The 70,627-nt window shown below is 40.2% G+C and overlaps 5 protein-coding genes, 1 long non-coding RNA gene and 5 other non-coding genes across 16 annotated transcripts in view; 4 read left to right on the forward strand and 7 right to left on the reverse strand.

The window, feature by feature from the left end:
* The first annotated feature begins 2,000 nt into the window (after positions 1-2,000).
* On the forward strand, positions 2,001-8,541 carry LOC121393154. 4 transcript variants are annotated; one of them, XR_005960774.1, is made up of 4 exons: positions 2,001-4,942; positions 5,127-6,211; positions 6,396-6,756; positions 6,941-8,541. It is a non-coding gene; the product is annotated as an uncharacterized LOC121393154 (long non-coding RNA). The 4 variants fall into 4 exon arrangements; XR_005960771.1 differs by having other exon boundaries at positions 6,396-8,541; XR_005960773.1 differs by having other exon boundaries at positions 5,127-6,031; positions 6,396-8,541.
* Positions 8,542-16,539: 7,998 nt separating this feature from the next.
* On the reverse strand, positions 16,540-28,992 carry zfpl1.S (zinc finger protein like 1 S homeolog). 2 transcript variants are annotated; one of them, XM_018260075.2, is made up of 8 exons: positions 28,776-28,992; positions 25,978-26,093; positions 24,193-24,304; positions 21,955-22,148; positions 18,459-18,534; positions 17,741-17,908; positions 16,833-16,956; positions 16,540-16,741 (listed from the first exon to the last, which is right to left on the reverse strand). In XM_018260075.2, exons 2-8 carry the CDS (start codon positions 26,077-26,079, stop codon positions 16,555-16,557), a joined length of 963 nt encoding a protein of 320 aa, XP_018115564.1. In that variant the 5' UTR covers positions 26,080-26,093; positions 28,776-28,992; the 3' UTR covers positions 16,540-16,554. The 2 variants fall into 2 exon arrangements, with proteins under 2 accessions (XP_018115564.1, XP_018115565.1); XM_018260076.2 differs by having other exon boundaries at positions 25,978-26,096.
* A 20-nt stretch (positions 28,993-29,012) lies between these two features.
* On the forward strand, positions 29,013-35,518 carry cdca5.S (cell division cycle associated 5 S homeolog). Of its 2 annotated transcripts, none has more exons than XM_018259738.2 (7): positions 29,013-29,403; positions 31,122-31,177; positions 31,689-31,751; positions 32,727-32,765; positions 33,112-33,153; positions 33,467-33,961; positions 34,801-35,518. In XM_018259738.2, exons 1-7 carry the CDS (start codon positions 29,367-29,369, stop codon positions 34,879-34,881), a joined length of 813 nt encoding a protein of 270 aa, XP_018115227.1. In that variant the 5' UTR covers positions 29,013-29,366; the 3' UTR covers positions 34,882-35,518.
* Positions 35,519-39,177: 3,659 nt separating this feature from the next.
* On the reverse strand, positions 39,178-39,250 carry trnat-ugu. Its single transcript has one exon. It is a non-coding gene; the product is annotated as a tRNA-Thr (tRNA).
* Positions 39,251-40,251: 1,001 nt separating this feature from the next.
* Positions 40,252-40,324, reverse strand: trnat-ugu. Its single transcript has one exon. It is a non-coding gene; the product is annotated as a tRNA-Thr (tRNA).
* A 1,672-nt stretch (positions 40,325-41,996) lies between these two features.
* Positions 41,997-42,069, reverse strand: trnat-ugu. The gene has a single exon. It is a non-coding gene; the product is annotated as a tRNA-Thr (tRNA).
* A 4,876-nt stretch (positions 42,070-46,945) lies between these two features.
* trnat-ugu lies at positions 46,946-47,018 on the reverse strand. Its single transcript has one exon. It is a non-coding gene; the product is annotated as a tRNA-Thr (tRNA).
* A 199-nt stretch (positions 47,019-47,217) lies between these two features.
* Positions 47,218-48,615, forward strand: LOC108715167 (E3 ubiquitin-protein ligase TRIM7). Its single transcript, XM_018260073.2, has one exon. It carries the CDS (start codon positions 47,218-47,220, stop codon positions 48,613-48,615), a length of 1,398 nt encoding a protein of 465 aa, XP_018115562.1.
* Positions 48,616-51,708: 3,093 nt separating this feature from the next.
* On the reverse strand, positions 51,709-51,781 carry trnat-ugu. Its single transcript has one exon. It is a non-coding gene; the product is annotated as a tRNA-Thr (tRNA).
* Positions 51,782-52,227: 446 nt separating this feature from the next.
* On the forward strand, positions 52,228-60,159 carry spdyc.S (speedy/RINGO cell cycle regulator family member C S homeolog; the record flags this gene model as incomplete). Its single annotated transcript, NM_001088245.1, is given in 7 exon segments — positions 52,228-52,407; positions 53,722-53,968; positions 54,109-54,167; positions 54,413-54,498; positions 55,843-56,014; positions 56,684-56,987; positions 59,654-60,159. Coding segments are annotated over 6 exon segments (900 nt in total). The 5' UTR covers positions 52,228-52,407; positions 53,722-53,754.
* Positions 60,160-62,256: 2,097 nt separating this feature from the next.
* The window catches only part of vps51.S (VPS51 GARP complex subunit S homeolog), a 13,407-nt gene continuing 5,036 nt past the window's right edge, over positions 62,257-70,627 (reverse strand). The window contains 7 exon segments of the mRNA NM_001095965.1: positions 62,257-63,130; positions 64,710-64,797; positions 66,707-66,828; positions 66,912-67,130; positions 67,267-67,482; positions 67,577-68,285; positions 68,625-68,844. Of these exon segments, the coding sequence (NP_001089434.1) occupies positions 62,870-63,130; positions 64,710-64,797; positions 66,707-66,828; positions 66,912-67,130; positions 67,267-67,482; positions 67,577-68,285; positions 68,625-68,844 (1,835 nt within the window). The 3' untranslated portion in view covers positions 62,257-62,869.

Genomic DNA, 70,627 nt, shown 5'->3' on the forward strand with positions numbered 1-70,627 from the left:
AGGAATTTTTAATGAGATGCTATAGGTGAAACAGAAGCTTTAAATCAGCCGAAGTCACCGTATTGTAAGACCGAATTTTCCTGATTTTTTTTTTAATGAATTGAAGACTTGTGTAGTATTTTGGATGTGTTGCATTTTGTGTCGGCTTCTTGTACTTCTTTTATCAGCCCGTGATACAGAAGAAGGAATGTCAAAGAGATCCTATAGGTGAAACAGAAGTTTCAAATCAGCCGAAGTCACCGTATTGTAAGATGGAATTTTCCTGATTTTGTCAATGAATTGAAGACGTATAGTATGATGGATATGTGTTGCATTTTGTGTCGGCTTCCTGTACATATTTTATCAGCCCGTGATACAGATGAAGGAATGTCAAAGAGATCCTATAGGTGAAACAGAAGCTTCAAATCAGCGGAAGTCATTGTCTTGTAAGACCGAATTTTCCTGATTTTTTTTTTAATGAATTGAAGACTTGTGTAGTATTTTGGATGTGTTGCATTTTGTGTCGGCTTCTTGTACTTCTTTTATCAGCCCGTGATACAGAAGAAGGAATGTCAAAGAGATCCTATAGGTGAAACAGAAGTTTCAAATCAGCCGAAGTCACCGTATTGTAAGATGGAATTTTCCTGATTTTGTCAATGAATTGAAGACGTATAGTATGATGGATATGTGTTGCATTTTGTGTCGGCTTCCTGTACATATTTTATCAGCCCGTGATACAGATGAAGGAATGTCAAAGAGATCCTATAGGTGAAACAGAAGCTTCAAATCAGCGGAAGTCATTGTCTTGTAAGACCGAATTTTCCAGATTTTTTTAATGATTTGAAGACTTGTGTAGTATTTTGAATGTGTTGCATTTTGTGTTGGCTTCTTGTACTTCTTTTATTAGCCCATGATACAGAAGAAGGAATTTTTAATGAGATGCTATAGGTGAAACCGAAGCTTTAAATCAGCCGAAGTCACCGTATTGTAAGACCGAATTTTCCTGATTTTTTTTTTAATGAATTGAAGACTTGTGTAGTATTTTGGATGTGTTGCATTTTGTGTCGGCTTCTTGTACTTCTTTTATCAGCCCGTGATACAGAAGAAGGAATGTCAAAGAGATCCTATAGGTGAAACAGAAGCTTCAAATCAGCCGAAGTCACCGTATTGTAAGATGGAATTTTCCTGATTTTGTCAATGAATTGAAGACGTAAAGTATGATGGATATGTGTTGCATTTTGTGTCGGCTTCCTGTACATATTTTATCAGCCCGTGATACAGATGAAGGAATGTCAAAGAGATCCTATAGGTGAAACAGAAGCTTCAAATCAGCGGAAGTCATTGTCTTGTAAGACCGAATTTTCCAGATTTTTTTAATGATTTGAAGACTTGTGTAGTATTTTGAATGTGTTGCATTTTGTGTTGGCTTCTTGTACTTCTTTTATCAGCCCGTGATACAGAAGAAGGAATGTCAAAGAGATCCTATAGGTGAAACAGAAGCTTCAAATCAGCGGAAGTCATTGTCTTGTAAGACCGAATTTTCCAGATTTTTTTAATGATTTGAAGACTTGTGTAGTATTTTGAATGTGTTGCATTTTGTGTCGGCTTCTTGTACTTCTTTTATTAGCCCGTGATACAGAAGAAGGAATGTCAAAGAGATCCTATAGGTGAAACAGAAGCTTCAAATCAGCGGAAGTCATCGTCTTGTAAGATGGAATTTTCCTGATTTTTTTAATGATTTGAAGACTTGTGTAGTATTTTGAATGTGTTGCATTTTGTGTCGGCTTGTTGTACTTCTTTTATTAGCCCGTGATACAGAAGAAGGAATTTTTAATGAGATTCTATAGGTGAAACAGAAGCTTTAAATCAGCCGAAGTCACCGTATTGTAAGACGGAATTTTCCTGATTTTGTCAATGAATTGAAGACTTGTATAGTATGATGGATATGTGTTGCATTTTGTGTTGGCTTCTTGTACTTCTTTTATCAGCCCGTGATACAGAAGAAGGAATTTTTAATGAGGTCCTATAGGTGAAACAGAAGCTTCAAATCAGCCGAAGTCACCGTATTGTAAGATGGAATTTTCCTGATTTTGTCAATGAATTGAAGACTTGTATAGTATGATGGATATGTGTTGCATTTTGTGTCGGCTTCCTGTACATATTTTATCAGCTCGCGATACAGCAGAAGGAATGTCAAAGAGATCCTATAGGTGAAACAGAAGCTTCAAATCAGCGGAAGTCATCGTCTTGTAAGATGGAATTTTCCTGATTTTGTCAATGAATTGAAGACTTGTGTAGTATTTTGGATGTGTTGCATTTTGTGTCGGCTGCCTGTACTTCTTTTATCAGCTCGTGATAAAGCAGAAGGAATGTCAAAGAGATCCTATAGGTGAAACAGAAGCTTGAAATCAGCGGAAGTCATCGTCTTGTAAGATGGAATTTTCCAGATTTTTTTGATGATTTGAAGACTTGTGTAGTATTTTGGATAAGTGTTGCATTTTGTGTCGGCTGCCTGTACTTCTTTTATCAGCTCGTGATAAAGCAGAAGGAATGTCAAAGAGATCCTATAGGTGAAACAGAAGCTTCAAATCAGCGGAAGTCATCGTCTTGTAAGATGGAATTTTCCTGATTTTTTTAATGATTTTAAGACTTGTGTAGTATTTTGAATGTGTTGCATTTTGTGTTGGCTTCTTGTACTTCTTTTATCAGCCCGTGATACAGAAGAAGGAATTTTTAATGAGATTCTATAGGTGAAACAGAAGCTTCAAATCAGCCAAAGTTACCGTATTGTAAGACGGAATTTTCCTGATTTTGTCAATGAATTGAAGACTTGTATAGTATGATGGATATGTGTTGCATTTTGTGTCGGCTTCCTGTACTTCTTTTAACAGCTCGTGATACAGCAGAAGGAATGTCAAAGAGATCCTATAGGTGAAACAGAAGCTTCAAATCAACGGAAGTCATCTTCTTGTAAGACCGAATTTTCCTGATTTTTTTAATGATTTGAAGACTTGTGTAGTATTTTGGATAAGTGTTGCATTTTGTGTCGGCTGCCTGTACTTCTTTTATCAGCCCGTGATACAGAAGAAGGAAATTTTAATGAGATTCTATCAGCTCGTGATAAAGCAGAAGGAATGTCACAGAGATCCTATAGGTGAAACAGAAGCTTCAAATCAGCGGAAGTGACCATATTGTAAGACGGAATTTTCCAGATTTTTTTTCTAAATTGAAGACTTGTGCAGTCAGTTGGATATGTGTTGCATTTTGTGTTGGCTGCCTGTACTTCTTTCATCAGCTCGTGATAAAGCAGAAGGAATGTCAAAGAGATTCTATAGGTGAAAAAGAAGCTTCAAATCAGCCGAAGTCACCGTATTGTAAGACCGAATTTTCCTGATTTTTTTTTTAATGAATTGAAGACTTGTGTAGTATTTTGGATGTGTTGCATTTTGTGTCGGCTTCTTGTACTTCTTTTATCAGCCCGTGATACAGAAGAAGGAATGTCAAAGAGATCCTATAGGTGAAACTGAAGCTTCAAATCAGCCGAAGTCACCGTATTGTAAGATGGAATTTTCCTGATTTTGTCAATGAATTGAAGACGTATAGTATGATGGATATGTGTTGCATTTTGTGTCGGCTTCTTGTACTTCTTTTATCAGCCCGTGATACAGAAGAAGGAATGTCAAAGAGATCCTATAGGTGAAACAGAAGCTTCAAATCAGCGGAAGTCATTGTCTTGTAAGACCGAATTTTCCAGATTTTTTTAATGATTTGAAGACTTGTGTAGTATTTTGAATGTGTTGCATTTTGTGTCGGCTTCTTGTACTTCTTTTATTAGCCCATGATACAGAAGAAGGAATTTTTAATGAGATTCTATAGGTGAAACTGAAGCTTCAAATCAGCCGAAGTCACCGTATTGTAAGACGGAATTTTCCTGATTTTGTTAATGAATTGAAGACTTGTATAGTATGATGGATATGTGTTGCATTTTGTGTCGGCTTCCTGTACATATTTTATCAGCTCGTGATACAGCAGAAGGAATGTCAAAGAGATCCTATGGGTGAAACAGAAGCTTCAAATCAGCGGAAGTCATCGTCTTGTAAGATGGAATTTTCCTGATTTTTTTTTAATGATTTGAAGACTTGTGTAGTATTTTGAATGTGTTGCATTTTGTGTCGGCTTCTTGTACTTCTTTTATTAGCCCATGATACAGAAGAAGGAATTTTTAATGAGATTCTATAGGTGAAACAGAAGCTTTAAATCAGCCGAAGTCACCATATTGTAAGACCGAATTTTCCTGATTTTTTTTTTTAATGAATTGAAGACTTGTGTAGTATTTTGAATGTGTTGCATTTTGTGTTGGCTTCTTGTACTTCTTTTATCAGCCCGTGATACAGAAGAAGGAATTTTTTATGAGATTCTATAGGTGAAACGGAAGCTTCAAACCAGCCGAAGTCACCGTATTGTAAGACGGAATTTTCCTGATTTTTTCAATGAATTGAAGACTTGTATAGTATGATGGATATGTGTTGCATTTTGTGTCGGCTGCCTGTACTTCTTTCATCAGCTTGTGATACAGAAGAAGGAATGTCAAAGAGATCCTATAGGTGAAACTGAAGCTTCAAATCAGCCGAAGTCACCGTATTGTAAGATGGAATTTTCCTGATTTTGTCAATGAATTGAAGACGTATAGTATGATGGATATGTGTTGCATTTTGTGTCGGCTTCTTGTACTTCTTTTATCAGCCCGTGATACAGATGAAGGAATGTCAAAGAGATCCTATAGGTGAAACAGAAGCTTCAAATCAGCGGAAGTCATTGTCTTGTAAGACCGAATTTTCCAGATTTTTTTAATGATTTGAAGACTTGTGTAGTATTTTGAATGTGTTGCATTTTGTGTCGGCTTCTTGTACTTCTTTTATTAGCCCATGATACAGAAGAAGGAATTTTTAATGAGATTCTATAGGTGAAACAGAAGCTTTAAATCAGCCGAAGTCACCATATTGTAAGACCGAATTTTCCTGATTTTTTTTTTTAATGAATTGAAAACTTGTGTAGTATTTTGAATGTGTTGCATTTTGTGTCGGCTTCTTGTACTTCTTTTATTAGCCCATGATACAGAAGAAGGAATTTTTAATGAGATTCTATAGGTGAAACTGAAGCTTCAAATCAGCCGAAGTCACTGTATTGTAAGACGGAATTTTCCTGATTTTGTCAATGAATTGAAGACTTGTATAGTATGATGGATATGTGTTGCATTTTGTGTCGGCTTCCTGTACATATTTTATCAGCCCGTGATACAGATGAAGGAATGTCAAAGAGATCCTATAGGTGAAACAGAAGCTTCAAATCAGCGGAAGTCATTGTCTTGTAAGACCGAATTTTCCAGATTTTTTTAATGATTTGAAGACTTGTGTAGTATTTTGAATGTGTTGCATTTTGTGTCGGCTTCTTGTACTTCTTTTATTAGCCCATGATACAGAAGAAGGAATTTTTAATGAGATTCTATAGGTGAAACAGAAGCTTTAAATCAGCCGAAGTCACCATATTGTAAGACCGAATTTTCCTGATTTTTTTTTTTAATGAATTGAAGACTTGTGTAGTATTTTGAATGTGTTGCATTTTGTGTTGGCTTCTTGTACTTCTTTTATCAGCCCGTGATACAGAAGAAGGAATTTTTTATGAGATTCTATAGGTGAAACGGAAGCTTCAAACCAGCCGAAGTCACCGTATTGTAAGACGGAATTTTCCTGATTTTTTCAATGAATTGAAGACTTGTATAGTATGATGGATATGTGTTGCATTTTGTGTCGGCTGCCTGTACTTCTTTCATCAGCTTGTGATACAGAAGAAGGAATGTCAAAGAGATCCTATAGGTGAAACTGAAGCTTCAAATCAGCCGAAGTCACCGTATTGTAAGATGGAATTTTCCTGATTTTGTCAATGAATTGAAGACGTATAGTATGATGGATATGTGTTGCATTTTGTGTCGGCTTCTTGTACTTCTTTTATCAGCCCGTGATACAGATGAAGGAATGTCAAAGAGATCCTATAGGTGAAACAGAAGCTTCAAATCAGCGGAAGTCATTGTCTTGTAAGACCGAATTTTCCAGATTTTTTTAATGATTTGAAGACTTGTGTAGTATTTTGAATGTGTTGCATTTTGTGTCGGCTTCTTGTACTTCTTTTATTAGCCCATGATACAGAAGAAGGAATTTTTAATGAGATTCTATAGGTGAAACAGAAGCTTTAAATCAGCCGAAGTCACCATATTGTAAGACCGAATTTTCCTGATTTTTTTTTTTAATGAATTGAAAACTTGTGTAGTATTTTGAATGTGTTGCATTTTGTGTCGGCTTCTTGTACTTCTTTTATTAGCCCATGATACAGAAGAAGGAATTTTTAATGAGATTCTATAGGTGAAACTGAAGCTTCAAATCAGCCGAAGTCACTGTATTGTAAGACGGAATTTTCCTGATTTTGTCAATGAATTGAAGACTTGTATAGTATGATGGATATGTGTTGCATTTTGTGTCGGCTTCCTGTACATATTTTATCAGCCCGTGATACAGATGAAGGAATGTCAAAGAGATCCTATAGGTGAAACAGAAGCTTCAAATCAGCGGAAGTCATTGTCTTGTAAGACCGAATTTTCCAGATTTTTTTAATGATTTGAAGACTTGTGTAGTATTTTGAATGTGTTGCATTTTGTGTCGGCTTCTTGTACTTCTTTTATTAGCCCATGATACAGAAGAAGGAATTTTTAATGAGATTCTATAGGTGAAACAGAAGCTTTAAATCAGCCGAAGTCACCATATTGTAAGACCGAATTTTCCTGATTTTTTTTTTTAATGAATTGAAAACTTGTGTAGTATTTTGAATGTGTTGCATTTTGTGTCGGCTTCTTGTACTTCTTTTATTAGCCCATGATACAGAAGAAGGAATTTTTAATGAGATTCTATAGGTGAAACTGAAGCTTCAAATCAGCCGAAGTCACTGTATTGTAAGACGGAATTTTCCTGATTTTGTCAATGAATTGAAGACTTGTATAGTATGATGGATATGTGTTGCATTTTGTGTCGGCTTCCTGTACATATTTTATCAGCCCGTGATACAGATGAAGGAATGTCAAAGAGATCCTATAGGTGAAACAGAAGCTTCAAATCAGCGGAAGTCATTGTCTTGTAAGACCGAATTTTCCAGATTTTTTTAATGATTTGAAGACTTGTGTAGTATTTTGAATGTGTTGCATTTTGTGTTGGCTTCTTGTACTTCTTTTATCAGCCCGTGATACAGAAGAAGGAATTTTTAATGAGATTCTATAGGTGAAACAGAAGCTTCAAATCAGCCAAAGTCACCGTATTGTAAGACGGAATTTTCCTGATTTTGTTAATGAATTGAAGACTTGTATAGTATGATGGATATGTGTTGCATTTTGTGTCGGCTTCCTGTACATATTTTATCAGCTCGTGATACAGCAGAAGGAATGTCAAAGAGATCCTATAGGTGAAAGTGAAGCTTCAAATCAGCGGAAGTCATCGTCTTGTAAGATGGAATTTTCCAGATTTTTTTTTAATGATTTGAAGACTTGTGTAGTATTTTGAATGTGTTGCATTTTGTGTCGGCTTCTTGTACTTCTTTTATTAGCCCGTGATACAGAAGAAGGAATTTTTAATGAGATTCTATAGGTGAAATAGAAGCTTTAAATCAGCCGAAGTCACCGTATTGTAAGACCGAATTTTCCTGTTTTTTTTTTTTTAATGAATTGAAGACTTGTGTAGTATTTTGAATGTGTTGCATTTTGTGTTGGCTTCTTGTACTTCTTTTATCAGCCCGTGATACAGAAGAAGGAATTTTTAATGAGATTCTATAGGTGAAACGGAAGCTTCAAACCAGCCGAAGTCACCGTATTGTAAGACGGAATTTTCCTGATTTTTTCAATGAATTGAAGACTTGTATAGTATGATGGATATGTGTTGCATTTTGTGTCGGCTTCCTGTACTTCTTTCATCAGCTTGTGATACAGCAGAAGGAATGTCAAAGAGATCCTATAGGTGAAACAGAAGCTTCAAATCAGCAGAAGTCATCGTCTTGTAAGATGGAATTTTCCTGATTTTTTTCCTGAATTGAAGACTTGTGTAGTCCGTTGGATATGTGTTGCATTTTGTGTCGGCTTCTTGTACTTCTTTCATCAGCCCGTGATATAGAAGAAGGAATGTCAAAGAGATCCTATAGGTGAAACAGAAGCTTCAAATCAGCGGAAGTCATCGTCTTGTAAAATGGAATTTTCCTGATTTTTTTAATGATTTGAAGACTTGTGTAGTCCGTTGGATATGTGTTGCATTTTGTGTCGGCTGCCTGTACTTCTTTTATCAGCTCGTGATAAAGCAAAAGGAATGTCAAAGAGATCCTATAGGTGAAACAGAAGCTTCAAATCAGCGGAAGTCACCGTATTGTAAGACCGAATTTTCCTGATTTTTTTTTTAATGAATTGAAGACTTGTGTAGTATTTTGGATGTGTTGCGTTTTGTGTCGGCTTCTTGTACTTCTTTTATCAGCCCGTGATACAGAAGAAGGAATTTTTAATGAGATCCTATAGGTGAAACTGAAGCTTCAAATCAGTGGAAGTCACCGTATTGTAAGACGGAATTTTCCTGATTTTGTCAATGAATTGAAGACTTGTATAGTATGATGGATATGTGTTGCATTTTGTGTCGGCTTCCTGTACATATTTTATCAGCCCGTGATACAGATGAAGGAATGTCAAAGAGATCCTATAGGTGAAACAGAAGCTTCAAATCAGCGGAAGTCATCGTCTTGTAAGATGGAATTTTCCTGATTTTTTTTAATGAATTGAAGACTTGTGTAGTATTTTGGATGTGTTGCATTTTGTGTCGGCTTCTTGTACTTCTTTTATCAGCCCGTGATACAGATGAAGGAATGTCAAAGAGATCCTATAGGTGAAACAGAAGCTTCAAATCAGCGGAAGTCACCGTATTGTAAGACGGAATTTTCCTGATTTTGTCAATGAATTGAAGACTTGTATAGTATGATGGATATGTGTTGCATTTTGTGTCGGCTTCCTGTACATATTTTATCAGCTCGTGATACAGAAGAAGGAATGTCAAAGAGATTCTATAGGTGAAACAGAAGCTTCAAATCAGCCGAAGTCACCGTATTGTAAGACGGAATTTTCCTGATTTTTTTAATGAATTGAAGACTTGTGTAATATTTTGAATAAGTGTTGCATTTTGTGTCGCTGCCTGTACTTCTTTCCTCAGCTCGTGATACAGCAGAAGGAATGACAAAGAGATCTCTATTAGCCAGAGTAATCCTATAATCGGGTATGCCACGTTTTAAATATGAATGGAAATAAAGAATTGTGGTTTTTTTGTGTCTCTTTCCTCTTGATTTTCCCAACAGTTATGAGAATCAAAGGAATTTACCCTAAATCAGAATGGAATCTCAAATAGTAAGGAAGTGAACCCTATGAGATGTTGTATTATCTAGAAGTTGAATTATACTGTAAAGGAGATGGTTTGCTTTGGTGTCTATCTTCTTGGACTTTCTCAACAGCTAATTGACATGAAATGAGATAAGTGGTTCAAAGCAGGGGAGAACATCATCTTGTAAGAAATAATTTTCCTGATTTATTTGTGAATTTAATATTTGTGTAGTATTTTGGATAAGTGTTGCATTTTGTGTCGTCTGCCTGTACTTCTTTTATCAGCTCGTGATAAAGCAAAAGGAATGTCAAAGAGATCCTATAGGTGAAACAGAAGCTTCAAATCAGCGGAAGTCACCGTATTGTAAGACCGAATTTTCCTGATTTTTTTTTTTAATGAATTGAAGACTTGTGTAGTATTTTGGATGTGTTGCGTTTTGTGTCGGCTTCTTGTACTTCTTTTATCAGCCCGTGATACAGAAGAAGGAATTTTTAATGAGATCCTGTAGGTGAAACAGAAGCTTCAAATCAGCGGAAGTCACCGTATTGTAAGACGGAATTTTCCTGATTTTTTTAATGAATTGAAGACTTGTGTAGTATTTTGGATAAGTGTTGTGATAAGTGTTGCATTTTGTGTCGGCTGCCTGTACTTCTTTCCTCAGCTCGTGATACAGCAGAAGGAATGTCAAAGAGATCCCTATTAGCCAGAGTAATCCTATAATCAGGTATGCCCCTTTTTAAATGGAAATAGAGAATTGTGTTTTTGTGTGTCTCTTTCCTCTTGATTTTCCCAACAGTTATGAGAATCAAAGAAATTTACCCAAAATCAGAATGGAATCTCAAATAGTAAGGAAGTGAACCCTATGAGATGTTGTATTATCTAGAAGTTGAATTATACTGTAAAGGAGATGGTTTGCTTTGGTGTCTGTCTTCTTGGACTTTCTCAACAGCTAATTGACAACATCATCTTGTAAGAAATAATTTTCCTGATTTATTTGTGAATTGAAGACTTGTGTAGTATTTTGGATGTTTTGCATTTTGTGTCGGCTGCCTGTACTTCTTTTATCAGCCCGTGATACAGAAGAAGGAGTGAGAAAGAGATCCTATAGGTGAAGCAGAAGCTTCAAATCAGCAGAAGTCATCGTCTTGTAAGACCGAATTTTCCTGATTTTTTTTTTAATGAATTGAAGACTTGTGTAGTATTTTGGATGTGTTGCATTTTGTGTCGGCTTCTTGTACTTCTTTTATCAGCTCGTGATACAGATGAAGGAATGTCAAAGAGATTCTATAGGTGAAACAGAAGCTTCAAATCAGCAGAAGTCATCGTATTGTAAGAGGGAATGTTCCTGATTTTTTTTCTGAGTTGAAGACTTGTGTAGTATTTTGGATGTGTGACGCCTTTTGTTTCCACTTCCTGTACTTCTTTTATCAACTGGTGATAAAGTACAAAGAAATGCTGAAGAGATCCCTACATTGGAAAGAACCTTTTATCTGATTTTCCAGTAAATAAATTCGTCAGTATGGAATTGTACCACTGTGTGTTTTTTTTCCGTGACATTCTGAACAGTGCAGAGAAGAAGTGAGGAATTCTACCCAAAGACAGAATGGCGTCTGTAATATAAGTGAACACTAGCGAGTGTTAAATTGTGTAGAAGTGGAATTATACTTGTCAGGAAATCGTTTCAAAGAGGACTGCCATCAATTATTTTTATTTTTTAGATGTGGATAAATATCTGAGAACTACAGATTCGATGAGCTCAAACAGAGATAGAGCCCAATTCTTTTTCCTCTGCCAAGTATTTTATTTGATGATCGTCGTGTGCGTGAGGGTTGGGGTTCAGTTGTGTGTCTGGGTTCAGTTGTTTTTAACCTCCGATTCAATCATTTCTAGGAAATCCAATTGTTGGACTTTATTCGGAATGAACTGAACACCGATAACACGTTATTCTGTTTAAATATGGATTGTGTGGCCACTTCCTGTTGTGTGTCATTATTATAAGTGAAAGCTATTGGACTGTTGTTCTGTTCTAGTTTGTGTTTGAGAAGATTTTGTCACTGTTGTCACAGAGCTCCCTATAAATGTTACTGCCACTGATGTCGAGTTAAAGGAAAACAAGATATTTTGTTCTAAAGAGTATTGCCTTCTATTTTTTTTTGTCCTCTTGTTCAGATTATGACATTTTATCTGGATTAGGGAAATCCATTATAAATTGGGTTGATGTGTTTCTATAATTGGCAGTCAAATGTGTCCAATAATTCAAACCCTTGTCTTAAAGGAGAAGGAAAGGTTAAAACTACGTAAGCCTCATCAAAACGATCCACCTAAATATACCAGTTAACCCTCAAAGTAATGTTGCTCTGAGTCCTCTGTCAAAAGAAACAGCACATTTCTTTCCTGCTATTGTGTACTCATGGGCTTCTGTATCAGACTTCCTGTTTTCAGCTTAAACCTCCAGGGCTAGGGCTTGAGCATGCTCAGTTTGTTCCTCTCTCCCTCCTGAGCCCAGAGCTATGAGTGAGCAGGGAGAGACTCAGGCAGGAAATTATGTCACAACAAGCTAATATGGCAGCTGCTATCCTAAACAAACAGACAGCTTGTTGAGCTTTTTACTCCGATATGGTAAAACATTCTACAGAATAAATATAGTGTTATAGCTTGTACTATTGTGGCTAATATACTGCCTCCGTAGCTTTCCTTCTCCTTTAAGGATAAGATAACTGCTATTCAAAGTCTATAAAGGTTTTCTTTTACTGGAAGAACAGTTTTTTTTGTTCTTCCAGGTTTTGCTTTATTCCTACTTGTAACCTCCCCCCAAAAAAAGCAAAAGATACTGGTGGTTGGCACTCCTGGCTTCCAGGACGGGGTTCAATTCCCTGCGGTGTCTGTAGCTTCTAATCACTCCCTTTCCTTTGTTGTACGTTGCAGCCATTTAGAGCGCAAACATTTTAGTCTTAAATAAATACAGGGGAACTGTTTGTTGCCTGTGAAGGTTTTCTCTGCTGTTATTCAGTACATGCAGACGGTGAATATCTGCTAAACTGAAAAGAGAGTAAAACCCCTCTCCATCTAGTTACCCACCAATTATTAATCCCACATTAATTACCGATATCTATATTGTTCAGCTGTTCAGTTTCTGATGATTGTGATTGATTTCAATAAATATTTTAAAGGAACTTTGTTGTGATTCGTTATTGCGAGATGGTGTTCAACACCAAGGGGCAAATTCATCAAGGGTCAAATTTCGAGGGGTTAAATCCCTCAAATTCGACTGGGGAATAGAATCGAATAGGCAATTCGGGCGAATTTACGCTCTGGCGAATAGTCGAATTGGCGAATATTCGCCAGGCGAATAGGCGCTCGATCGAATATTCGCTCGAAGGATTTTCATTCGATCGAATGCCTTTTTATTCGATCAACAACTTGGAAAACAAGCCTATGGGACTTTCCCATAGGCTTTTAAAGCAATTCGGTAGGTTTTAGGTGGCGAAGTAGGCAGTCGAAGTATTTTTAAAAGAGACAGTACTTCGACTATCGAATGGGCGAATAGTCGCAGCGTTTTTGCGCTCGATCCAGTACTTTGACTATCGAATGGCAAATAGGCGCAGCGTTTTGGCGCTCGATCCAGTACTTCGACTATCGAATGGCGAATAGTCGCAGAGTTTTTGCGCTCAATCTATTCGAATCATTCTACTCAGGCGAATTTACGCCAATTCGATAGTCGAGGTACTTCGAATCCTTCACTCGAAGTTAGTGAATCGGCCCCCAAGAGTGATTACCCCGTTAGGTACTTTGTGCCGTTAAGTAATGATTATAAATTTTCTTATAATATACTCAATTGAGTGAATATAAATTACTTATAAAAAACTAAATGAAGTGATTGATTAATTAAAGTGCTAGTATAAATTTTATTCTGAATTCATGATTACAATAACAAAATTAGGTTGAACTGAAAGTGCCTGCACAGATCAGGGTAATAAATTAACTAAAAACAGAATAACCACAATTTAACTAAGAAAAGTGACTGAATTCATTAAAAACCATTTACTGGACTTGAATAAATATTGATAAAAAAGGGGGAGAACCCCCACTAAAATGGTAGATTGTAATTGGTTGGGGGGGGAGAGCAGGAGAAGAGCACAACCCACACCCGCGAGGAGCACTGTGACTTGTGCTCTGATAAACTTCAGTCTCTCTTTACTGCTGTACTGCAAGTAGGAGTGATATCACCCCCTCCCTTTTCCCCCCCAGCAGCCTAACAACAGAACAATGGGAAGGTAACCAGATAGCAGCTCCCTAACACAAGATAACAGCTGCCTGGTAGATCTAAGAACAACACTCAATAGTAAAATCCAGGTCCCACTGAGACACATTCAGTTACATTTAGAAGGAAAAACAGCAGCCTGCCAGAAAGCATTTCTCTCCTAAAGTGCAGGCACAAGTCACATGACCAGGGGCAGCTGGGAAATTGACAATATGTCTAGCCCCATGTCAGATTTCAAAATTGAATATAAAAAAATCTGTTTGCTCTTTTGAGAAATGGATTTCAGTGCAGAATTCTGCTGGAGCAGCACTATTAACTGATGTATTTTGAAAAAAACATGTTTGTTTTTTTTTGGAGCCTGAAGCTTCATTTTGCTTTTTTTTTTGCCATTTTGCCAATGGCAAAAAAAAAACACATCAGTTAATAGTGCTGCTCCAGCAGAATTCTGCACTGAAATCCATTTCTCAAAAGAGCAAACAGATTTTTTTATATTCAATTTTGAAATCTGACATGGGGCTAGACATATTGTCAATTTCCCAGATGCCCCCAGTCATGTGACTTGTGCCTGCACTTTAGCAGAGAAATGCTTTCTGGCAGGCTGCTGTTTTTCCTTCTCAATGTAACTGAATGTGTCTCAGTGAGACCTGGATTTTACTATTGAGTGTTGTTCTTAGATCTACCAGGCAGCTGTTATCTTGTGTTAGGGAGCTGCTATCTGGTTACCTTCCCATTGTTCTGTTGTTTGGCTGCTGGGGGAAAAGGAGGGGGTGATATCACTCCAACTTGCAGTACAGCAGTAAAGAGAGATTGAAGTTTATCAGAGCACAAGTCACATGACTGGGGGCAGCTGGGAAATTGACAATATGTCTAGCCCCATGTCAGATTTCAAAATTAAATATAAAAAAATCAGTTTGCTCTTTTGAGAAGTGGATTTCAGTGCAGAATTCTGCTGGAGCAGCTCTATTAACTGATGTGTTTTGAAAAAAACATGTTTTCCGATGACAGGATCCCTTAAAAACCACTGACCTAGAAAGTGGTGATAGAAACACTGTAATTTATAGTAAAATCCTTAGCAGTAAATGTACAAAAGGCAATTATTTGGTCAGGAACAACTGTAATTTGAAACGGAGATGAACTACGAACACACAAATTGTTCAAGCAGACACTTCCTTACTGGGACGATACGACTGAAGAAGGTATTTGTTAATTCAGTTGAATCACATCTACAGTATCAAACAGGGGTGTTTGAGGCCCAATCTGCTGATCAGGGTCTTTTTTTGGCCACCCAGACAGTAGGCCCAATCACAATAAACACAATACCATTGGTGGACTAAGCAAACCCACTGCTAGAGAACCTCATCCAAAGCCCAATGCAGTTCTCACATGACAACCTGAGCGTTACCTGTCTGACCACCCCTCTGGGTCCCCAAGTACTACAGTTGTTTTATAAAACCCTGTTATGTTTGTAGCGTTGGAACAAGATACACCGGCACAGCATGGGTGAGTTCAGCAGGTTAAACCTTGCTCGTTTATTGCGGATGCAACGTTTCGGGGCGTGACCCCTTTCTCAAGCATGCTTGAGAAAGGGGTCACGCCCCGAAACGTTGCATCCGCAATAAACGAGCAAGGTTTAACCTGCTGAACTCACCCATGCTGTGCCGGTGTATCTTGTTCCTACGCTGTTTCTGAGGTTGCCCATTCCCTCTAGCATCGAGCACCTGGGAGTCGCTGAAGTCTGGACGGCCAGGGTGTGCGAGTGTAAGTCTTTCTTTTTGCAATGTTTGTAGCGTTAACATACAACCTGTAGCATTATCTACACCCCATAGTGTTAACAGTAATACATGTGGATGGAAAACAAGGGTCAAATAACTCCTGGGAGAAACACAAGTATTTGGAAACATAAAAAAATAAAAGAATATATTACAACATGTATTTTATAACAACTCACACATGTAATTAGGAAAAAAGTTAGTTCTGTTGCTTTTTCATTTTGGTTTGATTTGAAAAATTCCTTTGCAGCTCTAATAGTTCAGATATACAGAGAAATCTTTTATTGTGTTGAGTAATGGATTAAGATTGTGCTCAAGTCTTATTTATAAGACTCTTCAGCTCTGAACCTCTAATGTTAAAGGAGAAGGAAAGCTTAGAACTAAGTGAGCCTAATCAGAAAGGTCTATATAAATTCACCAGTAAACCCTCAAAGTCAAAAGAAACAGCACATTTCTTTCCTTCTATTGTGTACTCATGGGCTTCTGTATCAGACTTCCTGTTTTCAGTTTACACCTCCAGGGCTAGGGCTTGAGCATGCTCAGTTTGCTCCTCTCTCGCTCATCCCCTCCCTGCTGTAATCTGAGCCCAGAGCTATGAATGAGCAGGGAGAGACTCAGGCAGGAAGTGATGTCACACCAAGCTAATATGGCAGCTCCTATCCTAAACAAACAGAGAGCTTCTAGAGCTGTTTACTCAGGTACGGTAAAGTATTCAGCAAAATAAATATAATGTTATAGATTGCACTATTGTGGCTAATCTATTGGCAATAAACTGCTTCGGAACTTTCCTTCTCCTTTATGAGACACATAAGTGCTGTGGCCTCTGTAAGCAGAATAAAGACATCCGCCATCTTTCTTATTTCTGTTTTCTTCTAAAAGCCAATATTCTCTTTGCTGTTTATAGGGCTTTTCTTTCCATTGTAGAAGCAAAAGCTACAGCCATTATGTTCCAGCCTTCAGGCTGAAGACTCTCTGACACAACATCTTCAGGAATCTTCTTCCTCCACCTGACAATTTCATACTGTCGATGCCTTTTATTTCTCTTTATGGAATCGGGCTGATTTTTTAATTTTCTGTCCTCGCTTTGTTTTGGGGTATCCGACTACTCCTTCCCAACGTGAATATGAGGGTTTAAGAGAGGATCAAGATTTGGGTCATTATCAGCTGAAGCTCTGCCCAGTTTAGACATGAGTAGAATTAAGGTTAGGAACCCAAGGACACCAATAATCAGAATAACTAGAAAGCGCTGCATGCTGGAGGCTGGCCGGGACTTTGAACCTGATCGGTTTCTATGGTTAAAGAAAGGTATAGTCAGACAAGACATAATAACGTCCATAATGGAAATATAAAACAAACCAAAGCACATTACAAAACACTTACCGGAGTATCCTTGCCAGCCAACTCAGAGTAGGTCTTCTCCTGTATTTATCATCATCAAAATCAATCACAGCATCTTGGCCTCTGGCAGTCTCTCGAGTGTCGTAAACTTTCCGGAGACTGGATGCTTTAAAAAAAATGAAACCAATAAATAAAATAAAAATTGAAATTGTTATTATGTTATAACCATAAGACGTCCTTTCAGTACATTGTGTCCTCCTCTCTTATTTAACAAATAACCTTGCTTTTGACAATCCATGAGCATCCATACTGATACTTAAAGGGGATGTAAAGGCAAAAAAATAAAATCTCATTTTTACTTTCTTTAGTGAAAAAGAAACCTATTTCCCATATAATTCAATTAAAAAATGTCTGCCGTTTTTATAAGAAACCTGACTGTATGCAGTGAAATTCCCCCTTTGTTTTACTTGCTCTGACTGCTGTGGATAGGAAACTTCAGACGGTCCCTAACTGCTCTTCAGGGAAACTATCATACTTTCAAATGGCCCCCACCTTACTTCCCAGAACTCAAGCAGCTTTGTTTGTTTCCCTGTAGAGCAGCCGGTGACTGTGTAGAGATTTGTATCCACAGACCCAGTGCAGTCTGTATATTCTGATTATTAATCAGTCTTGCTGTATCGGCTTCTGGCAGATATTATTTGAATTGTGCTGTTTTGATCATTTATGACGATCCCTAAGCAGCCCAGATCACACTGAGCATGTGCACGGTCTTGGTCTTGCAAAGATGTTTAACAAACTTAAAAGACGATGATGCCCTGTGGGTAACTTTGAAAACATTTGTTGATTAGGCTTGTGGTGCAGTAAGTTCATGTTTATATTTAGTATACAAAATACAGCATTTCTAGCCTTATTCTATTTTAGACTTTAGTTCCCCTTTAAATCTCATTTACCTGCATTAATGTTAACACTTTCAGATCCAGTGTCTCTGGTAATAACAGCATGTTCCTGTGACATGTTTCCATTCAAATTATTTTGTACAGCACTAGGGGGCACAGAGGCGTACGCATAGGCAGTTTGTGATGTTGTTTCTGGGGTTTCTGACAAGTTATCACTGGATGCTGAAAAATAGTAAGAAATGTCAACTGTTAAAAGACCCGTAACCACGCCAACGAGATTACCCTCAAAGATATGTTTAAGCACATGCATACAGCATCAGAATGGATATCTATATGGATGTATTGAATCCAGGATTCGGTTCGGGATTCGGCCTTTTTCAGCAGGATTCGGATTCGGCCGAATCCTTCTGCACGGCTGCACCGAATCCGAATTTGCATATGCAAATGGGGGGAAAGCACGTGATTTTTTGCAACAAAACAAGGAAGCAAAAAATGTTTTCCCCTTCCCACCCCTAATTTGCATATGCAGATCCGGTTCGGTATTCGCCCAAATCTTTCCGAAGGATTTGGCGGTTCGGCTGAATCTTTCCGAAGGATTCGGGGGTTCGGCCAAATCCAAAATAGTGGATTCGTTGCATCCCTAGATATCTATGCAATCCCATAACTTACATAAACAAAGCAATGTGCTAAATGCTACAGATATTATGTAAACTAATATGTATATATATATATGAAGAAATATTCCTCAAACACACTGTAATTATATACTCACAATTAACAACTGACCAGTCCCTGTAATCTGTTTCATCATGTGATATTGTGTCATCTACAGGCTCTGCTACTTCAATCTATTGACCAATAAAAGAGAGAAAGAATAATCGAAGAACTGCGAGTTTAATGGTGACAAAATGTGAACAATGTATGAATTTATAATTAAAATGATAAACAAATCCTGCTGTTTGTCAATCAACCTCAAACCGAACTAGCCACGATATTGGAAACGATTCAAACCTTTAGTACCTTTGCAGGTTTTCGAATTAATTTAAACAAATCTGAAGCACTTGAATTGGGAGATCGGGCGAATTCATTAAATAAAAATGCTGAGTTCCCCTTTCGATTAGCGAAATCTCATATTACATATTTGGGTATTAAACTAGCTAGAAAACATACTGAAATATACTCACTTAATATTCGACATACCATTGATAACATACAGCAGGATCTCAAAAAATGGGACACATTAAATTTGACCTTTCTGGGAAGAATACATTTAATTAAAATGATTTTATTCCCCAAACTGCTATATCAATTTCAAATGCTACCTTACAGCATAAAACAATCTGACCATAAAAGACTACTTAAAATGCTAAGACTATTCATATGGAAACAAAAACATTCGAGAATAAGTATGTTTAAATTACAACAAACTAAAGACATGGGAGGGGTTAATTTTCCGAACATCAGGGAATATAATGAGGCATCTTTACTTCGGTTTGCAGGGGACTGGATATACGGTAGAAATATATACACCTCATTGGAACTTGATCAATTGTTGACAGGAGGTATGTCTTTGAACTACCTTCTCCATGCTTCACAAAGGGATATTCCCCGAGACATGTACGAACATCCTCTATTTATAGACACTTATAAAACGTGGTACTCAGTGAGACGCAGGTTTAAACTAACGCCCAGTAGTTCCATCTATCTATCCTGGTCCAACAATCCAAACTTCCCCATGGGGAACAATAATAGAACTTTGACAGATTGGCACAATCAAAATCTAAAAATAGTGAAAGACATTATCAGTGCTACCTACACTGTACTACCAAAAGAAAAATTGATTCAAAAATTCCCGTTTTTGGCGAACGACCATATGTTGCTAAACCAAATTATTCATTACACAACTAAAGTACTAAGACTTCTTTCACCACAGGATAAAAACAGCTTATTTAACACTCTATGGCCTAGATATAATACAGACAAAACCATATCACAAATATATCGGATAATTAGAACTACATTATCAACGGAACAGACAGATTCCCTTTTAGCTACTTGGACTGCTGCAGTTCCACAGGTGGATGCTGCTCAAATTCTTCAACATCACACCAAAGCGATGAAAACTATTTCCGCTAGCAAATACCAGGAAATGTCCTTACAGATACTCCATAATTCTTATCTCACCCCACTCAGAAGACACCGTATGGGTATTTTAAATTCGGATAATTGTTTGAGATGCCACCAGGTTAGAGCGGACCTCGTACACTGTCTTTGGCTATGCCCACAGATTCAACATTTATGGGGTGAAGTTCAAGAATATTGGAAATCCCTAACACAACGAACCGATACATTTACACTAATCTGGGCAATTTTTGGCATACCTCCCCCACAACTAAAACTTACCCGCTCTGAGAAACACTTAGCGGAACGATTAATGGCAGCAACAAAAAAATCCATCCTACACCACTGGCTAGCTGTAGCTCCGCCTCCATTTTCTCTGATCAAACAAAAATTGCACTTTATTTTCCATATGGATTGGTTAGATTCTACTACAAATATGGAAAAATCTACCGAAAAATTCTTTTCAACATGGATGTGCTACATTAGCTCACTTCCATCACATATCAGACACCTCACAATTTATGTATTTCGGCACACCACGTGGTACGATACGGAATTACTACTAAATAATACTATGGTTCAAGAAACAGAACAATACATTCACAATTTACAGCAAGGTTCAGACATGGGTCCCCTCTCACCCCCCAGGAGTCATCACATAAATCAAAGGCTGAGTTCAAGATGCTATTAATGTTAACCATTAATCTGATATATGGAAACAGGAATATATAGACTATGATCTGATGATTGACATAAATGATGCCGAGATGTTCTCTATTGTTGTGGTGTATTTTAACTATACCGATACTGTATATCAAGTCCTTTTTGTCAGACTTTCCAAATTCCTTTATTTGTTGATTTTGTATTTTATTTTATTTGTTATGAAAACTTAATAAAAACTTATTTTAAAAAAAAAAAATGATAAACAAAGCAGTAATTAGTAGCAGAATACAGGAGACATGAATGTCTGTGTAATTCTCTGTGTCCCTATCACTGTTCCTATTGTTTTCTGTTTTTATCAGGAAGATAAAAAAAAAAATCTTTACAACTTGAAACTTGGAGTTTCATTTCTTAAAATGTTCCTTAAAGGATAAGTAAACCTTCAAAATAAGTGAATGTAAAATTGATGAGGGGAAAGATGTGAGAAAGGTTTTTAATTTTATTCCTAAGCAGAAGAACATCAGCCTCTTTCTTTCTCCTGACAACTTCCTTGACTACTTGCTGGTCAGACTGGTGGGAAACTGACCAGCAGGTGGCGCTGTTGTAACACAATTCATTTATATTAACAGTACATGTATCCTTTAATATCTTGGAATAAAAATAAATAAATAATGAATGTACATTGCAAAAGTGCTTAGAATAGTCCCCCCATCAATTTTACATTCACTTATTTTAAAGGTTTACTTATCCTTTAAAGGGGTTGTCACCTTCGAGTTAACTTTTAGTATGATGTAGAGGGGGATATTCGGATTTGCCTTTGGTTTTCATTTGTGTTTTTTTTTTAGTTATTTAGCTTTTTATTCTACAGCTATCCAGATTGCTATTTTAAGCAATCTGGTTGCTAGGGTCCAATTTACCCTAGCAACCATGCATTAATCCTAATAAGAGACTGGAATATGAATAGGAAAGGGCCCGAATAGTAAGAGGAGAAATAAAAAGTAGCAGTAACAAAATAACAAAACATCTGTAGCCTAAAAGCCCCCATACACGGGCCGATAAAAGCTGCCGACAGATTACTGGCCATGTGTGGGGCCATCCGGGCATCTGTGCGGTCCCGTGATCCGACCGCCTGCATCAGATGCATTATGATCCAATTGTTGGGCCCTAGGGCCCACGATCGGATCGCGGGAGATATCGCTCAGGGAGAGATCCACTTGTTTGGCGACATTGCGACGAGCGGATCTCTATGTCCATGGCCACCTTTACAGAGCATTTGTTTTTAAATGGGGTCAGTGACCCCCCATTTGAAAGCTGGAAAGAGTCACAAGAAAACGGCAAATACTAAAATAAATGTAAAAAAATAAAGAAAGAAGACCAATTGAAAAGTTGCTTAGAATTAGTCATTCTATAACATACGAAAAGTTAATTTAAAAGTGAACCACCCCTTTAAAATAGCTAGCAATGAAAGAGAAAGGTGTGTGACTCACTAAAGGGAGACCAAGGCCAGCCCTGGCCCAGTTGACAGTAGAGAGCTTCTCTCGAAGGGTCGCAGCCACGGGGCTTATTAAGTTGCCAGGCGGAAACACAGGTCCCTGGCAGTTTGGACAACGATAACCGGCAGGTGCTGTATTTGGAGGCAGTTGCGTTGCCAAGTCATTGAGGCAGGACCAGTGGAATAAATCTGTAACAACAAAAACGTATGTATTATGCATCCAGCCACTATAACACAAAGGGGGTGATGTAGTAAAAGGCACTAAGTTTGCCCAGGAGCAGTAACCAATCAGAAGGTAGAATTTACTGGTCACCTGTTTAAAAGCAAAGATCCTATTGGTTGCTATAGGTTACTGCTCCTGGCCAAACTTAGTGCCTTTTATTGCATATGGGGGATAGCCTTTTGTTTATCCCCCGTGGAAATGACGCCCATAGACTCCAATGGGAGAAAAACGTTGGCCCGTCAGTCAAAAAAATTTTTTTGGGCGAAACGGGTCAAATTCAACCATCCCTATTTATCAATATGAAACATTACGAAGCTCATTTATGTTCACACAAAAGTTGATCTGGTTCTAAACAAGGGCTGCTCCCCTCCTCTGGAATTCTCTCCCACGGTCTGTCCGACTTTCTCCCAACCTTTCTGCTTTCAAAAGATCTCTTATACACACTTCTTTAGAGAAGCCTCCCTCACTCTGCTTAACTACCAAATGCAACACCACATACAGTACCACATCTCTCACTCACTCAATTCTGATCTTGCCCACTCCCACGCCTTGTGTCTCATTCCCTTCCACTTAGATTGTAAGCTCCTTTGCACAGGGCCTTCCTCACCTTTTGTACTGCTATTGGTTGTGATGTATGTAACTCCATATGTTCTATGTATATAATTGATGTGATTTAGTTGTATAAACACATTTACTTTACAGCGCTGCGAAATATGCTGGCGCTTTATTAATAAATGTTAATAATAATAAATAATAATAAAAGGAAGATCTCTTTTATATGTACTTTTTGCAAGAGGCTAAATATACTGTTATAATTCTATTTTACTGTGTACCTTTCTATTCACACATGCTTAATTATCCTATATTATGACATTCAAACAAATGCCTGCCTTTAGGTTTTGTGAATAACGAGCCATCATATACTGTTTAAATCCAAAATAAGAAAACCTCAGATTAAAAAACTAGGGATGCACGGAATCCACTATTTTGGATTTGGCCGAACCCCCGAATCCTTTGCAAAAGATTCGGCCAAATACCAAACTGAATCCTAATTTGCATATGCAAATTAGGGGTGGGAAGGGGGAAACAATTTTTACTTCCTTGTTTTGTGACAAAAAGTCACGCAATTTCCCTCCCCACCCCTAATTTGCATATGCAAATTAGGATTTGGTTAGGCCAGGCAGAAGGATTCGGCCAAATCCTGAACTGAATCCAGGATTCGTTGCATCCCTATAAAAAACGCTAAATATGAATTTAAAAATAATGAAACCTGACGAGAACAGTTTTCATCAAATACAAAAGAAGTGTAACCTGTACTACCCCTTTAATACACCAGTACATCCTCTGCAGGGGCTTCAGGATCTGCAGCCCACCTCTAATATTGTCATTATCTGAAACACCAACAATCAGAAACTAATTGAGCTTTATCAGAAAGATCTATATAAATACACCAGTAACCCCTCAAAGTAATGCTGCTCTGAGTCCTCTGTCAAAAGAAACAGCAGCTTTCTTTCCTTCTATTGTGTACTCATGGGCTTCTGTATCAGACTAACTGTTTTCAGTTTAAACCTCCAGGGCTTGGGCTTGAGCATGCTCAGTTTGCTCCTCTCTCCCTCCTCCCCTCGCTGCTGTAAACTGAGCCCAGAGCTATGAGTGAGCAGGGAGAGACTCAGGCAGGAAGTGATGTCACACCAAGCTAATATGGCAGCTGCTATTCTAAACAAACAGAGAGAGCTTTTAGAGCTGTTAACTCAGGTATGGTAAAGCATTCTGCAGAATAAATATAGTGTTATAGCTTGCACTATTGTGGCTAATCTATTGGCAATAAACTGCTTTGGTAGCTTTACTTCTCCTTTAAAGCCTTTCAGAGGTTTTCCCTGCTCTAAAGCCATACAATATGTTCAGGTACTTATCCAGTCTAGAGTGTATCAGGTTTGAAGTCTTTATCGCTGCAGTATCCCATCTCCATCTCTTTATAAAAGTCAGAACACATAATATAAACCTACATACCGTAACAAACTAGTCGTGCGGTTTCCTTGGAGGAGAGAAGTGTGTTACACAGGCGACAGTTTGGGTTGTAATCACTGTCCTGAAGCCACTGGAGGTAGGACTGGACAATGCACTAGTTAAAGGGAGAGAAACAACAGAGTTGTGTAAAAAACAACACACACGGACTCATTTACCGAGTATACATGATAGCCATTGTGTCAGAAAAATAAGTGACAGTTTGGTTTGGCCTGAAAATGCTCAAATATGTATTTGTGAGTGGAAAACCAACTGTCATAAACTGTGATATTCAACTTCCATCCACCTCAATAACAGGAGCACCAGGGTCTCTTGTTTGTCAGTGTGTCATTACTCTAAGGGGCAGATTTATCAAGGATCGAATTCAAAATTTGAATTTTCTAGTTTTTTTACAGTCAAAACTGTCAAATTCGATTTTTTTAAAAAAAATTTGAATTAAATTTTCGAGATTTAACATACTCAGGCCCTTTATGAACTCAAATTCAACTATTCGCCACCTAAAACCTCCAGGGGTCCAGGGATCAATTTGGAGTTGTTTGCAGCCTTCCCGACATTCGAGTTTTCTCAAATTCAATTTGAATTCGATTTTTCGGTTCGATTCTATTCATTCAAGTGTTAAAAATCTGATTTTATTAATACATATCATTTGAATTTTATAGTCTTTTTATGGTCAAAACTGTCAAATTCTACCAGGGAGTTATTCAACACTGATTCGAGTTTTTTAAAAAAATGAATTGAATTAAATTTTCAAGATTTATCATACTCTGGCCCTTTAAGAACTCAAATTCGACTATTCTCCACCTAAAACCTCCAGAGGTCCAGGGATAAATTTGGAGTTGTATGCAGCCTTCCTGACAAGTCAAGAAAAAACTTGAATCAAGTTTTTTAAATTCAAATCAAATTCGAGTTTTCGGGTCGATTCTATTCACCAGAATTCGATTTTATTAATACATTTCAATTGGTCGAATTTTCGAGTTTGTGGGAGTTTTAAAAAAATTCACATGAATTCGAAGTTCGGCCTCCCCACATAAACTCACTGATGTGAGTTGTTTTTGAAGAAGTTTGTGAATATCCCCAGTGCCTCCTTCAGCCAATCACATATTTCTAACTGTTCATTTTTATCATTTGACCTTTTTGTATCTCTTCTGTTAACAGAAGCATCAGAACTTTTCTATGATCACAATAAATAGGCTTTGGTTATAAAAATTCTTTGTTTCATGTATAGAAACTCAAATAACTGAGAACAAAGAAAATTAACAATTTTTGCACAAATCCTGCATGTAGAGAGACATGATGTCTGGTGAGTTTAATAGAGTGACCTCTAATACATCTTCTAGGCAAAAGGAGCCCCCCTATAAGATATATTGGATCTAACTGTCAGTGAATATCTGACACCCAACTGCTGCATGGTACCCGACCCGCTGCAGTACTCTAACTCAAATAACGGATTCCAGTACAAACCAAATCTAACAAAACAACTGCCTTTTGCACAAATCCTGCATGTAGAGAGACATGATGTCTGGTGAGTTTAATAGAGTGAGCTCTAATACATCTAATACATCTTCTAGGCAAAAGGAGCCCCCCTATAAGATATATTGGATGTAACTGTCAGTGAATATCTGACACCCAACTGCTGCATGAAGAGAGAATGAAGAGAAACAGATGCTGAGAGAGGAATAGTGAACATAAACTTGATAAAAAGTCGACACTAAAGCCCCACTACTGTGTCATAAGTGTAATATGTTTTCACTTCTTAAAATTTTAGATCACCTTAGCGTGGTTGGCCACCAGGCAGTGTTCACAAACATTTACACGGTGCTCAAAGCAGAATAAATTGGTCACTTTCCTCTTAGGACATTTGCACAGCCCCATGGTGACAGGAACAGCTGCTGAGAAAAACAGATATAATGACAGAAAGGAATCAGACATAGTTCTCTTAAAGGACAAGGAAAGGCAAAAAAATAAAATCCCATTTTTACTTTCTTTAATGAAAAAGAAACCTATCTCCAATTTACTTTAATTAAAAAATATGTACTGTTTTTATAAGAAACCTGACTGTATGCAGTGAAATTCTCCCTTCATTTACTGCTGTGGATAGGAATTGTCAGACGGTCCCTAACTGCTCTGCAGGGAAACAATCATACTTATGAACAGCAGGGGGAGCCCCCGCCTTACTTCCCAGCCATGCAGAACTCAAACAGCATTGTTTATGATGATCCCTAAGCAGCCCAGATCACACTGAGCATGTGCACAGTCTTGGTCTTGCAAAGATGTATAACAAAGTTACAAGATGGTGACCCCCTGTGGCCAACTTTGAAAGCATAAATCATTTGTTTGATTAGGCTTGTGGTGCAGTTAGTTCATGTTTATATTTAGAATACAAAATACAGCATTTCTAGCCTTATTCTATTTTAGACTTTCCTTGTCCTTTAAAGGACATGTAAACCCTCCCCACAAAAATGTAATTAGTGAACAGCCTCTTTGAAATCTTTAGCTATCCGTCACTCTGGTTGTTAAAAGGTTAACAGTAAGGTTGCAGCATCGACTGCCGAATTGAAATCCTTCAAAGTTGAAGGATTTAGCGTTATTCCTACGATCGAACGATTTCGAAGGATTTTAATCCATCGATCAAAGGATATTCCTTTGATCAGAAAATTGTTAGGAAGCCTATGGGGACCTTCCCCATAGACTAACATTGGCCTCGGTAGGTTTTAGGTGGCGAACTAGGGGGGTCGAAGTATTTTTTTAAAGAGACAGTACTTCGACTATGGAATGGTCAACTAGGTGAACGATTTTTAGTTTGAATCGTTCGAATCGAAGTCGAAGGTCGAAGTAGCCCATTCGATGGTCGAAGTAGCCAAAAAAAAACATTCAAAATTCGACGTTTTTTTCCTCTATTCCTTCACTCGACCTAAGTAAATGGGCCCCATTATGTTAAAAAAAAAATTTTGAATTTACAAGTGCATTAAACTCTTTCAGAAATAGAAGGAATATGCTTTACAAAGTTTTGTTTGTGGTTACGTTATTGTAAATTTCTGCAAATTCCTGCTGCCTCCTTTCCCAGGCTGTGCAGGGGACTCAACTCACTGCACTGTAGGACAGGAACCAATCAGCAGCTTGGCTGACCTGATAGGGAACTGAACCCTGTCTTTGCTTGTGTGACTGCAGGGCTGTGATTGGCTGTCCCCCTCCTGCTGTGCTTCTGGTAGGGAATGTTAAGACACGCCCACCCCTCATTTGAAACTTGGACAGGGGACCAACACACATCTATGGAGAGTTCCAATAAAGGGGCTTTTGTTAAAGATATTCATTTTTAGCCCAAAGTGAAACCAGCACCATATCAAATACATTATTGCCTACAAAATTAGGGGTTTTTCCCCATTCATCCTATATGTCTCCTTTAAAGTAACTTTAGCGAAGTTATATAAAGACCTATACTTGGCAAAAAAACATCAGTGTTATTGTTATAAGCGACTGGTTTTCTATCAGCGCCTCCCCTGTTCAGCTTCCAGTTCAATTTCAAACTGCTGCCTGGTTGCTTGGGTAAAGCCTTAGCAACCAGAAAACTGCCAAAGTTCTAAGCCGGCAGCTGCAGAGCAAAGAAGGGCAAATGATGGAATCCCCTTCAAATACATTCTGAAGACCAGTTCTTGGAAAACTATATATGGTGACCAGCTTCCAGAACGTTTTTCGCGGTGGGTTCAATTCCCCCTTCACTCTCTCTCGTGTATAAACCTTCTATATGTATTTTCATATGATCCAGCATAAGCGTAATCTGCTGCTGTTGATACCTGAAAGCCTTGAATACTTTGGCAGCCGACGAGGAGAGAATCCTGGAGTCCAAAAGAACTAGATCCGCACTTAAAGTGATACTGACACTAAAAAAATGTTCTTTTCAAAATATTAATCTACATGAAAAGTTACCTATAGGTCAGGTTGATCGTTTTCAGTTTTTCTAAGTAATTGTCACTTGAAGATGCCCCAGTAGCTCCCCATCTTCTTTTCTGCTGATTCACTGATTCACATGCTCTGTGCTGCTGTCACTTACTGAGCTTAGGGAGCCACTCACAATATACAGTACACATAGAATAGAAATGTCACAATATAAGGCTGATTAGTAATTAATACACATAATTACTACATGGCAGCACAGAAACCAGTGCAATTAGCATCAGAATTGAATAATCAGCAAACCTGTAGCATCAGCTTATATTACAGTCAGGGAAGCTCATTTTCTGCTGCTGGATAATTAGTGACGAGCCCTAAGCTTAGCTTCTCAACAGCCAATCAGAGCCCACTGAGCATGTGAGTGTCACAGACACTTTCCAAGATGGTGACCCCCTGTGACAAGTTTGAAGTCCTGGATCATTGCTGCTATTGACAATAAGTTCACTATATAAAATAGGACATTTTTAGCCATATTCATTTTTAGGGTTTAGTTCTCCTTTAAACAGCAATAAGCACCACTTGGCAGGTTGTGAATTAAATATAAGATTGAAGCGACAATACACGAATTTTTAGCCACAATCATTTTTTTAGGGTTTAGTTCTCCTTTAAAGCGTTCCTACCTGACTAGTTCTATATCGACACAGCGGCCTCAGGGATTAGTTCAGCCCCAATCCACTTCCCCTTCATTTACTACTTGCCACTCCTGCTTCCACCCGGCACAGATTTCTCTTTCTATTATTACACAGTTTGTTGCCCTCACATCACCCTATTCCATTCTTCTCTGCCACGTCTCTTCCGGGTGACAGTGACAGCAAGCGAACGCGTCGCCCAGTTGTGACGTCATTTCCGCGACGCGGAAGGCGGCGGCTGTAGCCGAACACACGCCGCGTCACTTCCAGTTCCGGTTTACAGAGCGAACGCGGGATATTTGAAAGGCTCGCTTTTCTTGATATCAGAATCGACTTCTGACAGGTTTATACATTTGGTCAATAGTAAGAGGAGGAGCTGTAGATATTTACGAGAGGAATCCGAGCGATGTGTAAGGCTCGTAGCCTCGTGTGTAACCGGGAGTGTGTGGGGGATGGGAAACCCGAGCGAAGCGCAGGTTGTTGAGATCATGTGACGAGGTAGAATCTCCAGTGGAAGTTTTACCTGGAACAACTGAGGAGAGTTTCACTGACTGAGGAATATTATCCACAAGTGCCGGCGCCATGTCTGAGGGGAAGAAGAGAAGCAGAGGGGGACTTGGTGAGATCACTTGGGATTTGCTTATGGGGGGAACAATGAGGCAGCAGGGTTGGTGGTTTTCCAGTCAAATGGGGCAAATAATTTAAGGGAACAGACACGCGCGAAGATTCGGGGGAGATTTAGTTACCCGGCAACAAATTGCCTTTTCTTCAGACAACGAATCTCCCCGAACTGCCTCCCGTCAGCTAGAATCGAAATCACAAGTGAGATGGCACTCGGAACGCTTCGTTTTCTGGAGTCGCCCGAAGTTTCATCGTGAGGCAGCAATACGAGTGCCATCCTGCCGGTGATTCCGATTCTAGCCGGCGGGAAGGCAGTTTACATCTTCTTCGGGCGACTAATCTCCCCAAAAAGCCTTCCTGCCGGCTAGAATCTAAATCATTGGCGGGATGGCACTCGGAGCTCTTTGTCTTCCAAAGTTTCATCATGGTACAGCGCTCCCAGCGCCATCCCGCCGGTGATTTAGATTCTAGCCCGCAGGAAGGCTTTTTGGGGAGATTAGTCGCCCGAAGAAGATGCAAACTGCCTTCCCGCCGGCTAGAATCTAAATCAAAGGCAGGATGGCACTGGAAGCGCTGCCCCATGATGAAACTTTGGGCAACTTCGGAAAATAAAGTGCTCAGAGTGCCATCCCGCTGGTGATTTACATTCTAGCCGACGGGAAAGCTTTTCGGGGAGATTAGTCGCCTGAAGAAGAGTCAAACTGCCTTCCCACCGGCTAGAATGTAAATCACCAGTGGGATGGCAATTGGAGCTCTTTGTTTTCCAAAGTTTCATCGTGAGGCAGCGATACGAGTGCCATCCTGCCTGTGATTTAGATTCTAGCCGGCGGGAAGGCAGTTTGCCTCTTCGTTTGAATAAACTTCCTGAAAAGCCTTCCCGCTGGCTAGAATCTAAATCGCGGCAGGATGGCACTGGGAGCGCTGCCCCACAACGAAACTTCGGAAAATAAAGTGCTCAGAGTGCCATCCCACTGGTGATTTACATTCTAGCAGACGGGAAGGCTTTTCGGGGAGATTAGTCGCCCAAAGAAGAAACGAACTGCCTTCCCCCCGGCTAGAATCGAAATCATTGGCGGGACGGCACTCGGAGCGCTGCCTCACAAGGAAACTTCAGGCGACTTTGGAAATGAAAGAGCTGTTAGATTCTAGCCGACGGGAAAGCTTTTTGGGGAGATTAGTCGCCTGTAGAAGAGATTTGTTGATGGGCGACTACATCTTCCCAAATCTTCGCCTGTGTCTCTGCCCTAAAGCCCAGGCTTTGAAAGTACAAACTAGCCAAGGTACGGATTTGGGCTACTTTTTGGAAACCAGCCATTGTTTTTTTTCTTGCCCTAATGTGCCAAGCCTGTGTGTCCCAATGCATGTTGGGTAATGTGGTTTTTGTGTAACAATTTGCCAAGTTGAATGTAAGACTACAATACCCAGCATGCAATGGGGACTGACTTGTGTAGAAGTCGGGAGTTCCCACATTTTGGCCTCTGTACCCCAGTCTCCCGTCACTCTTACAGATGCTTTTCTGAGTAATATCAGTGAATGTGAATGGGATACTGATCTAGACAGCGGTGCTACTTCCTTACAGTAGTGATCAAAACGTATCGCCATTACCCAGATATTACATTACCCTTCCATTATTCTGTCCTGGTATGTCTGGGGTTATTGGATCTATTATATTAATACTCGCATCTCACATCTCCTTTTTTTCTTTTTCATTTGCAGCTATCATCTCTCCACCTAAAAGAAGATCCCAGAGAAAATCTACTTCAGACAGTCCAGTATGTTCTTCGCTTTATTTCCCTCTTATTATCCAGCTCTGTAACATCAGCAGGAAACAAATAGACGAGAAATCAATAAAAAGCCAATTCTTGGTCCAATGTGTTATTAACTCTGCATTCTGTCACAGGGTGGTCTACATGTAAACTTACACCAGCCCATGTTTTATTCTTCTTCTACCCTTATCCAACATTACAAAACTCGTTCAAAGACCCTGGCAGCCAAAAAAACGGTTGCTCTGTGAGGCTACAGGTTTATTGCCATTTTATTTTCCATTACTTCTCTATCTTTTCAACCCCTTCCAGTCTCTCATCCAAACCACTGCCTTGTAGCTAGATAAATTGTACCCTAGCAACCAGATAGCAACAAAAACATAAATAATCCACAAAAAATAAGTAAATAATATCATCCAATTGGAAATCGTCTCATAACATCACCGTCTACATCATACTTAAATTGAAGTTGATCTACGCCTTTTACGTTAATTTTCATTTAGTCTTCTTTTATTTTCAGATCCCAGAACCTATCATGAAACGGTCCATTACGGTCAAGAAAATAATGCCCAGAAAAACACTGGTAAATATACTGTCACCTTGATGGGAAACAAAAAGTCTTACCCTCCTTCTGATTTTATAATAACGATATGAGAACTGGTGCAGATTTAAAAGGATGTATCCTGTTCCTTTCACATTAGCCAGGGGACATTATATTGCGACTCCAGAGGGGGGAAATATTGGAACCTAAACTTGTTTTAAATGCGTTTTTCTTAATCTTACACTTCAAGCATGTGTTTACTGTAGTGTGAGCCAATATAATTTCTGTGGAAAGAGCATTATCACAACTGTAAATCCCCACATTTGAGCAATAGTGTTCTTGGTCCTATTCTTCAGTGCTTCAGATATCTTTGGGATCTACAGTTCATAGTTCACATGATTTTCTAGTAGATTATGAAGATCCAAATTACGGAAAGATCTGTTATCTGGAAAACCCCCGAGCATTCTGGATAAAAGGTCCTATACCTGTAATAGAATTATATAGCTACTTTCCAGCTTAGAGTGCAGCAAATGTTTTAAAACAAATCTTCTGCAAAGCGTTTCAGGCTCTTTTTCAGATTTCTTTTTTGCTAGTGTAACTGCCTTCAATTTTTGACAGTTTTGATTATCTTGCCCCCTAGCAGCTCTCAAGGGCCAAACCTGCCATTAGCAGAGTACAAACAGTCTGCAGCGTTGGATCCTCCGCTTACAAATGTTGTGTTTCTAATAAGAAGCAGGATTGAACTCTGTTAGGGAAAATTTAAAGAAGGTATAATCATTGGAGAATGCCAAAATGTTATTTTAATTGCTTCCCTGATACCTTGCGCAGCTGCTCCTGTTTGATAAAACCTGATCCAGCCCAGGATGTATTTGTAGAAGCTCCTAATCACCGTTGGTGACCCTCCAGTGATTTTGCATTAACTTCTCCTTTAAAAATGAATTCCGATTTTTTATCTCCTTTTCTTTTTAACTCATCATTTTTCTAATGTTTCCATGCCGTATCAATTTGTCTTTTCAGGCAGCTATTGTCAATACGGGATCTCAGTCCACACCGAAGGTAGGTCTAGACAATGAGATTAAAAAAAACTCATGATTTTCATCTTAAAGCCATGAAATAAAATAACCGTTATATAAACACTGGTTAGACTGCCTTCACTGCCTTAGAACCACACATCACCATGTCAGTTGTTGACCTGTATTTCAAGTTTCTGATGATCCACCATGCTTCCCACTGATGGGATGAGACGTGCCAAGATGAGGGCATTTCCCCCAATCATAGCAATTTAAGCTTCTTTTTAGTGCAGATAAATAGTATGTCAGTCAGACTGTAATATATTGTGTTGCTTCCATTGCCTTAGGATCTTGTTAATCGATTGCCCACTAATTTTATTTATTTTTTCAAGCAGGTTTCCAATGTTACTCCAGCTCCAAGGAGAAGTTCACGGGTGAGTTATCAGAATACAGAATCCAATGCACATTTTTATAAATATATTCATTGCATAGATAGACATATAAAGTTTATATTGGATAACTACTCCTATAATTCACATCAGGTGCTTCATTTTGTTGCAACTCCATGTCACAATTCAGTGTTATTTTTTTTTTTATTGCCTTTTTCATCTGCCTCTCTGTTGGTATTAAATATGTTTCTGGGTTGAATGACTGCTTTAGCTGTAAACTTTTACATATTTCAAAGGATATTACTGAGTACTATGGTGCACTCTGTAATGACATCTATATGTTCTTTTTTTTCCCCAGATTTCCCCAAAAATCCAGAAAGAAAATGCATTTTCTGAACAATCACAGATAGTCCACAAAGATGTGACTGACCAATCTTCTGCTCCTAAAATCGATGTTCTATCTCCAATTCCTGTCAATATCCAATTATCTCCTAAGCAGGATAACAGAGACATTATTATGTCCCAAAAGGTCCGTCGTTCCTACAGTCGTTTGGAAATGTCCCTCAATAGCAGCTCATCTTTATACAGCCCTACAAGGAAAACTGACTCATCTGATACATCCACTCCAAACGTAGTCCTAAAATCAGGCCGTAGCTCTTTGTTCGGTTTTGATAAACTGCTGAACTCTGAAATGCCGGACGGGGAGTTGAAAAAGAGTAATGGTGTGACCAGGAAGAAAAATACTAAAGAGAGGATCTTGGGAACAGTGTTACCTGAAGAACCAGACCACAACATTCCTGGGGTTGTGTTGGCAAAGCAGAAAAGGAGAAAACGAAAAGTCGCCATTATAGAGGTGAGGTGGTGTTTTTGTACTTGTGTTTCACCATAGGGGAAGGTCTGACTGTGAGTATATTAGTTGTTCTGCCAAAGGGTAGTCCATACCATACAAGAAGCCATACACATGTAGGGCCAGCTTTTGTATTCTATTAGTTCAGGTCCGCTATCCAAACAATTATAACAGCAGGACGTGAACCCGAGCTGCAGCTCTTTGTTTTACTTCCTTTTGGCTGACACGTTTTCCCTCAAAACTGATAAATCCTCAATCCACCAGGATCGCGACATTATTGTTGTGTAGGATCTAGATACGATTGTTTAGCTTTATCATGGCAGGTTCTATGAAGTTAGAAATACATGCATTGTTCCTTCACCTTCCAGTACAATTCTTTTTTTGTGCTTCAAGATTTTTTTATTGTGTTTTCCATAAACGAGCAAGATTTTCACAGAAGTCCAAAGCTGGATATTGAAACAAGTATAGTTTAAAGAGATACGCAGTAGTAGATGAGGACTCTCAATTAATTTATTTATTGAATCAGCTAGCCAGCGATTCTGGAGGGTCCAGTCTAATTCTTCACTAGACATTGAGTTCCATCAGCTCATGCCTGTCTCTCTAATTTTCCTGTCTTCCTTTATCTGCTTCCGATCCTGTAACTCACTCTAACCTATTTCCCTGGTCCATATTAAGGTTTTTTTCTCTTATTTCCCTAGATTTATTTTCATACTCCATTTACATTCCAATTTTACATCCTTCTTTTCCATGATAAATTTCTGCTCTTCCAGAAATTTTTTTTAAAATTCATTTTATATTCCCAAAGTTTTATGTTTAATGCTACAATATTTGTTCCTCTCATCTAGAAATCGGATCTGGATGAATGGGCGGCCTTTATGAATGCAGAATTCGAGGAAGCTGAAAAGTTTGATCTTACTGTCGAGTGACTGTTCATTCCTTTGGATTTTGTGTACATCTTTTCTCTTTCTAAATATGTATGTTTAGAAGGGTGTGAGTATAGCAGACCAATGGTCTCCAAATTCTCTATCCATAAGTGTTCATAGAGAAGACCTAGAAAGTCAAGTCTTCGGTATTGGTTGAACTAACGGCAATGCAGATTGGCTGAGATTTCCTTCATTAATAGTTTGCCATCTACATGTTAAAGCCATAAATATTAAGTTAGATGTATTATACATACATGTCTTTTCTATTTTGTACACCACTGAGCTTAATCATGTGCATGGTAATGAGAGAGAGCTTCATTCTTAAGTTTATTGGGTTATTCTAAAAGTGATTTGTTTGTCAATATTAACAGCCAGCGCCTATAGGCAGCTGCAATATTGGGCACAGGTTTATTATGTGTAAGATTTTTATAAGAAATGTAAGCACTGCACAAAATGTTTTTATGTTTGTGTCTAGAGGTTTGTTGAGGGTCTCTGTACTTCTTGCTTACATTAGGCCAGTAAACGGGACTCTTGTACCCTCTCTATGTGCCTCACACAGCTCCTAGAATCCATTGGTGCTTTATTAGTCCCAACACTTAACCTCAGACCGCCTCCTGCGACATAGGTGCCTCCGTCATCAGCATCAAAAACAAAATTCAGAGAAAACCATTTGCACATGTAATACAGCTGCACTGCTCTGAGAAGGTACTTCACACACAACCACCCTGTTCTCATACGAATAACCTGGAGGAGGGTGGACATAAAATAACCTGTTTGTATCTAAAGACATGGAACTTTCCCTTGATTTTTATCATTAGTGTAGTATTGGCCTCAACTAATATATAAATTGTCCACCCAAATCATTGCTAGAGGTGAACATAGAGATGTAATGTCTCAATGATAAACACAATGGTGCCCAACCATGGGCAGATGATGATGATGTTTCCTACAAACATCCTTTAGTCCCACTTTGCTGATGGTTCAACTGGGTATTGGATATCAGCAGACCCAACTGTGATAAACCATAAGCCTCATTGGGGAAGAGGGTGACAATTTGGAGATGCTTCAATTGGTTGAAGTACAGCACCACAATTCTTTTCTTGAATAAAAATACCTTTATTAGGAACACTGGCAGGACCTGGATAAGCCTTATCTAGGTCCTGCTAGTGTTCCTAATAAAAGCATTTTTATTATGTGGTGCTGTACTTCAACCAATTGAAGCAAGAGCAGTGGAAGTTGGCCATTCAGGGTACGTCCACCAGGCCCATTGTTTTGAAGTTTTGTGAGCTGATTCTACCAACCAAGCAATTCGGGGATTTCTATCAACAGATCCCTTTCCACGAGAAAGCTTTGATAGTACTATATACAGTACTTCTGCATGGAAGTTGTATTTTTTTTGGAAGTGGTGATGGCTAAGCCTCAGTATTCACTATTCCCTGCCTACGTCCTTCAGCACTCCGTCAAATAATGTAAAAATTCAAAAGAAAAAAAAAATGCATAGGTGTTAAATTCCCATACTATAATATTTTTTTATTATATATTTTTTTTAACCATTTTAGAGTAAATATTTTCCAGCTTTGTATTTGTGATGAATACCTTTCCCCCCATTCTTTAAAGCAAATTTGCTCCAAGATGTTGCACCTCTCCGTTTTTATATAGTGTTCCAGACATCAAGTCTTGTCTGGGCCATTATATGAAGCTATCGTTTGCCTGCTGAAGGATGAACTTTCACCAATATGATAAAATATATTCCCTTGTATTTCTCTGTGCTGCCATATTTTTTTCCTTCTGTTTTAATAAGAAGGCCCACAGCATGATACAACCACCACAACACTACCCTGTAGGCATGATGTGTTATAGAGGCAATAGTAAAGAAGATGAGGAGCTACTGGGGCATCATCAGAGGCACAAACTGTTTCTGCTAAAGGATTATGGTGGCCTTGGGTTGGCCCAGAAGTCAAATCCTAATGTGAAACATTTCTACCTACTTTGTTGAATTTAGTTCTTTAACACTGTTATTTTTGCAAAAGGTAGCTCTACAAAATAAAAAAAGAGTAAAAAAATTCCACTTATTTGTCTTTTAGGCAGCAGGGAAAAAAAGAACCTACATCACTGATAAATACCAGTAATCCAGGTATATTGCATGGTTGCTCTTATTTATGCACCTAAATCAAGCGGCACCAAAAAAAGGGTCAAAACTGCTAAATCCCGTCTTAGTTACATCACATCCACTGATGTTGGAGAGGGGTAAATAAATGTATTCAGAATAATAGCGTGTTTAATAAAAAAATTAAAAAAAAAGTCAATCCTTAGCCAGGTATGGGACCTGTTATCCAGAATGCTCTTTCCAGATAACAGATCTTTCCTGTAATTTGGATCTTCGTACCTTAAGTCTACTAGAAAATCATATAAACATAAAATAAACCCAATAGGCTGATTTTGCTTCCAATAAGGATTAATTATATCTTAGTTGGGATCAAGTACAAGCGACTGTTTTATTATTACACAGAAAAAGGAAATAATTAAAACAATTTTAGATATAATGGAGTTTCTGTAATCCAGAGCTTTCTGGATAATGGTTTTCCAGATAACAGATCCTATACCTGTAATAGCTTTTATTTCCATACACGCAAATGCATTGGGAACACTGCACTTTCTATTCCAAATCAAATTAGGAAGGAAAATGTATCAAATTTGAGTTATTAATTTGCAGATATAAGAAAGGTAAATTTTAGGCTTTAAATAGTAACGTCTCCATTCTTCTTTACAAACTCACTTCACTGTATAAACTGAAAAATATTTTGCTTTCCTTTGTGAATGACTGAACTAATATTTAGTTGTATAATAATCAGTGTTTCTGAGAACTGCTGCACCTCTGTGTTACACGGAGTCCCCCAACTTCCAACAACCTCCTCAATTCTTCTGCATTTCTTGCTTTTGCCTCACAAACACCATTTTTGATGTCACTTCACAAGTTTTCTATTGGATTAAGGTCCAGGGATTGGGCTGGTCACTCCATGACGTCAATCTTGTTGGTCTGGAACCAAGATGTTGCTCCTTTACTGGTGTGTTTGGGGTCGTTGTCTTGTTGAATCATTTCAAGGACATTTCCTCTTCAGCATAAGGCAACATGAGCTCTTCTTCATGTATTTGATGTATTGAAACTGATCCATGATCCCTGGTATGTGATAAATAGGCCCAACACCACAGTATAAGAAACATCCCCAAATCATGATACTTGTGCCCCTGACTTCACTCTGTACTGTGACTTCAATTCAGTGTTTGTCTGACAAACTGTGGCCCCTACACCCAAAAAGAACAATCTTTCATCAGTCCACAAAATGTTGCGCCATTTCTCTTTTGGCCTGTCAGTGTGTTCTTTGGCAAATTGTAAGATCTTCAGCATATCTTTTTTTTTTTTCAACATTGGGACTTTGCGGGGGCTTCTTGCCGATAGCTTGGCTTCACATAGACGTCTTCTAATTGTAACCGTATCACAGGTAACTTTAGACCTTGCCATTTTGGCTATTCTATCCAAATGGTAATTTTCCATTTTCTTCCACGTCTTCCAGGGTTTGGTGCCATTTTAAAACACCTTGAGATCATTTTAGCTGAGCAGCTTATCATTTTCTTCACTTCTTTATATAATTTCTCCCCTCCAATCAACTTTTTAATCAAAGTACGCTGTTCTTCTGAACAATGTCTGGACTGAGCCATTTTACTCAGATTTTCAGATAGAAATACACTATAACCACATGCACAACATTTGCTCCTTCCTTCCTTAAATAAGGGCCGTAATTGACACCTGTTTTTTCCCAGAATTTGTCCTACTGCCCAAATTTGTGGTTCTGATTACTAGTCACAGAAAATTCATTAACTTGTTTGCTCTAGATGTAATAACACAAAGCATCCAGCAGATGGCATTTATTTCCTATAGGAAAACAAATATTTCACTGGCCCAGTCCGACTCTGACCTGAAAACTATCCTCAGGCCACAGCAAGGAAACCTGCTCCTGAGCCTAAAATGCCCCACTTACTACCTGCACTCGACCTTAACCTCCTAAGCCTCGCTGGTTATATACCTGCACCACCGCCTTCTCTGATGTCACAAAAAGGGCGGGGCATGCAGGTGTGAATCTATAAATAGTGACTTCTGGAGCCAAAAGTGATACGTAGAAAGGTCATGGGCGCATTGTAAATTTCAGCCTGTTTTTTAATCCTGGACCAAACCCACAGGTCCCATGGGGTTTGGGCTAAGCCAGACATCAGTACTCTCCAGCACAAGCAAAAAGTAAACATAGGCCCCAGCGAGAATTGAACTCGCGACCCCTGGTTTACAAGACCAGTGCTCTAACCACTGAGCTATGGAGCCAGCTGAATTACTTAATTTTTATTCAATATTTACAGCATTGCATGTATCTACACAGCGATGAAAAAGTAAATTCTTTCTCCAGTCACCAGGATACTCAAAGCTTCTCCTTTAGGGTTTGTAAGGATTTGTCTTTGAAGGCATCGGTCATACGATTAGTGAGAAAGAAAATTAAAAATCATATTTTTCCCAAGATTTTTTGTATAATGGACTGTGCGCTGACCTGAATCTGATGCTTCACGGATACTATATTTGCTGTCTTCTGTGACCTCTGACCTGGCCTTTGACTACTACCAGCCATATTTGTTAATTTGTTGACATTAGTTTGATGTCCCAAGATGAATCTCCGTGGGTGCTTCAGTTCAAGGTCCCAAAAGGGCGTTGCTGAACACCAGGATGCATAGAGTAGTAGGGGCTAGTAGACAACTTGTGGTCTCTTCTCTGTATCCAGATCTGTCTAGTAAGTTACAGCTAGCATTTGCTGAACATAGATCTTTTCAAGGGAGCTTAGCTTCTCTGCTGAATTTTGGAGGCACTTGTGAAGCTATTGGAGGACCAGACTCGAGCTCAACAAGTTTACTTATCCCAGACTCTCCAGTAGTGATGTTTTGTCCAAAGAAAGGTTGATATAATCCTAAACCACCAGCTTACTATCCACATCCGACCATAACCTGCCAAGCCTTGGCAATTATAGGCCCATGTCCGCCCATCTCTGATCTCACAAAAGGAGCAAGGTACACAGGTGAAAATCTATAAATAGGGACATTTGGTATAGTAAGGTTGTACGGATCCCGGTAGTGATGAGCTGACTGCCGATGATGTCACAAAAGGGATGGTGCAGGTGCCTGTCTATAAAACCAGAAGTTTAATGTTGGGGCAGAAAGCTCAGGTTGAAAATGTGCCAAAGTGGGCCTGAACCTGACGACCCACAGGTATTGGGCTGCTGGAGGATACATCACTAGACACGGCCAAACTTGCCGGTTTTCAGCCTGAAAAGAAACCCAAGGCCCCAGCAAGAATTGAACTCGCGACCCCTGGTTTACAAGACCAGTGCTCTAACCACTGAGCTATGGAGCCAGATATGGAGTTCCAGCTCTTGGTCAATATTTACACTTCATACTTTCCTCTACATAGCAGTTGAAAAATTAATTCTATGTGTCCTGCTCTTGTAACATCTCACCTGTATTGGCACTGGATTTGTAGATGGAATTTCAAGCCACCTCCCTTTCAGTTGCTGTTGAAAGCAGTGTCTGTCGGAACGTTTGTAGCGTAGGCAAGATGCTTAATGCTCGGCGGTGTCGTGGTTGTTATAAAGACATCTTTTTTTTTCAGATCGTTGGTAAATATGTTTCATTGAGCCAATGCAATAAATGATACTTAGATGTAAGTTTAACTAAAATAAGTACCCAATGAGCAGGTGGCATCTGATCTTATTACACAATGCGCTGCCACAAAATTTTGTAGGATGCTGAAAAATCTGATCCCCAACAGGCAAGATGCTAAATGCTCAGCGGTGTCGTGGTTGTTATAAGGACATCTTTTTTTCAGTTCATTGGTAAATATGGTTCATTGAGCCAATGCAATAAATGATACTTAGGTGTAATTTTACTCTAACTATAATAACCCAAAGTACCCAATGAGCAGGTGACATCTACAGATGGCCATAGATGTAAAGATTTTTAAAAGATCCAATTGTTATCGTGAGACCACGATTATCTCGAAATGATCGTTTAAATGTACGATGTGTCCATCAACTAAAAAGACCATTTCAGGCGATATTGTCAGGAAAACAAAGGGGAGCTGGCCCTGCAGACATAGATACATTGCACTGGGACCAATAAAGATTTTTAAACCTGGCCAATCAATTTTCTGACAGGTAATCGTAAGATGTACGATCGTTCGAATCCCACTAACCGCACGATAATTTGATGGATTGGTCGGACTGCATTGAAATTGGTCGTTCACCAAAGAAGAATCGCCGTGTCTATGGGGACCTTAAGGCTAAAGTCCATGGGAGATTCTGATTTGTAGAGAGATTTTATCTGATCTTATTATGCAATGCGCCGCCACTAAATTTTGTAGGATGCTGAAAAATCTGATCCCCCACAGCTGCAATGTAAAGTCAGATCAAATAAAGTAGGATGGATTTTTGTTCATATGTTTACATCCGAGACTCAATTTGTTTCAAGAAGAACAAAAAGTCCACCATCAGTTTTTATCTTGTCGGATGAAGATGCAGCATGCTGGGATCCTATACGACAGGTGTGTAGTGTCAGATGGCAAATATTTCATGTAGTTTATCCATCACTCCCGTTATATTTTAACCCATGCCGCTATTTCCAAATTGTAGGATGCGTTCTGTCATTCCAAAACCATCCTACATGTGGAATTTAGCCCTTACTCATAGCATTTAGTAAAGTGCACATCTAATTGACGTGTTACTAGATATGAAGCAGTATGTGTGCCTTAAGGTGGCCATACAAAGGCTGATAAAAGTTACTATGTCCATCTGGGTCAAATCAGCAGCTTACTGGCCAATGTATGGGCCCACTGATGAGCCGGGCAGGTGTGATTGTCTCATCCATGCAAAATCCTCATGGGCAAGTTAATGCAGTCCACTCCATGACCACCTACATTGGCAGCAACTACAATGGACTTGCTTGACCTCATTAGACATTGATCTCTCCAAGGTGGGCATATTGAGAAAATAGCTTCTGGTTTGGTGACCTCTCCAAAGGAACTAAATGACAGGCCCCAGCGAGAATTGAACTCGCGACCCCTGGTTTACAAGACCAGTGCTCTAACCACTGAGCTATGGAGCCACTTGAGAAGGTGTGACTGTTGGTCGATATTTACAGTTCATGCTTTCTCCACATTGTAATCAAAATGTAAACTCTATGTACAAACTCTCTTACGACGACTCAATATTAAACGGCATTGGCACTGTATGTAGATAGGAAGCTGCAGCCACTTCCTTCCAGTCTGTCTTTATAGAAATAGAAAACCCACCCTAACCCTATTATTTCAGTTATAGGGTTTCCAACAAATAATCTGTCTCAATATATAGACATGATGTGGCAGAAATATGGAATATTACATCTTACTTATTTAAGACTCTATACAATGAATTAAAGTATTGCAAAACTTTAAGTGAGATACAGGGATGATACTGGCAACACTGAGGGGGTTATTTACTAAACTGGTCTGGATTTTTGGGGCAAAAATCTAATTTTTAGTTTTTTTCCGAAATCTATTAAAGCCCTATGCAGCAAAAAACCCGGATTTTGAAAGCCGCCATTTCAGACCCAAGGGCTGAGCCCGAAACAAATAGAGCAAATCAGGGAGAAAACTCTTCAGATTTTTTAGGGTCATCTTCGGATTTCTTTGGGTCCTTTGTGCATGCACAGTCGGTACGAACAAGAAGACTAAACCAACTGCGTATACACCAGTTTAGCTCTTTATTACAGATGAAGACGGGAAGATGGCGCCCACAAGCTCCGCTGCGTTTACTCTGCACTGTTAAGTGAGGAACATTATCAAAGCTTCTGAGGAAGTTGCAGGCGAAACGCGTCAGGCTTGTGATATTATCCTGGTGCGCCTTAGGAACAACACGCTGCAGAGTGAGCTCCGTTGACAAAGATTGAGCAGTGGAGATAAATTTAGATGCCAAGGAAAGACTGTTTTTAATGCAACTCTATTGCAACAAACAAGGATGACATTTTACAATAGAAATATGATTTATTATTAAGATTTTACGCCATTTTAACTCTTCTGTTACATAGCGTTAAACGCTGCTGCAGCCCGGAGCTGCAAGAAAAGATTCTTAAGGCAGACCTGTGGAATTAAACGTTTGAGAGTTTAATTCATTTACTCATGGGCGGTTACAAAGCCAAATCTTACCAATGGATGTTACTAGATTTGGAGCAATAGGTGTATGTTTCTACATGACTTCTATTGTGTTGTGTTAGTTCCACAATTGTGGTTGTCCAAACAATGACACGTATGCACATGTAGCGTATAAGCTTCTTTAGTTGAGAAACCTGTTTACTTTTGGCAGAGTTATTTGCGTATTGTGAATGAGTAATAACGAAGTTACCTGCAAAGGAGCTTGAGGCCCCAGCGAGAACGGAACTCACGTTGTTTACGGTTCTCCAACTCTTATATTTGCAACGCACAGAAGTGGAAAAGTACATTTTGTGTGGGGCACGTGCTTTTTCCTCAGTGACCAGAATTCCCACCACATACGCAACATAATTGGAATTGCCACGTGAAGTCCATCATAGCTCTCGGCCTGTATATTACACTGTCTGGATATAGAGCCCTGATGTCTCAAGGAGACCTTTGCATTTCAGAACCCCACTATCCTTCAGATTCACGTTGAAGCACTTGACATTATCATTATTTTTTAATATTCGGAAGCACTTTACATCATTCACATCCCTCCTTGCCCAGAGGAGCTTACAATCTAAGGATCCTAACGCATGTCACAAACGCTATGGTCAATTTCATCAGCGAGAACTCACAAACACCTTGCAGGTGTCCTGGCTGGGATCAAACCTTGGACCTCAGTGCTGCAATAACTGCTCCAAATGGGGTCATCACTTTAGACCCAAATGTCCATCTTTGTATTAGTATAGGGGATATCTGGAAGCACATGAGAGTAAGTTGTTCTATTAAAGAACAAAAAGTAAAACTAGTACTAGTGAAGCATGCGTCATTAGTTTTATTACTATCATTGGGACTATGAAGAAGGAAATCTTCATTAGGTGGATTCTTTTTACTCTTTGTTGGAATAATCTGTTGGATTTTTTTGCATGATTTATTGGCTTCCTTGTACCTGATCAATGTTTCATTTCAGTCCCAGCTAACTTGAATGCCTTAAAAGCACATCTTTTCTTACCACTTTCGACCCAAACTCATCAAATGAGTTAGGGTCACTTATTAAACTTCCATCAAGCTGCTGGTTCTACTTTTATTAGCATATAATATATATGAATTCCACATTTATTTAGAGTACATCGATATCATGCAGACATAGCACTATTGCATGAGTCATTGTGGGCTGTGGTTTGGGCACCAAGAAATTTGGTTGCCCAGTTCTGAAATCACTGAACTATGGAGCCACGGGTTGGGCCATACCAATTTACTATATGCTTGTTGCAGTGGCGTAACTAGATGCTACTGGGCCTCACAGCAAATTAATTTTAGGGCCCCCAACATTTCCAGAGGTTGTCCTGTTTTACCAATATATATTGACATTTCTCATTAATTAGGGCCTCATAGGCCCCCTATACCTCCTGGGCCCCCCTGCAGCCGCAGGGTCTGCTTCCTCTGTAGTTACGCCCCTGGCTTGTTGACATCATATATATATATATATGGATATATGGAAGCTAAAAAGAAAAAGCCAAAACATTTCTTATTTATTATGCTTAACTATACATATCAAGATGCATTTAGAGATGGTGGGTAGGGTGTGTTAAAAATTAGGTTACAATTGAATGGGGGATTTCTTGCTTATTGTTGGGTGGCAGCAGCTCGAGGGTTCAGCGACAGTAGCTCCAGGGTTCCCGTTCATCAACTGGTGCACTTGTATGTACCTATAATGAACAGTGTGAATATGCACAACAATTGTATCCATGACCACACTTGTGGCTGTGTTCATAAATGAACCCTAAAGAGTGTCAAAATTAATAGGGATCTATGCTCATATCTCTTCCTTTTTTCTGTTTACTCTCATTCTAAAACATTATCAACGGAGGGGTTCAGTTCTACGTATAGAATTGATTTGTAAAAATTCCTTCTAATTCTCTATACTGCTTAGAGAGTATGTTCCAAAAATCAACACAACACTCTACTTCAGGGGTCCCCAAACTTTTTATTTTACCTGTGAGCCACATTCAAATGTAAAAAGACTTGGAGAGCAACACAAACATGAAAAGTCCATTGGGGTGTCAAATAAGGGCTGTGATTGGCCATTTGGTAGCCCCCTATGTGGACTGGCAGCCTACAAGAGGTCTACTTAGCACTAGACTTCGTTTTTATGCAATTAGAACTTGCTTTCAAGCCTTGAATTCAAAAATAAGCAGCTACTTTGAAGTCGCTGAGAGCAACATCCAAGGGGTTGGAGAGCAACTCACGAGCTACTGGTTGGGGATCACTGATCTACTTGAATGCACAGACACAGAATATACGTTACCAGCAAATACAAACACCTAAATATCCAGTGATCTTTCACTTTAGTATATGCTATTGTGTTCAGTATGCCGGATGCATAATTGTTTGCCTTGTATAAATATTGTTGGGCGAGTCTGAGGAAACTCAAACAATCCTACAATACAGATTTTATATCATGGAAAAATAAGTAGAAAAATGTGCAACTGATGATGAGGGGTGTCTGAGCTCATGAATTTCTCCTGCTTTTGTGTTTTTAAACCTGTTAAAGTCCAGCTAAGATACAATCTATTTTGCAGGTCTTACTGAAATCCCATTCAGTCCACCACCTCTTCATATTTCTGGATAACAAGAAAGCAAATCACCAGTGGGATCATGGCATTTGTGCCGCTTTATTTTCTGAAATCGGCCAAAGTTTCCTTGGGAGACAACTTCGGAAAACCAAAGCAACATAAATACCATCTCACCAGCGATTCACATTCTTGCCGGTCGGAAGGCATTTCTTCCGGGAGATTAGTCGCCCTGCAGTAATGAAGAATTATCACTCGTGTGCCACAACTCATTACGATTCCTTATCTAATCAACCAACTAATTCATTCATTTTTGGCAGAATTGTGGATTCCTAGTTGTGCTCCTCTCGGCACATAGAAAACACCATAATTGTCTTTCTGTTCTAGTTCAAGTTGAAATGAGCAAACCTGAGCTCATGCCAACAGGAATTTCTTATCATCTCATGGTCGTAGGTTTTCAAAGCTGTTAAAATATTCAGCGGCAATCCAGCCTAAAGAACCAACATTTTGACATACAGGGTACCTCATAAACATGAAGAACAAATAAACCCCATCTCCAGACAGTACATGTCCTAGACCTTCAGTTCATGTAGAGCAAAGGTTGGCACAAACCAGTCCTCAGTCGAAAAAAATGAAGCTTAAAATATTTTATTAACAAAAATGTATTACATCTTATTGTGGTACAAAAAAAAGCCTAACACATTTTGTGCCATTCCATGCCAGTGGTTTCCATTTTGTCCTACCAGCGAGACAACCAAAATCGTTCACCTGGTCTCCCACCACACTCACACGGAATATTATATGACACCTTGTTCCATACAATAATTCCAGTGCGCTTATGGCCACCTTTAGTTTTATTTTTAGTAGGTAGCTTTTCGTTAATGATGTTTTTTGTAATGATCGGGTTTTACCTGACCCTAACGCGCCCTCCCTCCAACCCAGCATGGCCGCGACTTCCAGGTTCCTTTTATAGACCCGTGCAGACTCAAACCGCCAATGACGTCACAAAAAGGGGTGAGCCGATAAGGTGCGCGTCTATTAAAAAAAGGAAGCCAGAAATCGGCAGAGCAGCAGTGCAAGGTGGCGGGCGCGGAAAGCAAGAAGAAGAGTCTACATAGACCAGCCTGCCACTGAAGGTGCGAGGTCAGCCCAAATCCACCCCACCAGCGGGTATATTGGGCTCTCACATCACTACTTTTTGTGTATTGTAAATGTTAATTACTGGAAAAGAAACTACAGGCCCCAGCGAGAATTGAACTCGCGACCCCTGGTTTACAAGACCAGTGCTCTAACCACTGAGCTATGGAGCCATGTAACAGTAAGCAAATCTTGTTCAATATTTACGGCATGAATTACATTCTGTACACAGCAGTGGAAAAGTAAATTTAGGAGTGGCACATGCTCTTTTTCCAGTCACCAGAATGAGGATAAAAGAATCTGAACTTAAAGAGTTAACAGGAGCTCCATGGCCACTCCCTGTGTAAGATAAAGTCAGTCCTGTTTTCAGCGATGGCGGCTGCCGATGAGGAGCTCTCTGCCCTGCAGAGGAAGAAAAACCTGAGCAACATAGTAGAGCGACTGCAGCTGGAAAAACGGGACAATGGGATTTTCTGCTCCTACTGTGACTCTTCTGTGCCTGCTATTAAATGCTGCCTTCACTGTGAGGCTTTTGTTTGTAGTAAGCACCTGAGAATGCACAGCAAGTCAGAGAAACACATCTTGGTAGACCCCACAATACAACTGGGGGAGCGGAAATGCTCTGTCCATGATGAAGTTTTTAAATATTACTGCTACGAGGACTATACTTGCATCTGTGTGTCCTGCTGGGTGAGCGAGGAGCACAGGGGCCACTGGGTGGAGCTGCTGAATGAGGCCTCTGCGAAAAAGAAAAAGAACCTGAAAAGTCTTCTGGGCAAAATGTCTTCAGAGAGAGAAGATACTGAGAGAGAAGTACAGAGACTGCAGGAGCAAAGGAGAGAAGTGAGAGAAAAAGCAGCCGGTGAGACAAAGCAAGTGACTGCCATGTTTAGGGGCATCAGGGATCAACTGGAAGCCCTAGAGAAGAAGGTCCTGAGTGAGATCTCCAGGCAGAAAGAGGAGCTCTCCCTCAAACTCTTGGATTTAATCCAGCAGATGGAAATAAAGAAGGCCGAGCTGTCTAAAAAGATCCATCACATCGCAGAGGTGTGCAACATGACAGATCCCCTGAGTGTCTTACAGGAATGGGAATCAGATGGAGCCGACTTCTGTGGGGACGAGTGGGAAGATAACGAGAGCGATGATATCGTGGTCCCTGCTGTAAAACATCTGGATGTCAATGTGACATTATTCACAGGTTTAGTTGAGATTGTGACGAGCGTTCAGGGGTGCTGGTTCCCTGGGCAGGAGGCTACAGACATGTTACTGGATATAAACACGGCCAGCAGTCAATTATCTCTATCAGATGACTGGAGATCTCTGTCCCACTCTTGTACAGACCAATGTTACCCACAAAGCCCAGAGGAATTTCAATACCCTCAGGCTTTAAGCACCAACACTTTCACCCCAGGGCGTCATTACTGGGATGTGGAAGGCAGTGAATCGGGAAGCTGGAAGGTAGGGGTGGCTTATTTCAGTGTGGAGAGGGAAGGGGTCCTGTCCTGGATAGGGGAGAATAACAAGTCCTGGTGTTTGTACAAATGGGATAATAAATATTCAGTGATGTATGACAGGAAAGAAACCAAGTTGCCCCACGTCCCGTCCTGCAGGAAAATCAGAATCACACTGGACCATGAGGCTAGACGCTTGTCCTTTTATGAGCTGAGTGAGCCAATCAGACCCTTACACAGCTTCACTGCCGACTTCACTGAGCCCCTCCATGCTGCATTCTGGGTAGGGTGGGATGCCTGGGTGAGAATCATTAGTTAAAGGAGAATTCAACCCTAACTTTAAAAAAAAACCTACCCCCCTACCCTACATAGACCCAACTCCCTCCTCCCCCCCAGCCTAAGTGTTACCCCGGGCAATGCCCCCTAACTTTTTACTTTCCCGTTCGGTGCAGATTGAGGCATCGGAGTTCATGGGCTCCATCTTTTTGTCTTCAGAATGAATTCCGTCATTCTTATCTCCAGCCCCAAGTGCCACTTTACTTTGTGTTCTATGAATATTACACAATGTTTGTTTGAAATGTATAAATGTGACCTAAAGACGTATTTGGGTTCAGAAAGTGCATTGTATTACTGTCTCGCACACTGTGTGCAATAAATCTTCTCTTGGTGGAATAATCTTAGTCTCTGCTTCTGTATGTGCTTTAAAATGTTAATTTTGTGTGTATGTGTCTATTAGTGTGTCCCTGTTGTATATGAGTATGTAATTATTACAGCTGAAAGATTGTTTGAACACAGCCCAATCTCTGCCTCTTTCTTGACTGGTTTGGTCTTGTTGCCCCATAGTGTTATGTTTTGGTAGCCGAGGATGAGTAGAGTATAACAGTGCTTTATTAGCAGACTCATGCAGCCATTACACAACAGGAAGCAACTCTTAACACCACGAGCTGTATAGAAAGTATGCACAGTATAAGTCTTGAGCACAGTGACATCTACAGGCCATTTGTATAAACACCACACATAGCAACCAGTCAGATCTTTGCTTTCATTTTCTAACTTGTCCTAGACTGTTTAAAGCTAACTGCTGATTGGTTGCTACCGAGAGCTGCATTTGTGCAATTTAGCATCTGTATTAGTAAATCAGTCCTATTTTCTTGAAGTGAGCACCTCAATATTGTAAAACAGAACAATATGGTATACAGGGAGTCCTCGAGTTACATACACCCAACTTACTTACAACTCACACTTACATACGGGGGCTATTACAGTAACATACTGTGGTTTGCTTGACCTTTATTAACATTTAGCTTTAATAAAACACCTGCCCCAATCTCCTCTGCTGTGTGTTGTCTACTGTGGAGCACAGAAGACAGACTGGTCTGGAGGTCCAGTCCGACCCTGCATAAAGGGGACACTGACGATGTATTACCATTTCTGTGCAAAATTGCACTCATTGCTTGAATCTCACAACTCACACTTACATACGGGCTATTACAGTAACATACTGTGGTTTGCTTGGCCTTTATTAGCATTTAGCTTTAATAAACCACCTGCCCATCTCAATTAGAGTCCTGCAGCGGGTCGGGTACCCGCAAAAACCTGCGGTACCCTGCGGGTTGCGGGTAGAGGTTCCGGGTGCGGGTATAAACGCGGGTCGGCAGTTCTGCGGGTTTGTGGGTTGCAGGTCTTCTCAATATCAATTTTTACTCCTTTTTCTCAATATCGATTTTTACTCCTTTTTTCTGATCACGCCTACTTTCGATGATGTCACTTCCTCTTTACAATGACAGTACTTCCTGATTCTCGATGGTCAGCTGGTTTGGGTTACGCATAAGGTACTTGTGGGCCGGGTAGCGGGTCCAAGCGAGTAAGAATCCGGGTTCTGGGTTGCAGATTGCAGGTTGCGGGTCGGGTACGGGTTCCAAAAAATGGATCCACGCAGGACTCCAATCCCAATCACTGCTCTGCTTTTGCACTGGCTTAACGATTCAAACCAAGGTACAGAGGGGACTGCTGTCTGGGAGAAAATGAGGGGTTCCGCTGGACACCCAAATTCTGCGCTACGTCAGCACTACTCTTTGAACTCCATTCTAGGAGCGAAACAACTTCACAAAGCAGTGCGTCCAATCCATGGTTATGGTGCAAAGTGTAAAGAAAAGCTCCTTGTGGCACATTTCTGCCCTTCAGCCTTTGTTTTGCATATGAGACCCCCTGTTCATAGTTCCAGTTTAATATGATTTTTAGGGAGCAAATATATATATAACTTCTTGTAGTTGCGGCGATAAATCTGCTTTAAAAGTTAGTGGAAAAATCCACTGTTACAAATTTTTAACTATTACCCCTCAATGCACAGTCCCCACTGTCCCCAATTGAGCATTAGAACTCTTTAATGTGGTCCCCTATTATCCTGCTATAATAATAGAATTATTATAGGAAATAGATAATGAGCATATTAACTCCAGATGTACCAATATACTACGAAAAATAATCGGCAGATTAAGCCCAGACATGCTGGTACAATGACTATGGAAAATGGACAATCAGCATATTAACCCCAGCTGTGCCATTATAATCACTATGGCTAATGAGCACTCCATCAATTCCAGACAATCAAGTAAGATCAATGAAAAATGCAGTGGCGTAACGACTGGGGGAGCAGAGGGTGCAATTGCGCCAGGGTCCGCACCCCCTCAGGGCCCCTCGTTCGCCACTGACTTCTTCAGTGTTTCCGGGCGTACGGAGGGGGGCGGTGGCCTGGCTGCACGACCCGCCCCCCTCTAGTTACGTTACTGGAAAAATGTCCAATAAGCACTCGGTTTAAAGGATCAGTAAACCTTTAAAATTAGTGAATGTAAAATTGATGAGGGGACTATTCTAAGTATTTTTGTAATTTACATTCATTATTTATTTTCTTTTGATTCCAAGATATTGAAGTATACATGTGCTGTTAATATGAATGAACTTTGTTCCAACAGCGCCACCTGCTGGTCAGTTTCCCACCAGTCTGACCAGCAAGTAGTCAAGGAAGTTGTCAGGAGAAAGAAAGAGGCTGATGTTCTTCTGCTTAGGAATAAAATTAGAAACCTTTCTCACATCTTTCCTAAGCAGAAGAACATCAGCCTCTTTCTTTCGCCTGACAACTTCCTTGACTACTTGCTGGTCAGACTGGTGGGAAACTGACCAGCAGGTGGCGCTGTTGTAACAAAATCCATTTATATTAACAGTACATGTATCCCTTAATATCTTGGAATAAAAACAAAATTAATAACAATGTACATTACAAAAGTGTTTAAAATAGCACCCTTATCAATTTTACATTCACTTAATTTAAAGGTTTCCTTATCCTTTAACTACATACATAGCGGCAGAGCAGGTGTAGAAATGACTATTGTATTTTACCTGAAAGAAAAACCTGAGGCCCCAGTGAGATTTGAACTCACGACCCCTGGTTTACAAGACCAGTGCTCTAACCCCTGAGCTATGGAGCCAGTTGTTGTTGAATAAAACACCTTGATATTTTGTGTTTGATATTTGTACCTAAATACATCTCTGATTCAATTTTGTAAATGACCGTTTTGTGAACTTTAACATTCTGTGCTCATTTTTAAGAATTGGGTCCCATTTAAGATTCACTCAAATATAACAGAATTTAGTTTCAGTTGAAGTTGCTGTATATTGTTGGAATAAAATGTGCAAAATTCAGTTACTCTTTTTGAAAAAACACCACCACGTGGCAACCTAGAAATCCGCGTGCGAATACCTGGAGCGCAGAATTAGCTGTCGTCATTAGCAATAGCTGTGGCAGGAAGACAATGATTGACATAATTAGACTCTAGGGAGCGGCCATGTTGATTTGGCAGGTGTTAGTGTTCAAGGCCAGAGGCCTCATTTACCCAGTTCAAGAAGAGTGGAGAAAAGAGATAATAGGTGGGGCTTAAACAGGACTTGCAGCTCCAGTGTAGGTTTTTTCAGAAGCTCCGCCCCAATGCTGTATTTTTTTATTATTCCAGGAGGCTATAAAGAGAGCAGACAAAGGAAGTAGGCGGAGTTCCTGTTTATCGCCATTTGGCCAGTGGTGGCTAAGCGCCTGAAGGTGGCTGCTTCCTTTGCTCAGGTCAGTTTGCTTTGGGGTAATGTTGTGAAGAGATGGTAATTGTGGAGTCACTACCTGCTGCATTGCACTAGTATGGGAGCTGTTTATATTGTGTGGCTGTGGTGTAAAGTTAACTAATGGGGACACTGGAGGAACGCCAAAATATCTGCTCAGACACCACTTCAAGGAACAATAACCTCAAAAAATTAGTTAAGTAATAAAAATAGCACATTGTTGTCCTACACTAGTAACGGACTTGTTTGCTTCCGAAACACTATTTATATAAATAAGCTGCTGGGCAGTCATTCAAAGGAGAAAAGGCTCTGGCTACACAGAAAATAACACTAATGTTCTACAGAACTTATGTTATCCGCTATTTAACCAAAGCTACTATAGTAAACTATAGTAGTACTTATCTGTTATCTACTGTGTATCCTGTGCTTGAATGGCTGCCCCCATGGCTACACAGCAGCTTGTTTATATAAACTATAGTAGTACTTATCTGTTATCTACTGTGTATCCTGTGCTTGAATGGCTGCCCCCATGGCTACACAGCAGCTTGTTTATATAAACTATAGTAGTACTTATCTGTTATCTACTGTGTATCCTGTGCTTGAATGGCTGCCCCCATGGCTACACAGCAGCTTGTTTATATAAATTATAGTAGTACTTATCTGTTATCTACTGTGTATCCTGTGCTTGAATGGCTGCCCCCATGGGTTACACAGCTTGTTTATATAAACTATAGTAGTACTTATCTGTTATCTACTGTGTATCCTGTGCTTGAATGGCTGCCCCCATGGCTACACAGCAGCTTGTTTATATAAACTATAGTAGTACTTATCTGTTATCTACTGTGTATTCTGTGCTTGATTGGCTGCCCCCATGGCTACACAGCAGCTTGTTTATATAAACTATAGTAGTACTTATCTGTTATCTACTGTGTATCCTGTGCTTGAATGGCTGCCCCATGGCTACACAGCTTGTTTATATAAACTATAGTAGTACTTGTCTGTTATCTGCTGTGTATCCTGTGCTTGAATGACTGCCCCCCATGGCTACACAGCAGCTTGTTTATATAAACTATAGTAGTACTTATGTTATCTACTGTGTATCCTGTGCTTGAATGGCTGCCCCCATGGCTACATAGCAGCTTGTTTATATAAACTATAGTAGTGTTTCTGAAGCAAACACGTTATACCAGTGCAGGGCAAAACTACATTATATGTTCATTACTTTAAAAACTTATTTTTTGATGTTACTGTTCCTTTAAGATGAATACTTTTGCTGCTGCTTTAGGCCTGTTTATAAATAAAGGGTAACTTCCACTTTCAGATCAACCCTCGGGCCGGTGTCCCCCTTTCTACAATGAGGCACATGCAGAGTGTAACCCGGGCCACCTCCATTTGTGGCAGCGGGGTGAAGCAGGTCATTGGCAAGGGGCATCCGCACGCCCGGGTTGTTGGAGCGCGCAAGGCGCGAATCCCTGAGAGAGAGGAGTTGTCAGTCAAACCCAAAATGGTGCGAAATACCCATCTCAATCTACAGCCCCAGGAGCGCCAGGCCTTCTACAGGCTCCTAGGTAAGTTTGTGGCTCTCCATTACTGAAATCTCTGTCCTGTCTCTGTCCTGTCTCTGTCCTGTCCTGTCCCTGGTCTGTCCTGTGTCTGGTCTGTCTGTCTCCCAAATAGGCTGAATTCTAACCACCTGTATTTGTGACAGAAAATGAGCAGATTCAGGAATTCCTTTCTATGGACTCCTGTCTAAGGATTTCCGACAAGGTGAGTTGTTTCACCAAAAAAACCTCTTGTCTTTAGTGATTGCCACTGAGATTAAAATGCTTCATTGCAAGTCGTGGGGGAGTAATTCACAAATGTGGTGAGAGAAGATAATGTAAAGTTGAACTACATCTTTAACATCATTTTTGATATGTGCGTGTATGTGTACCCCCTATTGTAAAATATAAGGATATATATATATGTGCATTTTTAAACCATGATGATTTATGTTCCGATTCCTCTTGCAGTATCTCATAGCAATGGTTCTAGCATATTTTAAGCGGGCGGGCCTCTACACCAGCGAGTACACAACCATGAATTTCTTTGTTGCCCTGTGAGTATTTTGTAAGACTAAATGTAGCCTTTAATATGGTGTCGGGGATAGTGTCTGTCATCAGAACTGAATGTGTATCTTTGCCTGAGCCGTGTGTAATCTAGTGAAATACTTCACTGCCAAAACTGGCACTTTTTTACATTATTTTGTGGGGAATTTGTGTCTTGGTGATTAAAGGGATACTGTCATGGGAAAACACTTTTTTTTTTTTCAAAACACATCAGTTAATAGTGCTGCTCCAGCAGAATTCTGCACTGAAATCCATTTCTCAAAAGAGCAAACAGATTTTTTTATATTCAATTTTGAAATCTGACATGGGGCTAGACATTTTGTCAATTTCCCAGCTGCCCCAAGTCATGTGACTTGTGCCTGCACTTTAGGAGAGAAATGCTTTGTCAGGCTGCTGTTCTTCCTTCTCAATGTAACTGAATGTGTCTCAGTGAGACCTGGATTTTACTATTGGGTGTTGTTCTTAGATCTACCAGGCAGCTGTTATCTTGTGTTAAGGTGGCCATACACGGGCCGATAAAAGCTGCCGGCAGACCAAGTCGGCAGCTTATTGGCCCGTGTATGGGGGCCCCCGACGGGCTTCCCCGATCGAGATCTGGACGAAAGCCGGCCAGATCTCGATCGGATGGGATTAAAAATCCCGTCAGATCGTGGGGGCATCTGTTTGTTGATGCGGTCCCGCGATTCGACCACCCGTTTGCGAATGCTAGGATCCGATTGTTGGGCCCTAGGGCCCATGATCGGATCTGCCCGATATTGCCCACCTCAAGGTGGGCATATCAGAGGGAGATCCGCTCGTTTGGCGACATCGCCAAACGAGCGGATCTATCCATGTATGGCCACCTTTAGGGAGCTGCTATCTGGTTACCTTCCCATTGTTCTGTTAGGCTGCTGGGGGGAAAGGGAGGGGGTGATATCAGTCCAACTTGCAGTACAGCAGTAAAGAGTGACTGAAGTTTATCAGAGCACAAGTCACATGACTTGGGGCAGCAGGGAAATTGACAAAATGTCTAGCCCCATGTCAGATTTCAAAATTGAATATAAAAAAATCTGTTTGCTCTTTTGAGAAATGGATTTCAGTGCAGAATTATGCTGGAGCAGCACTATTAACTGATGTGTTTTGAGAATTTTTTTTTCCCATGACAGTATCCCTTTAAGGAGCAGATTTATGAAGGGTTGAATTATAAATTAAAAATTTTCATTTAGGTTGCTGATGTATTTGAGCAATCTGTAAAGCTCTGCATAAAAGTTGTTTGGGGGTGATTCATTCACATAGAATGGTCAGCCTTCCCTGTATTATTCCAGAGAGATTACTAACTGCCATTAATGTCCCAGGTATCTGGCTAATGACATGGAGGAAGATGAAGAAGACTATAAATATGAAATCTTCCCCTGGGCACTAGGAGACTCGTGGCGTGAGCTTTTCCCACAATTTTTGCGTCTCCGGGACGACTTCTGGGCTAAAATGAACTACCGAGCAGTTGTTAGTCGAAGGTGCTGTGATGAGGTGAGTTAAATCATTCCCTTTAACTTGCAACCGTATAAACGGGATTCTGTCATGGTTTTTATGATATCTTTTTTTTATTTCTAGTTACACTGCAAATAATTGACTGTACAATATAAAATGTCATTCCTGAAGCAGCAAGTGTATTTAGTTGTAATATTGGTGTGTAGGTGCATCTCAGCTCATTTTGCCTGGTCATGTGATTTCAGAAAGAGCCAGCACTTTAGGATGGAACTGCTTTCTGGCAGCCTGTTGTTTCTCCTACTCAATGTAACTGAATGTGTCTCAGTGGGACCTGGATTTTACTATTGAGTGTTGTTCTTAGATCTACCAGGCAGCTGTTATCTTGTGTTAGGGAGCTGCTATCTGGTTACCTTCCCATTGTTCTGTTGTTAGGCTGCTGGGGGGGAAAAGGGAGGGGTGATATCAGTCCAACTTGCAGTACAGCAGTAAAGAGTGACTGAAGTTCATCAGAGCACAAGTCACATGACTGGGGGCAGCTGGGAACCGATATGTCAGATTTAAAAATTAAATATTACAAAATCTGTTTTCTCTTTTGAGAAACGGATTTCAGTGCAGAATTCTGCTTGAGCAGTGCTATGAACTGATGCATTTGGGGGAATTTTTTTTTTTTTCTATGACTGTATCCCTTCAATTTCTGTGGATTTTCAGGTAATGTCAAAAGATCCCACTCATTGGGCCTGGCTGAGAGATCGCCCCATCCATCACAGCGGGGCCATGCGTGGTTACCTTAGAAACGAGGACGACTTTTTCCCCCGGGGTCCAGGCCTTACACCAGCCAGCTGTACACTTTGCCATAAAGCAGGTGTCTGTGACTCTGGTGGGGTCTCCCACAACAACTCCTCCTCTCCAGAACAAGAGATTTTTCACTACACCAATAGGGAGTGGTCCCAGGAGCTTCTCATGTTGCCCCCTGAGCTGTTGCTGGATCCCGAGTGTACTCATGACTTACACAGTAAGTATCTGGGGCTTTTTGTTAATTGTGCATCGGATAAACTGTAGCCACACAGAGGCTTCAATTGGGCTTCAGTTTCACTGCATGCGACTTGTCTGAATACTGGAGGGGATGTTTCCTCAACAATGAAGGGGGGGATAATGAAGAATTTGATTGAATTTATACTTCGGAAATTTATTTCCATGAAAGTTAAAGCAGTATAACAAATAAGAGCTGAGCAGCCTAATTGCTGTGCCTACATCTGACAGTCCTATTTCAATGGGTAACACTAGTATATCCAGCTTTCTTGTCAGCAGAGCTGGGCACCCTAGTCAACCCATCTGGCCAGAACACCCCCCACCCATGAGCACCAATGCACCGTGACGGAGGAGATCGGCAGAGGGGACCAAACCCACTATGGAGTAGACAGAAGACTTTTAAAAAGGCACCGGCTGAGCTCCACCTTGTGCCTCTTGTACCTTCCCCTAGTTCTGTCCCTGCTGGTCAGACATGGGCGGCCGTAGGTGGAGGTTGATTTTTGGGTTTGGGAAGGTTATTTAAAAGGATGTCCTACTGTTGGCTTCAAATTGTGCCCCAAGTAGAATTAGTGAAGTGTCTTCTTAACAAAATCTTCCAGAATAATGAATGAATGGAAAGCTAATGTCGAACGCATTACTGCTTACAGGGGAACGATCGCAAAGAAAGTTTTAATATTACCTTCAGCATACTGAATAAACCAAGAAACTTTGTAAATACAATCAAAATATTCTGCATTTTCTGAAATCAAGTTTATCTTCACTATTCCTCTCTCAGCATCTTTCTCTTCATTCTGTCTTCATGCGGCAGTTGGGTATCAGATATTCACTGACAGTTAGATCCAATATATCTTATAGGGGGCTCCTTTTGCCTAGAAGATGTATTAGAGCTCACTCTATTAAACTCACCAGACATCATGTCTCTCTACATGCAGGATTTGTGCAAAAGGCAGTTATTTTGTTTGTACTGGAATCAGTTATTTGAGTGAGCTCTAATTCATCTGCTAGGAGGTTGGGTGTCAGATATTCACTGACAGTTAGATCCAATATATCTTATGGGAGGCTCCTTTTGCCTAGAAGATGTATTAGAGGTCACTCTATTAAACTCACCAGACATCATGTCTCTCTACATGCAGAATTTGTGCAAAAGGCAGTTATTTTGTTACATTTTTGTTTTTACTGGAATCAGTTATTTGAGTTAAAGTCCTGCAGTAGGTCGGGGTACCATACAGCAGTTGGGTGTCATATTCACTGACAGTTGGATCCAATATATCTTATAGGGGGGCTCCTTTTGCCTAGAAGATGTATTAGAACTCACTCTATTAAACTCGCCAGACATCATGTCTCTCTACATGCAGGATTTGTCAGATATTCATTGACAGTTAGATCCAATATATCTTATAGGGGGGCTCCTTTTGCCTAGAAGATGTATTAGAACTCACTCTATTAAACTCACCAGACATCATGTCTCTCTACATGCAGAATTTGTGCAAAAGGCAGTTATTTTGTTACATTTTTGTTTTTACTGGAATCAGTTATTTGAGTTAAAGTCCTGCAGTAGGTTGGGGTACCATACAGCAGTTGGGTGTCATATTCACTGACAGTTGGATCCAATATATCTTATAGGGGGGCTCCTTTTGCCTAGAAGATGTATTAGAGCTCACTCTATTAAACTCACCAGACATCATGTCTCTCTACATGCAGGATTTGTGCAAAAGAAACTTCAGGTAAAAGCAGTTAAAGGGAACCAAACAGGAGAAATGAAAGGCGCATCCGCTGACTCAATGGAAGGGTAACTCTAATGTAAAAACCACATGTGCATGGTTTTATGCGTTTCGTGACTACAATGGTCACTTCGCAGAAGCCATGCTGTCACGAAACGCGTAAAGCCATGCACTCCCCTGCTTTGCTCATTCACTTTTTGAATTTCTGAACTTTTGCTTCATGATTTTAAACGATCTAATAAATGTGGTTTTAACTTTTACATTGGAGTTACCCTTCATTTCTCCTGTTTTCTTCACCCCATGTGACCAGAGTGGATCAGTTCAGCTGGACGGAGGGTTAGTGCTCTCGCCCTACCTGTAGGTTTGTGAGTGTATGCTCTTCAGTTAAAGGGGACCTAAATCACCCAGTAAAAGTTGAAATATCCCGGTAATTACTTGTTCAGCTCTAGCGCCTCTCCAGGGATTTTGAGGTCTGTACTAGTCGGTGTTATAAATAGGGATGCACCGAATCCAGGATTCGGCCTTTTTCAGCAGGATTCGGCCGAATCCTTCTGCCCAGCCGAACCGAATCCTAATTTGCATATGCAAATTAGGGGCGGGAGGGAAATTGCATGACTTTTTGTCAGAAAACAAGGAAGTAAAAAATGTTTTCCCCTTACCACCCCTAATTTGCATATGCAAATTAGGGTTCGGTATTCGGCCGAATCTTTCACGAAGGATTCGGGGGTTCGGCCGAATACAAAAAAGTGGATTCGGTGCATCCCTAGTTATAAGAAAAGGATCAGGGCTATAAATGCTGCCTACTTACCTTGTTTGCTCCTTGCACAGACTCTTGACCAATGTCCCACTTGTGCTTTGTAGTTTCACTGGTTTTCCTTTCCTATAAATAAGTTTTAGGTTTCTAATAGAATTTTTATTTTCCCTCCAGTTCTCCAGGAGCCATTGGTTGGATTAGAGCCAGATGGGACGGCGCTGGAATGGCACCACCTTTAGTAGCCGATTGTCTCCTCCGAGCTTTTATTCTTCTCTACTCACAAGCTCAGCACTTATTCTCTCCTCCTAAGGACTTGTCAATGTTCAGACTTAATTGAAATGGGAGAAGTGAATATTCCGACGGATGTAGAGCGGGAATATGTGCCAGAGAAAGTGTTTTGAGTCTGTATAAACCGTTGCTTTGTAAATAAATATATGAATGTTCTCTGTGCTGGTCACTAATAAAGATCAGGTAAAATCACTTTCAGGTGTAATTTAATAGTATGTATGTAGAGTCTTTAATTCAGCTCTCCACCAAATAGTAACTTGTCATCACTGAACCTTTGCTTAACTACACTTTTATTCTGCACACAAATATTCTGAAGATCAGACCGTTCTGTTTTCAGATGGGTTGAAAATATTAAACTCAACAGAATTCCTGTGGTGTAATGTAAATGCAAATAAAACTCTGCGTCAAACTGGTTTACTCTGGTAGTTGCTTATATCACACCAGCCCTTTCATTCGATTGCCTTTAACTCAACCACTTAAAGGGATCCTGTCATGGGAAAAAAAAATATTTCAAAACACATCAGTTAATAGTGCTGCTCCAGCAGAATTCTGCACTGAAATCCATTTCTCAAAAGAGCAAACAGATTTTTTTATATTCAATTTTGAAATCTGACATGGGGCTAGACATAATGTCAATTTCCCAGCTGCCCCTGGTCATGTGACTTGTGCCTGCACTTTAGGAGAGAAATGCTTTCTGGCAGGCTGTTTTTTCTTCTCAATGTAACTGAATGTGTCTCAGTGAGACCTGGATTTTACTATTGAGTGTTGTTCTTAGATCTACCAGGCAGCTGTTATCTTGTTAGGGAGCTGCTATCTGGTTACCTTCCCATTGTTCTTTTGTTTGGCTGCTGGGGGGGGGAAGGGAGGGGGTGATATCAGTCCAACTTGCAGTACAGCAGTAAAGAGTGATTGAAGTTTATCAGAGCACAAGTCACATGACTTGGGGCAGCTGGGAAATTGACAATATGTCTAGCCCCATGTCAGATTTCAAAATTGAATATAAAAAAATCAGTTTGCTCTTTTGAGAAATGGATTTCAGTGCAGAATTCTGCTGGAGCAGCACTATTAACTTATTCATTTTGAAAAAAACATGTTTTCCCATGACAGTATCCCTTTAAAGATTAATATTTAAGACTTTTCTAACTTGTTTGACTGGGCAGATTTATTACAAATTAGGGATGCACCGAATCCGGGAATTGGCCAGGATTCGGCCTCTTTCAGCAGGATTTGGCTCAATCCTTCTGCCCAGCCGAACCGAATCCTAATTTGGGAGGGGAGGGAAATCGCGTTGTCACAAAACAAGGAAGTATAAAACCGTTTCCCCTTCCCACCCCTAATTTACAAATTCAGGTTCGGTATTTGGCCACATTTTTATCAAAGGAGTCGGCCGAATCCAAAATAGTGTGTTTGGTGCATCCCTGTTACAAATCAAACCCGCGGTGCTGCCATAACTTTGCTGTGACGCCTAAGGCAGCATTATTCTTCCACCGTAGCAGAGAAACCATTTTATATAGAATCTTCACAGACTACTGTTTTATAGCTATAGGACCCTGGGTCGGGTATTTTATTTTTTTGGTGTACACATTAAAAATACATATTGGCCATAATCATAGTATGATAACTAAAGCTGGCTGATAAAAGCTACTGACAGTCGGCTGCTTATCGGCCTGTGCCCCTCCAACGGGCTTCCCCGATCGATATCTGGCCCAAAGTTGGTTCAGGCAGGGTTACAAATTCTGTCTAGGGATGCACCAAATCCACTTTTTTTGGGTTCAGACAAACCCCCTGAATCCTTTGTGAAAGATTTGGCTGAATACCAAACCGAATCCTCATTTGCATATGCAAATTAGAGGTGGGAAGGGGAAAGTGCAAAGTTACTTTATTTCCCTCCTGCCCCTAATTTGCATATGCAAATTAGGATTCAGCCAGGAAGATGGATTTGGCTGAACCGAATCCTGGATTCAGTGCATCCCTTATTCCATCTGATCGCAGCCACGTCTGTTTATAGCGCAATCTGACCGTCCGTATTGGCAGAATTATGATCCTATAGTTGGGCCCTAGGGCTCACAATTGGATCAGCCTGATATTGCTCACCTCAATGTGGGCATTTCGGGGAGAGATCCAGTTGTTTGGTGACTGCCAAACAAGTGGATCTCCCTGTGTATGGCCACCTTCAGTATAAGTGTTACAAACGCTTAATCATTGAGCCTGAGCTTGTTTGTAACATGAAACGCGTAAGGCTGCGGACACAAACTTTTTTTTCCACTTTGCACTAATTGCCTTTGAGTGCCTGCTCCAAAGAAATTTTTGGTTTGTCCTCTCCCTGTGCTGAGGGTGGTGCACCTGGGCCTCTTCCTCTATGTGGTGACTAATCACTTTTAATGTGGAGACCCCAACCTTGGAGTTATTGCACCTTTAGAATGAGCCCAGTGAGCTCTTGAGCTTTGTCAGGCTGGAGCAGAGAAACACGAGGGAGAGACTTGGGCTGCTATTGCTGAGTTATGTTTATTACTGATATCACCAGGTTATGTTGATTAAAGGCCACTGGCTTTTTTTTACCCAAACTGGATCTGAAAGGTAAACTATACCCTGCACTAACCACTTTTGGTCAAATCATAAGTCACATATAGAAAGGTCATGTAGTAGATCAGTGAATGATTGATTACCCAATGGCACATATTACTAAAGTATATTATGAAAATGGTTTATTTACATGAAGCAGAGTTTTACATATGAGCTGTTTATCTTTTTATAGAGACCTACATTGTTTGAAGGGTATAGTTTTCCTTTAATACTACAGCTGTATTCATTTCAATATCTACGCTTCTCGTTATTTATGCTAAACCAGTTTCACTTTAATACTTCCTGTGCGGCCGAGCAAAGCAGAAGCTGATAAATTACCAGTTCATTGAGAAGCCTTTCTACACTGAGCTGCTCCTTATCCCAAAGACTGCAGCTTAGGGAGCTGAGCGGGTTGTTTATCCAGAGCTCATTATCTCCCTTTGAATAAATTACCTCATTTCTAGGGGCATTAGTGCTTTTATTACATATGAAAATGTAAATTGATGTGTTTAAATATTTACATTAGCAAAACAGCAGCCATCAACCCCTCTCACAGATCACTTCAATAACACTCTGTTCCATGGGCGCTGGATCCAGGCAGCGATGGGCAGCACTTCCCACCACTTCATCCAACAGACAGTGGACAAGATTCTCGTCGCTGACAAAACGCCACAGATAGAGCTGCAAGTAATGACAGTCCACTTGAATCTGCTGCAGGCCGTAACGACCAAACGTGCGCAGCCGCACGCACTCCAGGAATGTCTTTAGGCTGATCTTGATAATGCCAGTAAGTATGGAAACCTAAGGGAACAGAGAGAATAATGAAACCTGTGGGAAGTGGCGGAGCACTAAATACGTGGTGAAGAGTAAGTAAAAAGCTTTTTTTTCTATTAAAGTGGAACTATCACAAACATTTAAATTTAATATAAGCTTCAGCATACTGAAATAAGAAACTTAAATCCATTCAATTAAATATTCGGTACCATTTCTGAAATAATCCAAGTTTATTTTCACTATTCATCTCTCGGTCATCTGTTTCTCTTCATTCTCTCTTCATACAGGAGTTGAGTGTCAGGTAAATGATCCAATATATCTTATAGGGGGGGGTTCCTTTTGCCTAGAAGATGTATTAGAGCTCACTCTATTAAACTCACCAGACATCATGTCTCTCTACATGCAGAATTTGTGCAAAAGGCAGTTATTTTGTTAGATTTTGTTTGTACTGGAATCAGTTATTTGAGTGAGCTCTAATTCATCTGCCGGGAAAGGAACCCCCTATAAGCTATATTGGATCATTCATCTGCTGCATTTAGACAGAATTAAGAGAAACAGATCTAAAGGTGGCCATACACAGGGAGATCCCCTCGTTTGGCGATCTCTCCCCAATATGCCTATATTGAGGTCGGCAATTTCGGGCTAATTCAACCACCTAGTGCCCAACATCAGATCACAATGGAGGCGATACGGGCGGTCAGATCACGGGACCGCATAACCGTACAGATGCGGCTGCCCAATCAACATCTGGTCGACTTTCAGCGGGGGACTCCCATAGGCCCAATAAGCTGCCGACTCAGTCTGTCAGCAGCTTTTATCGGCCCGTGTATAGGGGCCTTTATAGGGGGGGGGGGGGCTCCTTTTGCCTAGAAGATGTATTAGAGCTCACTCTATTAAACTCACCAGACATCATGTCTCTCTACATGCAGGATTTGTGCAAAAGGCAGTTATTTTGTTGCATTTTGTTTGTACTGGAATCAGTTATTTGAGTGAGCTCTAATACATCTGCTAGGAGGTTGGGTGTCAGATATTCACTGACAGTTAGATCCAATATATCTTATAGGGGGGCTCCTTTTGCCTAGAAGATGTATTAGAGCTCACTCTATTAAACTCACCAGACATCATGTCTCTCTACATGCAGAATTTGTGCAAAAGGCAGTTATTTTGTTACATTTTGTTTGTACTGGAATCAGTTATTTGAGTGAGCTCTAATACATCTGCTAGGAAAGGAGCCCCCCTATGAGATATATTGGATCTAACTGTCAGTGAATATCTGACACCCAACTGCTGCATGAAGAGAGAATGAAGAGAAACAGATGCTGAGAGAGGAATAGTGAACATAAACATGATTATTTCAGAAACAATGCATAAATGTAATTGATTATATTTAGAAGGTTTCTTACTTCAGTATGAGGAAGATTATATTACATTTACATTTTTCGTAATAGTTCCCCTTTAACTATTTCAATTTGAGTGGAAGATATTTATAAGGAGGTAAAGAGTGTAAGAAGTGCACCAGAACAAGAACAGAATGCAGACAATTCCAAAGATACATATGAAAGCAGATGAACAGATCACAAGTTCCAATACAAAGTTTTTTGGTCACCTTGTTGAACTGGACGCTGCTGAAGATGTCTATCCTTTCCGAGAACAATTTCTGGATGTTGCTCAAAAGGTTGGTGTCCATGGGAGCACTGTGTGGGAAAGGACATTTTTTAAAGGGCATGTAAAGGCAAAAAAACAAAATACAATTTTTACTTTCTTTAATAAAAAAAGAAACCTATCTCCAATATACTTTAATTAAAAAATGTGTACAGTTTTTATAAGAAACCTGACTATATGCAGTGAAATTCTCCCTTCATTTACTGCTGTGGATAGTCAGACGGTCCCTAACTGCTCTGCAGGGAAACAATCATACTTATGTACAGCAGGGGGAGCCCCCGCCTTACTTCCCAGCCATGCAGAACTCAAGCAGCTTTGTTTGTTTCCCTGTAGAGCAGTCGGGGACTGTGTAGAGATTTGTATTGGATTTTATTTTTGCCTTTACATCCCCTTTACTGTTTCCAACTCCAGCTGCAGGGACAAAGATCATGGAGCCAGATTTAAACAGATAAACTGGGATTCTATTTGGAGGATTATTTTGCTGCAAAAACAATAAAATCTACATTAGATTTCATGACAACACAGGATCCAGTGCAGTCTGTATATTCTGATTATTAATCAGTCTTGTTGTATCGGCTTCTGGCAGATATTATTGGACTTGTGCTGATCATTTATGACGATCCCTAAGCAGCCCAGACCACACTGAGCATGTGCACAGTCTTGGTCTTACAAAGATGTATAACAAAGATGGCGACCATCTTGAAAGCATAAATTATTTGTTTGATTGGGCTTGCGGTGCAGTAAGTTCATGTTTATGTTTAGTATCCAAAATACAGTATTTCTAGCCTTGTTCTATTTTAGACTTAACTTCCCCTTTAAATAATGGTAAAAGGGATGACGAATTCCTTTAGGAACCAAACTTGTTTTTAACCTGAACCACAAGTAATGTACTAGAAATGGGAGAACTACTACTCCTCATAGAAAACTATAGAAAATTAAAAGCTACTATAAGGAGTAAAATTCTTGGAAAATGCAGGGTTATAATTTAGCTTTGTAAAAAAAAAAAAAAAAAGAAGCTCAGCTGTACCATCTAGTGGCAGCACATATCATTACAAGTAGATTTTTTACAGTTGTATTGTGAAATGGGAAGGATTGTATTGCTAATACTAATATTATAGTCTTGGCTCCTGGGTGACTATTTGTAGGCGATAACTTGATATAAGTGGGGAACTTTTCTCTCTCTAAGGGCTCTTACACACTAGTGTTTTTTCGTGCGCTCCCCTGCATTGGTCAGCCGCAGGGGAGCGCAGGAGTAGACGCAACATGCTGCGTCCCACCTGCGTTTGGCGCTTACATGCGTCTGTGTATGTACAGCCCCCTTCACAATAATTTAGTGCTTCTACTCCTGCGCTCCCCTGCAGCTGAACAGAAGAACGCAGGGGAGCTCAGGAAAAAGAGCCCTAAATTGTTCTTATCCAGTTATACTTTGATCAGACCTCTGCTTTAATCGAGTGGATAAAATTATAAGTAGATAATCAAGGGTATCCTTTGCTCCTTTTTTAGGGAGGAACTCCACGGTGCGGCTCGAGCTGACACGCCACCATGCGGCGAAACGCATGCGACATGTCGGATGTTCTGAAGATACAGGAAGCGAAGGAGAAATCGCAGGTAAGAACTACATTTATCCGACTGTCGGGTGAAAATGCAGCATTTTCATCTGACAGTCGTATAAATGTAGTTCTTACCTGCGATTTATCCTTCACTTCCTGTATCTTCAGAACATCCGACATGTCGCATGCGTTTCGCCGCATGGCGACGTGTTGGCTCAAGCCACACCGTGGGGTTCCTCCCTTAATAGAAACTGCAATAACATCAGCTAGCCATTATGACCTGAGGAAATGGTACTGAAGGCAAGGTGAGGTGATGGTCTCTCCCTGGCAGGTGTTAGCAAGCAGTATAACATTCAAATTTATATCAAGATCGTTTATGCTTCAGGCTTACCTTGGAGTGTAGCTCTGTGCATATCTGCCCTGCAAGCGTGAACTACTGTATACTGAGAAGGTGCGTTTACTGGAATCACTGCTGTGGGCTTTTCGGGCACCCTCCTCATACAACAGACCAACCTAAGGAAGCAATATACAAGGTCACGTAGGTTGCAATAGATTATGACAACCAACAGTAATTTTTTTTTTTTTTTTTTTATCACCTGAACATCTACTCCTGTGATGTCCTCTACAACCCTCTTCATGACAGCACGGACATTCCGTGGCTCAATTGTTGTAACCCAATCTCGAGTCTCTACGCTTTTACGAAGCATCTGGGACACAACCAGACCCTGATACTTGACAAATTGATTGAGAAGGGTCTGTGCAGTGGAACGAGCCAAGGAACAGAGGGAACTCACGGGGGTAACAGGAGAACGATCCTAAAGGAATAAAAAATTGAGGGAAGACGAGAATAGATATTTATAAAAGAAATAGGAACAACAGAATTTACAATGCTGACTGGAGTTTTATATCATTTTAACAACTGAGACATATAAAAGATAATAGGTAAGTAACCTGTCCAAGAAACTGCTCATCAGTCAGTGTAAGAATGTAGCTGATTGTAGAGGTTTCATAATCCAGGCAGAGGCGAGAAAGAAGCAGGAGCAGAGATGGAGGTGTACTGGTTCCTTTTTCTCCAGGAATTTCGCAGAACTGCCGAGCTGTCTGACACACAGACTTAATGAACGCAACAATCAGACCCTCCCGAACACCTTGGCTGCAGAATTCACCCTGGCAGACACAAATAGGCAGGGAACGGATTGAAAATATTGCTGCAATAGTTATAATAAAGGTGTTTTTCACTGAAACTGTGAATTCCGCTTACCTTAAAATAGGCTTTATTCGAAAATGCCACGTCTTTAGCAGTGAAGAGGTGCACGGCAGCTAAAACGGTTTTAATCTGGTTCAGAACAGATGCGGATAATCCTGCCAGTAGATCCCCAAGTCCTGACGTTTCCTTCCCAGGCAGCCGGGGGGCTGCTAATGCCTGTCGCACATCTGTAAGGCAGCCTTGGAAAAATTCTTTAAGTGATTGCAGGTACTGAGCAAGTCGCACTTGGGCTGCCCTCACCACAATCTCTGTGCCACGTCGATTAAAGCCACAACCAGGAACAAGCTTGGATGGAGCCTGCAATCGCCTGTGGAACCTGTCTAGGGCCCGGACTAACAGGGAGTTATCTCCCAGACTTTTCTCCTGATGCAATCTCTTCTCCACCAGCTCAAAATAACCTGTGCTAAGCTCTTCCAAAAACACAGTCAACTTGGCTTCGGCCATCTGTGCGCTATTGCCAGGCTCTTTAGAGAACAAGCTTTGATAGGAAGCCGCCAACAAACAGGCATCGCTGATAAAACCGCCACATCCTCTGTCAACAAATTCCAGAATATCACCGGATTCTTGCAGATCGGAAAGGTGAGAAGCAAGTCTTCCACGTCCGTGGGCCAGGAACTCATCACAAAGAAGGTGGGCTGGTTCCTCAAGATTTAGGAGCATTTCAACACACTCAGAGAGTTCCTGTGGGGATGAGGCAGGATCCCTGTAGACAAAAAGTAAGAGATGGATGTTACTGGTGTAAAAATGGTAAAGGAAAGTGGAAACACCTACTCCTACACCTCCTACTGGGAAAAGCGTAGCTTCTGTAAAGTACAGAAAATAAGGGTGAAATTCAGGGATTACTTTCCTATCACTCCTTTAAAAAGGGAAAAAAATTCTACACTGGTAAGAGGTGCTGACTGAGAAGGATCTGAAACAATACAACTGCCGGCACCTGTTTCAATTCAAAAACATTCATTTTAGGCATTGTGGAACTAAGAGTCAAGAAGCCTGAACTGCAGCATCGAGTAGCTTTATAATAAGTTAATGCAAATGCTGAAACCTGAATCTTTGCCGAAGTGTGTCTGCCAGGCCAGCCATAATAGCTTGACAGTCTGTCTGGATTCCATGAAATGAAGGCATGTGCTGGTACTGATGAAGGACACTCCGAGCTTTCGAGTGGTAGGACACAGCCTGGCCATATGCCCCCAACTCTATGCACTTTTTCAGGCGGGCAGGGAGTTCGAAAAGGAACTGTAATTTGCGCAGTAGTGTGTGAACACCTTGAGGGGAGAGGAAAAAGAAGAGGGGGGAAGAAGGATAGATATAAATATAAAAACAAGTAGGTTAATGCATGTGCCTGAATTGGGGAAAGAGAGAGAAGGCAGGTAAATTAAATTAAAGAAATAACCAATGTCTAGCCCTCAATTAATACAGACAGCATGACTGAATTAATATCCTTGTATGCAAATTTTTTGTAAAATTTACCGTTAAATCTCTTTCTCCCTAGTCCATTGGGGGACACAGGAATGACTGGGTTAAGCTCCTCCAACCAGGAGGCAGGAGACAATACAAACTCCACCTCCCCAGGGTCGGACTGGACCAATCCAGACCCGCACTCTCCTACGGCCAGCGTTGCCCCTGATTGGCCCCCCAGCCCTTATGGTGGCTGCAACTGCTGCACAGGTACGAGCGGGAGCCAGAGTCGGGGTCATGGCTGGGTTGGGGGGGGGCCCTGTGGTGGAAGCCCTGGTGGGCATCCAGTACGACGCTGCCTCCTCCCCTTCCATATTTACCCCATGCTTAACCCTTCTCAATCAGTTTCGAATATCAACCATACACTAAAGTAACAACAAACAACCAGAAGAATAATTCCAACTATAATACAGATAAAACACCTGTTCCTCTAGGAGGAAAGTCCTATGTTCCCAAATGGACTAGAGAAAGAGTTAGAAAGGCAAGTTATTCCAAAAATCTCCTTTTCTCTAATGTCCTTTGGGGGACACAGGAACCACTGGGATCTAACAAAGCAGACCCCAATAAGAACCAGGGGGGAAAGAGTCAGAATTAACCCATAGTCAGCTGTGACTACAGCCTGAAGAACCTTCTCACCGAGCTCACCCCGGTGGAAGAGAACACATCGAATTGATCGAATTTTGTAAAGGTAAGTACAGATGACCAAGTCACTTGCACAACTGCTCAGCCGATGCATCATTTTTCCATGCCCAGGAGGTGCTCAATGCCCTGTTTGAATGAGATTTTATCAGGCTGGGAGACTTCTGTGAGAGGCCACATATGCCTAAGATCACTGCAGAGGCATTCCGCATGGGGGCTAACTCCTAGAGTCCCGGTGTGGCCCTGTCTCCTATCACACCCCTGGTGTTAGTGCTGCCCACTGACCAAACAGATTCTTGCGTTGGTTCTGCCTAGAGACCAGGGTCCTACCTCCTATTCTAGGACACTGAAAAATCTGATCGGGAGTTTTGATTGTGTCAATGTCCTTCCTCCTGGTTGGAGGAGCTTGACCCAGTGCCCCCAAAAGGACGTTAGAGAAAATGACTCTCTCTCGAGTCAAAAACTGACCTATCTCTCGAGAGGATGCCCCGCGAAATTTGAAGCAATGTGGGGTACTTGGTTGACTGTCCAAGATGATTGCATGCCTCTACGCTAATTTACTGGATGTAACATTCTATACCTTACCCCCCTCCCCTCTCTCTTTCTCTTAACTTTCTCCCTGCTCTGTCTCTTTATTGTTCTTAACTCTGTTATGTTTAAAATTCTAAATAAAAAACTTTTAAAAAAAAAAAGGACGTTAGAGAAAGGTCAACTAAAGTAAACAAAGCTGTAGATGAAAATAGTGGTGTGTGGCCCTGTTCATGAAATTAAATGAAAAAGCATAGTCTTAAAGAATAATAATAATATGGTCTCATCAAAAAGACCCACAGTCCAAAGGTAACCAAGATTTAAAAATGACAATATACATTAGAAGAGACCCAGTAATAGTAATGCAGTAGCCAAAATGGATAAATATTGTATGATGTATTTTATCTTGATTGCCTATTGGTT

The sequence above is a fragment of the Xenopus laevis genome, chromosome 4S, assembly GCF_017654675.1.
Source record: "Xenopus laevis strain J_2021 chromosome 4S, Xenopus_laevis_v10.1, whole genome shotgun sequence".
NCBI classification, from domain to species: domain Eukaryota; kingdom Metazoa; phylum Chordata; class Amphibia; order Anura; family Pipidae; genus Xenopus; species Xenopus laevis.

Bases quoted from the DNA above. Each gene is read 5' to 3' on its own strand.
- zfpl1.S (XM_018260075.2), bottom strand. From the start codon at position 26,079: ATGGGGCTGTGCAAATGTCCTAAGAGGAAAGTGACCAATTTATTCTGC. The intron at 22,149-24,192 runs GTATGTAGGTTT...TTGTTGTTACAG, and splicing joins CGCACGACTAGTTTGTTACG to ATTTATTCCACTGGTCCTGC. The intron at 16,742-16,832 runs GTAAGTGTTTTG...CTTTAACCATAG, and splicing joins TGGCTGGCAAGGATACTCCG to AAACCGATCAGGTTCAAAGT.
- cdca5.S (XM_018259738.2), top strand. From the start codon at position 29,367: ATGTCTGAGGGGAAGAAGAGAAGCAGAGGGGGACTTG. The intron at 29,404-31,121 runs GTGAGATCACTT...TTTCATTTGCAG, and splicing joins GAGAAGCAGAGGGGGACTTG to CTATCATCTCTCCACCTAAA. The intron at 32,766-33,111 runs GTAGGTCTAGAC...TATTTTTTCAAG, and splicing joins GATCTCAGTCCACACCGAAG to CAGGTTTCCAATGTTACTCC.
- LOC108715167 (XM_018260073.2), top strand. From the start codon at position 47,218: ATGGCGGCTGCCGATGAGGAGCTCTCTGCCCTGCAGAGGAAGAAAAAC.